The sequence below is a fragment of the Bufo gargarizans genome, chromosome 6 (assembly GCF_014858855.1).
Source record: "Bufo gargarizans isolate SCDJY-AF-19 chromosome 6, ASM1485885v1, whole genome shotgun sequence".
In the NCBI taxonomy this organism is placed as follows: domain Eukaryota; kingdom Metazoa; phylum Chordata; class Amphibia; order Anura; family Bufonidae; genus Bufo; species Bufo gargarizans.
The window spans coordinates 375646103-375709710 of NC_058085.1; the positions used below are offsets into that span (position 1 = coordinate 375646103).

At 45.2% G+C, this 63608-nt stretch overlaps 1 protein-coding gene across 1 annotated transcript; it reads right to left on the reverse strand.

The window, feature by feature from the left end:
- Positions 1–25955: 25955 nt before the first annotated feature.
- LOC122942248 (pancreatic lipase-related protein 2-like) lies at positions 25956–60573 on the reverse strand. The gene is made up of 10 exons (XM_044299751.1): positions 60388–60573; positions 58994–59134; positions 52861–52969; positions 52653–52763; positions 52468–52572; positions 36099–36217; positions 34675–34804; positions 31217–31328; positions 30811–30984; positions 25956–26393 (listed from the first exon to the last, which is right to left on the reverse strand). Exons 1-10 carry the CDS (start codon positions 60571–60573, stop codon positions 26273–26275), a joined length of 1308 nt encoding a protein of 435 aa, XP_044155686.1. The 3' UTR covers positions 25956–26272.
- Between the last annotated feature and the right edge of the window lie 3035 nt (positions 60574–63608).

Genomic DNA, 63608 nt, shown 5'->3' on the forward strand with positions numbered 1-63608 from the left:
CTACTCCCTTAAGGGGACCGCTGCTGAGGTCCATTATTTTCACACCAGATAACATTACATATTTCTTTCCCAGAAAGAGTTTTCCTGAAGAGCATCTTCCAGTTGTTGCAAGTTTCTGGAGATGAAGTCTTGTTTCTTCTTTCTCAGGATTTGTTTGTAGTTTTTCTGTAGGACCCCATAAGTGCTCCTCAGATCCATATTGTCGGGGTCTCTGAGTTTCTTATTTGAAGCTGTTCGCTGGGCGTTCCTTAGAGTTCAGCATTCTCTATCAAACCATTCATTGGGCAGTATATTGGCTGATTTTCGGTGGGTGACTTTTTTGAGGTTAGAGGTTTCTGCGATGATGTGTAATATTATTTGGAGGTCCTCTGCTGCTCGGTTCACCCCTTGGGGACTTAATGCATAGGTCGTGTTGTGGAAGTTTACAAAGCGTTCTTTGATGTCGGGTCTGTTGGCTACCTGTGGAGGTTGTGGCAGACTGTCTGGACCATGATGGTGGGAGGTTGTACAGGCCGGTCTGATGGGGTTTTGAGGATTTGATATAGAGCAGTAGTTGGCTGTGGAGTCCGTCTCTCTCTCAGTCTGGAAATCTGCAGTCCTTTCTTCTCTATGACTGTCTCAGTGACTTTACTCCTCACAGTCACAGCCGCGTCTTCACCCCGATCATCAGACTTAAAGGGACAACCGTCCTCAGCGTCATGACGTTGGCCCAGCTCCAGACCCGGGGCTCGTCTGGAGGCATCAGCTCCCCTCACCTCCTCCTGGGTCTGCAGCCATGACCCCTCCCTAGTGGGAGCTCCGCAGCACACAACTCACACCTGTCTGAGAGGTAGTCACAGACCCGCCCCCTGCTGATGACATCACTGATATAATACAAACCTTGCCTCTAGCGTCTGATATTAGCCAGTGCTAATTTCTTATAGTAGCAGAGCACAGGCTGCCATATTCCATTACCAGGCTGTTGTGTGCGGTCTGAATAATAATCACTTATGGAATTCCTAGTTGTGTGATTCCTCCAGTAATCCTATTATCAGTCGGTTGTGTGATTCCTCCAGTAATCCTATTATCAGTCGGTTGTGTGATTCCTCTAGTAATCCTATTATCAGTCGGTTGTGTGATTCCCCTAGTAATCCTATATCAGTCAGTTGTGTGATTCCTCCAGTGATCCTATTATCAGTCAGTTGTGTGATTCCTCCAGTAATCCTATTATCAGTCAGTTGTGTGATTCCTCCAGTAATCCTACTATCAGTCGGTTGTGTGATTCCTCCAGTAATCCTATATCAGTCAGTTGTGTGATTCCTCTAGTAATCCTATTATCAGTCAGTTGTGTGATTCCTCCAGTAATCCTATTATCAGTCAGTTGTGTGATTCCTCCAGTAATCCTACTATCAGTCGGTTGTGTGATTCCTCCAGTAATCCTATTATCAGTCGGTTGTGTGATTCCTCCAGTAATCCTATTATCAGTCAGTTGTGTGATTCCTCCAGTAATCCTATTATCAGTCGGTTGTGTGATTCCCCTAGTAATCCTATTATCAGTCAGTTGTGTGATTCCTCCAGTAATCCTATATCAGTCGGTTGTGTGATTCCTCCAGTAATCCTATATCAGTCGGTTGTGTGATTCCCCTAGTAATCCTATTATCAGTCAGTTGTGTGATTCCTCTAGTAATCCTATTATCAGTCGGTTGTGTGATTCCTCCAGTAATCCTATATCAGTCAGTTGTGTGATTCCTCCAGTGATCCTATTATCAGTCGGTTGTGTGATTCCTCCAGTAATCCTATTATCAGTCAGTTGTGTGATTCCTCCAGAAATCCTATTATCAGTCGGTTGTGTGATTCCTCCAGTAATCCTATATCAGTCGGTTGTGTGATTCCCCTAGTAATCCTATTATCAGTCAGTTGTGTGATTCCTCTAGTAATCCTATTATCAGTCAGTTGTGTGATTCCTCCAGTAATCCTATTATCAGTCAGTTGTGTGATTCCTCCAGTAATCCTATATCAGTCAGTTGTGTGATTCCTCCAGTGATCCTATTATCAGTCGGTTGTGTGATTCCTCCAGTAATCCTATATCAGTCGGTTGTGTGATTCCTCCAGTAATCCTATTATCAGTCAGTTGTGTGATTCCTCCAGAAATCCTATTATCAGTCAGTTGTGTGATTCCTCCAGAAATCCTATTATCAGTCAGTTGTGTGATTCCTCTAGTAATCCTATTATCAGTCAGTTGTGTGATTCCTCCAGTAATCCTATTATCAGTCGGTTGTGTGATTCCTCCAGTAATCCTATTATCAGTCGGTTGTGTGATTCCTCTAGTAATCCTATTATCAGTCGGTTGTGTGATTCCTCTAGTAATCCTATTATCAGTCGGTTGTGTGATTCCTCTAGTAATCCTATTATCAGTCGGTTGTGTGATTCCTCTAGTAATCCTATTATCAGTCGGTTGTGTGATTCCTCTAGTAATCCTATTATCAGTCGGTTGTGTGATTCCTCCAGAAATCCTATTATCAGTCAGTTGTGTGATTCCTCTAGTAATCCTATTATCAGTCGGTTGTGTGATTCCTCCAGAAATCCTATTATCAGTCAGTTGTGTGATTCCTCCAGTAATCCTATTATCAGTCGGTTGTGTGATTCCTCCAGTAATCCTATTATCAGTCGGTTGTGTGATTCCTCCAGTAATCCTATTATCAGTCGGTTGTGTGATTCCTCCAGTAATCCTATTATCAGTCAGTTGTGTGATTCCTCCAGTAATCCTATTATCAGTCAGTTGTGTGATTCCTCCAGTAATCCTATTATCAGTCAGTTGTGTGATTCCTCCAGTAATCCTATTATCAGTCAGTTGTGTGATTCCTCCAGTAATCCTATTATCAGTCAGTTGTGTGATTCCTCCAGTAATCCTATATCAGTCGGTTGTGTGATTCCTCCAGTAATCCTATTATCAGTCAGTTGTGTGATTCCTCCAGAAATCCTATTATCAGTCGGTTGTGTGATTCCTCCAGTAATCCTATATCAGTCGGTTGTGTGATTCCCCTAGTAATCCTATTATCAGTCAGTTGTGTGATTCCTCTAGTAATCCTATTATCAGTCAGTTGTGTGATTCCTCCAGTAATCCTATTATCAGTCAGTTGTGTGATTCCTCCAGTAATCCTATATCAGTCAGTTGTGTGATTCCTCCAGTGATCCTATTATCAGTCGGTTGTGTGATTCCTCCAGTAATCCTATATCAGTCGGTTGTGTGATTCCTCCAGTAATCCTATTATCAGTCAGTTGTGTGATTCCTCCAGTAATCCTATTATCAGTCGGTTGTGTGATTCCTCCAGTAATCCTATTATCAGTCGGTTGTGTGATTCCTCTAGTAATCCTATTATCAGTCGGTTGTGTGATTCCTCTAGTAATCCTATTATCAGTCGGTTGTGTGATTCCTCTAGTAATCCTATTATCAGTCGGTTGTGTGATTCCTCTAGTAATCCTATTATCAGTCGGTTGTGTGATTCCTCTAGTAATCCTATTATCAGTCGGTTGTGTGATTCCTCCAGAAATCCTATTATCAGTCAGTTGTGTGATTCCTCTAGTAATCCTATTATCAGTCGGTTGTGTGATTCCTCCAGAAATCCTATTATCAGTCAGTTGTGTGATTCCTCCAGTAATCCTATTATCAGTCGGTTGTGTGATTCCTCCAGTAATCCTATTATCAGTCGGTTGTGTGATTCCTCCAGTAATCCTATTATCAGTCGGTTGTGTGATTCCTCCAGTAATCCTATTATCAGTCAGTTGTGTGATTCCTCCAGTAATCCTATTATCAGTCAGTTGTGTGATTCCTCCAGTAATCCTATTATCAGTCAGTTGTGTGATTCCTCCAGTAATCCTATTATCAGTCAGTTGTGTGATTCCTCCAGTAATCCTATTATCAGTCAGTTGTGTGATTCCTCCAGTAATCCTATATCAGTCGGTTGTGTGATTCCTCCAGTAATCCTATTATCAGTCAGTTGTGTGATTCCTCCAGTAATCCTATTATCAGTCAGTTGTGTGATTCCTCCAGTAATCCTATTATCAGTCGGTTGTGTGATTCCTCCAGTAATCCTATTATCAGTCGGTTGTGTGATTCCTCCAGTAATCCTATTATCAGTCGGTTGTGTGATTCCTCTAGTAATCCTATTATCAGTCAGTTGTGTGATTCCTCCAGTAATCCTATTATCAGTCAGTTGTGTGATTCCTCCAGTAATCCTATTATCAGTCAGTTGTGTGATTCCTCCAGTAATCCTATTATCAGTCAGTTGTGTGATTCCTCCAGTAATCCTATTATCAGTCAGTTGTGTGATTCCTCCAGTAATCCTATTATCAGTCGGTTGTGTGATTCCTCTAGTAATCCTATTATCAGTCGGTTGTGTGATTCCTCTAGTAATCCTATTATCAGTCAGTTGTGTGATTCCTCCAGTAATCATATATCAGTCGGTTGTGTGATTCCTCCAGTAATCCTATTATCAGTCAGTTGTGTGATTCCTCCAGTAATCATATATCAGTCGGTTGTGTGATTCCTCCAGTAATCCTATTATCAGTCAGTTGTGTGATTCCTCTAGTAATCCTATTATCAGTCAGTTGTGTGATTCCTCCAGTAATCCTATTATCAGTCAGTTGTGTGATTCCTCTAGTAATCCTATTATCAGTCAGTTGTGTGATTCCTCTAGTAATCCTATTATCAGTCAGTTGTGTGATTCCTCCAGTAATCCTATTATCAGTCGGTTGTGTGATTCCTCTAGTAATCCTATTATCAGTCGGTTGTGTGATTCCTCTAGTAATCCTATTATCAGTCAGTTGTGTGATTCCTCTAGTAATCCTATATCAGTCGGTTGTGTGATTCCTCTAGTAATCCTATTATCAGTCGGTTGTGTGATTCCTCTAGTAATCCTATTATCAGTCGGTTGTGTGATTCCTCTAGTAATCCTATTATCAGTCGGTTGTGTGATTCCTCTAGTAATCCTATTATCAGTCGGTTGTGTGATTCCTCTAGTAATCCTATTATCAGTCGGTTGTGTGATTCCTTTAGTACCTTAACCTTTGGTTCAACGATAAGCAAGATACCCCAGCCCAAAAAGTCACCACACAGCTCGACTTAGCCCAACTCACCTTAAGGGTTGACAAACCCACACATAAAGCGGGTCACCTGCTCGATCCGATTTTTGAAAAAAATCTAAACTTAACGGTAGAAGATCCAGAAGAATTGCTCTGGACCGACCATAGACTCATAGCCTTCGAACTCCACATCCCAATTAACACGAAGCAGCTAACCACAGGAGAAAAAAAAAATTGGCGAAGAAATAACAACAACCTGACATATGACAAAATCCTACCTACCCTAGAAGAACACATCAGTAAAATCGACTTCAAACTGCCCTGCGAGAAACTCACATTACAATTTGACGACATCGTCAAAAAAACGGCGGACCAACTTTCCCCCTTGAGACTGGTAAAGAAATCAGGGAAAAAAGCACCGTGGTATACGAGAGAACTAAAAATAGTGAAAATAGAATGCAACAGACTAGAGAGGGCATGGAGGAAAAATCCGATAGAAGAATCACAGCTAAAATATAAGACCCAACTGACGATTTACCACAAAGCAATCTTTAAGGCCAAACAAGATCATTTTGCTAGCGAGATCGAAAACGCTGCTCAAAAGCCTAAAAAGATCTTTCAGATCATTTTCGATCTGGCTAACCCCGATGGCCTCAAAACCACCATCCCCGAATGCCAAGACCTCTGCAACGACATCTCGAAATTTTTTAAACAAAAAGTCGACGATATCCAAAACGACATCCTGCAAGCTCAACAGGCAACTGTCCCCCCCATAGAGAACAACGTGACAAACCCTACTCACACCTTCACCCTATGCCCATTAAAACTTGAAGACCTAACAAAAAGCATGAAAAACATGTCCAAAGCAACTTATCCCCTCTCCAATATCCAAACTAAATCTCTTATTGAATGCACGACCACCATTGCCCCGTTAATTCTAACAATTATAAATGACTCCTTTCTCAGTGGCAACGTCCCTGAGACTCTCAAGTTAGGAATCATAACTCCCCTCCTCAAGAAACCAGGAGCAGACATAAATATAATGGCCAACTTCAGACCGATTACCAACATCCACCTAATAGCTAAAATCATGGAGACAGCAGTGGCAAGCCAACTCCAGCTGCACGTAGAAAAGCATCGACTTCTAGATGAACACCAGTCGGGCTTTAGGCCAACACACAGCACGGAATCAGCCCTGGTCAGCCTATGGGATGAAGCCCTAGGGGTCGCAGACGAGGGAGGGGGGACCTGGTTGGTCCTCATAGACATGTCGGCAGCTTTTGACACTATCAGTCATCCCATCCTCCTAAATAGATTAAAAGCTGACATCGGAGTAGATAGCCACGGACTTACCTGGTTTGACTCCTTTCTGAAAAACAGAACTCAGAGAGTCAAACTGGGCTCATTCTTTTCCCCAGTCGAGAAGGTGGAGTGGGGAGTCCCTCAGGGATCTCCCCTCTCGCCATTACTCTTTAACATATATGTCCGACCTCTGCTCGCTATCCTGAAGGAGTATAACATCAGCTATGAGTCTTATGCGGACGATACACAGATCCTTTTGAGAGTATCGAAATCCGCTGATGACTACAAGCTCACGCAAGAAGGACTAAATAAGGCCAGGAACTGGCTAGCACATAACCACCTCAAACTCAACCCGACCAAGACTGAGCTTATTGCACTACATAAAACACCTGAGGCTGCCGCCCCGTCTATCTTTGGGGAAAACGTTGCCATCGACACACAAGGAAAGAGTCTGGGGATAATCTTGGATCAAAAAAAGAGCCTCCGTCCCCAGATTAAAGAAGTAATACGGAAAGCAAACTTCGCCCTATTCCTTCTAAAAAAAAGCCCTACCGTTTCTCCCCAACACATGCAGACGGGTCGTGGTGGGAGCTCTAGTCAACTCCCACCTGGACTATGGTAATGCAATGTATGCGGAGCTGCCAGAGAAAGATCTGGGAGCTCTGCAACACTGTCACCACAGAGCCACCCGGCTCATCAAGAAACTAGACTGGACAGACTCTGTCACAAAAGCTCCACGGGCTCCCAGTGGAAGAGAGGGGGCAGTTCAATCTGTGCTGCTTAACACACAAAGCTCTCTACAAAACAGGTCCCATCTACCTGCAAAAGAAGATAACACGACCCCATCCTCCTAGAGAACGGAGATCCACCTCAGCCTCCCTTCTGTCGGTGCCAAGAACCCGCCTCAAGACAAGGGGGGACAGACGCTTCTCAGTATTGGCCCCCAAGATCTGGAACTCCCTCCCAGAACACATTAGAACAACATCAGACTACCTGGAATTCAGGAGGTTGGTTAAGACCTGGCTTTTTGTGTAGGATGATGTAGGGGCCACGAATATAGCCGTCAGCAAGCGCTTCGATCGGATTGAGTAACTCTAGAGCGCTATACAAGGACTTAGTAACATAACATAACATAGTAATCCTATTATCAGTCGGTTGTGTGATTCCTCCAGTAATCCTATTATCAGTCGGTTGTGTGATTCCTCTAGTAATCCTATTATCAGTCAGTTGTGTGATTCCTCTAGTAATCCTATTATCAGTCGGTTGTGTGATTCCTCCAGTAATCCTATATCAGTCGGTTGTGTGATTCCTCCAGTAATCCTATTATCAGTCGGTTGTGTGATTCCTCTAGTAATCCTATTATCAGTCAGTTGTGTGATTCCTCTAGTAATCCTATTATCAGTCGGTTGTGTGATTCCTCTAGTAATCCTATTATCAGTCAGTTGTGTGATTCCTCCAGTAATCCTATTATCAGTCGGTTGTGTGATTCCTCCAGTAATCCTATTATCAGTCAGTTGTGTGATTCCTCTAGTAATCCTATTATCAGTCGGTTGTGTGATTCCTCTACTAATCCTATTATCAGTCAGTTGTGTGATTCCTCTAGTAATCCTATTATCAGTCGGTTGTGTGATTCCTCCAGTAATCCTACTATCAGTCAGTTGTGTGATTCCTCCAGTAATCCTACTATCAGTCAGTTGTGTGATTCCTCCAGTAATCCTATTATCAGTCGGTTGTGTGATTCCTCCAGTAATCCTATTATCAGTCGGTTGTGTGATTCCTCCAGTAATCCTACTATCAGTCGGTTGTGTGATTCCTCCAGTAATCCTACTATCAGTCAGTTGTGTGATTCCTCCAGTAATCCTACTATCAGTCAGTTGTGTGATTCCTCCAGTAATCCTATTATCAGTCGGTTGTGTGATTCCTCCAGTAATCCTATTATCAGTCGGTTGTGTGATTCCTCCAGTAATCCTACTATCAGTCGGTTGTGTGATTCCTCCAGTAATCCTATTATCAGTCGGTTGTGTGATTCCTCCAGTAATCCTATTATCAGTCGGTTGTGTGATTCCTCCAGTAATCCTACTATCAGTCGGTTGTGTGATTCCTCCAGTAATCCTACTATCAGTCAGTTGTGTGATTCCTCCAGTAATCCTATTATCAGTCAGTTGTGTGATTCCTCTAGTAATCCTATTATCAGTCAGTTGTGTGATTCCTCCAGTAATCCTATTATCAGTCGGTTGTGTGATTCCTCCAGTAATCCTATTATCAGTCAGTTGTGTGATTCCTCTAGTAATACTACTATCAGTCAGTTGTGTGATTCCTCCAGTAATCCTATATCAGTCGGTTGTGTGATTCCTCCAGTAATCCTATTATCAGTCAGTTGTATGATTCCTCCAGTAATCCTATTATCAGTCGGTTGTGTGATTCCTCCAGTAATCCTATTATAAGTCAGTTGTGTGATTCCTCCAGTAATCCTATTATCAGTCAGTTGTGTGATTCCTCTAGTAATCCTATTATCAGTCAGTTGTGTGATTCCTCCAGTAATCCTATTATCAGTCGGTTGTGTGATTCCTCCAGTAATCCTATATCAGTCGGTTGTGTGATTCCTCCAGTAATCCTATTATCAGTCAGTTGTATGATTCCTCCAGTAATCCTATTATCAGTCGGTTGTGTGATTCCTCCAGTAATCCTATTATAAGTCAGTTGTGTGATTCCTCCAGTAATCCTATTATCAGTCAGTTGTGTGATTCCTCTAGTAATCCTATTATCAGTCAGTTGTGTGATTCCTCCAGTAATCCTATATCAGTCGGTTGTGTGATTCCTCCAGTAATCCTATTATCAGTCAGTTGTATGATTCCTCCAGTAATCCTATTATCAGTCGGTTGTGTGATTCCTCCAGTAATCCTATTATAAGTCAGTTGTGTGATTCCTCCAGTAATCCTATTATCAGTCAGTTGTGTGATTCCTCTAGTAATCCTATTATCAGTCGGTTGTGTGATTCCTCCAGTAATCCTATATCAGTCGGTTGTGTGATTCCTCCAGTAATCCTATTATCAGTCAGTTGTGTGATTCCTCCAGTAATCCTATTATCAGTCAGTTGTATGATTCCTCCAGTAATCCTATTATCAGTCGGTTGTGTGATTCCTCCAGTAATCCTATTATAAGTCAGTTGTGTGATTCCTCCAGTAATCCTATTATCAGTCAGTTGTGTGATTCCTCTAGTAATCCTATTATCAGTCGGTTGTGTGATTCCTCCAGTAATCCTATATCAGTCGGTTGTGTGATTCCTCCAGTAATCCTATTATCAGTCAGTTGTGTGATTCCTCCAGTAATCCTATTATCAGTCGGTTGTGTGATTCCTCCAGTAATCCTATATCAGTCGGTTGTGTGATTCCTCCAGTAATCCTATTATCAGTCAGTTGTGTGATTCCTCCAGTAATCCTATTATCAGTCGGTTGTGTGATTCCTCCAGTAATCCTATATCAGTCAGTTGTGTGATTCCTCCAGTAATCCTATTATCAGTCAGTTGTGTGATTCCTCCAGTAATCCTACTATCAGTCAGTTTCTGGGCTTCCATTCTCCTCCGGTCTCTGATGGCCACCTGGGCCCTTCTGCCCCCTCTTTGCTGGTGACCTGGTGCCGCCACAGACGTCACGGCTGAGGGCTTCATATAATATCTATCGAGATGTCAACAGCTTAAAGAGAATGAGGCCGATCACAATCAGTGGAATTGCGGCTGCAGCGCTGATCGCCTCGTCCTTGCCACGTGGAGACAATACAGAAGAGGCTGTGACAATGGCGCTGCGGTTATTTGTGATGAAGCCGCTGTTAAATCGATTCCTCAGCGTGTTGCGGGAGTTCTGCTCCCGGCTCTGCTTTAATGGGGTCAGAGAGGTGCAAGGTAGGTACTCCAATCTAAATGCAGGGAGTTGGGGAAGTGGCCTTGGTGTGGCGGCTCCAGCATTGTGCGCATTATTTTCATTAGCTGCCGCTACCTGGGGAGGAGGTGGAGAGGGGTCACGGACGCTTCCGCTCTGCTCTGATAATAACTCGGCTGAGTCCATTATTGTCCCCACAATGGGAGTTCTCACCTGCTGGGAGCAGCACCATTAGTGGAGAGGGCCTCTCATTCTCCTGAGTGGGCTGTGTTCTTACTCCACATACTTTAATAAAAGCCCCCCCACCCGCCGAAAACGTCACCCAGAGTCTCCTGCTCCACACTTAACCCTCTCCAGCATCAAAGCTCTTGACTTTATGCCACAGTGAAGAGTCCTCGCCTCCTGCAAACCTCATTACCTGTATTATTTCTGTGGCCTCCAGGTCTCACGTGAGTCTAGAGATGCTCTTCTCGGCTTATTCTTCACTATTCATGGTGGACATAAGAGCAGCGAGAAGTAAATGCACAACTCAGGCAGGGTTACCTCTCATCATCTGCACCACACTACAGCATGCATGTGAATGGAAACATGGCGACACTAGTATACTACAAGAGTATAACTACTATAATACTGCCCCTATGTACAGGGATATCACTACTATAATGCTGCCTCCTATGTACAAGAATGTAACTACTATAATACTGCCCCTATGTACAGGGATATAACTACTATAATGCTGCCTCCTATGTACAAGAATATAACTACTATAATACTGCTCCTATGTACAAGAATATAACTACTATAATACTGCTCCTATGTACAAGAATATAACTACTATAATACTGCTCCTATGTACAAGAATATAACTACTATAATACTGCTCCTATGTACAAGAATATAACTACTATAATACTGCTCCTATGTACAAGAATATAACTACTATAATACTGCTCCTATGTACAAGGAATATAACTACTATAATACTGCTCCTATGTACAGGAATATAACTACTATAATACTACTCCTATGCACAAGAATATAACTACTATAATACTGCTCCTATGTACAATAATATAACTACTATAATACTGCTCCTATGTACAAGGAATATAACTGCTATAATACTGCTCCTATGTACAAGAATATAACTACTATAATACTGCTCCTATGTACAATAATATAACTACTATAATACTGCTCCTATGTACAATAATATAACTACTATAATACTGCTCCTATGTACAAGGAATATAACTGCTATAATACTGCTCCTATGTACAAGGAATATAACTGCTATAATACTGCTCCTATGTACAATAATATAACTACTATAATACTGCTCCTATGTACAAGGAATATAACTACTATAATACTGCTCCTATGTACAAGAATATAACTACTATAATACTGCTCCTATGTACAAGAATATAACTACTATAATACTGCTCCTATGTACAAGGAATATAACTACTATAATACTGCTCCTATGTACAGGAATATAACTACTATAATACTACTCCTATGCACAAGAATATAACTACTATAATACTGCTCCTATGTACAATAATATAACTACTATAATACTGCCTCCTATGTACAAGAATATAACTACTATAATACTGCCTCCTATGTACAAGAATATAACTACTATAATACTGCTCCTATGTACAAGAATATAACTACTATAATACTGCTCCTATGTACAAGAATATAACTACTATAATACTGCTCCTATGTACAAGAATATAACTACTATAATACTGCTCCTATGTACAAGAATATAACTACTATAATACTGCCTCCTATGTACAAGAATATAACTACTATAATACTGCCTCCTATGTACAGAATATAACTACTATAATACTGCCTCCTATGTACAAGGAATATAACTACTATAATACTGCCTCCTATGTACAAGAATATAACTACTATAATACTGCCTCCTATGTACAAGAATATAACTACTATAATACTGCCTCCTATGTACAGGAATATAACTACTATAATACTGCCTCCTATGTACAAGGAATATAACTACTTATAATACTGCTCCTATGTACAGGAATATAACTACTATAATACTGCTCCTATGTACAAGAATATAACTACTATAATACTGCCCTCTATGTACAAGAATATAACTACATATGCTCCTATACAAGAATATAACTATAGATATGCTCCTATGTACAAGTAATATAACTACTATAATACTGCTCCTATGTACAAGTAATATAACTACTATAATACTGCTCCTATGTACAGGAATATAACTACTATAATACTGCTCCTATGTACAGAAATATAACTATATAATACTGCTCCTATGTACAAGAATATAACTACTATAATACTGCTCCTATGTACAAGAATATAACTACTATAATACTGCTCCTATGTACAAGAATATAACTACTATAATACTGCCTCCTATGTACAAGAATATAACTACTATAATACTGCTCCTATGTACAAGAATATAACTACTATAATACTGCTCCTATGTACAAGAATATAACTACTATAATACTGCCTCCTATGTACAAGAATATAACTACTATAATACTGCCTCCTATGTACAGGAATATAACTACTATAATACTGCTCCTATGTACAAGAATATAACTACTATAATACTGCCTCCTATGTACAAGAATATAACTACTATAATACTGCTCCTATGTATAGGAATATAACTACTATAATACTGCCTCCTACTGTATGTACAAGAATATAACTACTATAATACTGCCTCCTATGTACAGGAATATAACTGCTATAATACTGCCTCCTATGTACAAGAATATAACTGCTATAATACTGCCTCCTATGTACAGGAATATAACTACTATAATACTGTCTCCTATATACAAGAATATAACTACTATAATACTGCCTCCTATGTACAAGAATATAACTACTATAATACTGCCTCCTATGTACAGGAATATAACTGCTATAATACTGCCCCTATGTACAAGAATATAACTACTATAATACTGCCTCCTATGTACAGGAATATAACTGCTATAATACTGCCTCCTATGTACAAGAATATAACTACTATAATACTGCCTCCTATGTACAAGAATGTAACTGCTATAATACTGCTCCTATGTACAGGAATATAACTACTATTAATACTGCTCCTATGTACAGGAATATAACTACTATAATACTTCCTCCTATGTACAAGAATATAACTACTATAATACTGCTCCTATGTACAAGAATATAACTACTATAATACTGCTCCTATGTACAAGAATATAACTACTATAATACTGCCTCCTATGTACAAGAATATAACTACTATAATACTGCCTCCTATGTACAAGAATATAACTACTATAATACTGCTCCTATGTACAAGAATATAACTACTATAATACTGCTCCTATGTACAAGAATATAACTACTATAATACTGCCTCCTATGTACAAGAATATAACTACTATAATACTGCCTCCTATGTACAAGGAATATAACTACTATAATACTGCCTCCTATGTACAAGAATATACTACTATAATACTGCCTCCTATGTACAAGAATATAACTACTATAATACTGCCTCCTATGTACAGGAATATAACTACTATAATACTGCTCTACAATACTAACTGCCCTATGTACAAGAATATAACTACTATAATACTGCCTCCTATGTACAAGGAATATAACTACTATAATACTGCCTCCTATGTACAAGAATATTAACTACTATAATACTGCTCCTATGTACAGGGATATAACTACTATAATACTGCTCTCCTATTACAAGAATATAACTACTATAATACTGCTCCTATGTACAAGAATATAACTACTATAATACTGCCTCCTATGTACAAGAATATAACTACTATAATACTGCTCCTATGTACAAGAATATAACTACGATAATACTGCTCCTATGTACAAGATATAACTACTATAATACTGCTCCTATGTACAAGATATAACTACTATAATACTGCTCCTATGTACAAGAATTAAACTAGCTAGAATACTGCCTCCTATGTACAAGATATAACTACTATAATACTGCTCCTATGTACAAGAATATAACTACTATAATACTGCTCCTATGTACAAGAATATAACTACTATAATACTGCTCCTATGTACAAGAATATAACTACATATAATACTGCCTCCTATGTACAAGGAATATAACTACTATAATACTGCTCCTATGTACAAGAATATAACTACTATAATACTGCTCCTATGTACAAGAATATAACTACTATAATACTGCTCCTATGTACAGGAATATAACTACTATATACTGGCCTCCTATGTACAGGAATATAACTACTATATACTGCCTCCTATGTACAAGAATATAACTACTATAATACTGCCTCCTATGTACAAGAATATAACTACTATAATACTGCTCCTATTAGATACAAAGAATATAACTACTATAATACTGCCTCCTATGTACAAGAATATAACTACTATAATACTGCTCCTATGTACAAGAATATAACTACTATAATACTGCTCCTATGTACAAGAATATACTACTATAATACTGCCTCCTATGTACAAGAATATAACTACTATAATACTGCTCCTATGTACAAGAATATAACTACTATAATACTGCTCCTATGTACAGAATATAAACTACTATATACTGCTCCTATGTACAAGACTATAACTACTATAATAGACTGCTCCTATGTACAAGGAATATAACTACTTATAATACTGCCTCCTATGTACAAGGATATAATACTATAATACAGCCATCCTATGTACAAGAATAACTACTATAATACTGCTCCTATGTACAATAATATAACTACTATAAATACTGCTTCCTATGTACAGAATATAACTAAAAACTATATCTGCTCCTATGTACAATGAATATAAACTACTATAAATACTGCCTCCTATGTACAAGAATATAACTACTATAATACTGCTCCTATGTACAAGAATATAACTACTATAATACTGCTCCTATGTACAAGAATATAACTACTATAATACTGCCTCCTATGTACAAGAATATAACTACTATAATACTGCTCCTATGTACAAGAATATAACTACTATAATACTGCTCCTATGTACAAGAATATAACTACTATAATACTGCCTCCTATGTACAAGAATATAACTACTATAATACTGCTCCTATGTACAAGAATAAACTACTATAATACTGCCTCCTATGTACAAGAATATAACTACTATAATACTGCTCCTATGTACAGAATATAACTACTATATATACTGCCTCTATGTACAAGAATATAACTACTATAATACTGCCTCCTATGTACAGGAATATAACTACTATAATACTGCCTCCTATGTACAAGAACTAACTACTATAATACTGCTCCTATGTACAAGAATATAACTACTATAATACTGCCTCCTATGTACAAGAATATAACTACTATAATACTGCCTCCTATGTACAAGAATATAACTACTATAATACTGCCTCCTATGTACAAGAATATAACTACTATAATACTGCCTCCTATGTACAGAATATAATTACTATAATACTGCTCCTATGTACAAGAATATAACTACTATAATACTGCTCCTATGTACAAGAATATAACTACTATAATACTGCTCCTATGTACAGAATATAATTACTATAATACTGCTCCTATGTACAAGAATATAACTACTATAATACTGCTCCTATGTACAAGAATATAACTACTATAATACTGCTCCTATGTACAAGAATATAACTACTATAATACTGCTCCTATGTACAAGAATATAACTACTATAATACTGCTCCTATGTACAAGAATATAACTACTAATACTGCTCCTATGTACAAGAATATAACTACTATAATACTGCTCCTATGTACAAGAATATATACTATAATACTGCTCCTATGTACAAGAATATAACTACTATAATACTGCTCCTATGTACAAGAATAAACTATAATACTGCTCCTATGTACAAGAATAAACTACTATAATACTGCTCCTATGTACAGGAATATAACTACTATAATACTGCCTCCTAGCTGTGAGGACGTGTGTGAGTAGCTCTCCTGAGCCTGTGGATGTCTGTCCAGAGCCCAGGGTGTGGCCAGCCCGGGCGGGGAACTTCCCTCAGCGAGGCCCAGGCTTCCAGGCCTACACAGGGAGAAAACTCCCAAACCATTCCTAAAGTGGATACTAATCCTAAAGTTTCCAGTCAGCAGCAGAATGAAGGGAATATTGTTGTTCTGAAGGAAGAAGAAGAGAGGAAAGTGAGTGCAGTGAAGATGCAAGCGGATCCCAAGTCCGGCCAGCAAGGTGCAGGGGTGATGAGCACAGGCCGTGCAGCAGGTGAGCAGCTCCCCTCTCCTGCACACAGACAGAGACGGACATCACTGGAGAAACAAACATTGCAAGAAAACCTGAAACAGCAGTTTGTGGCTTCCAGCATGGCCTGTCAGGGCCGCACCAGATCTGCAGCAATGCCTCTGCAGGTAACCAGGAATGCCATGTCTGCAAACACTGCAAAGTGTGAACAGGCCTCAGCAGATGCAACCGCAAGTACTAGCAGTAAAGCTGGGAAGGCAAAGCTGCAGGAGACCGGTGAATCCGAACAGCCTGGACCCCTGCCCCGACCAGGACAGCAGGTGAAGGAGACCACGCGAGCACCTGAGCTGCAGATGGTGGAGGAGATCCCGGCACTGGTAAGGAGAATGGGGGAGTTAAGGCATCACAAACAACTGCTACAGATGCAGATAGACTGTGTATATAACCTGAAAACTGCACACCCCGATAGTAAGACATTGTACGATACCAAGCTGCACTCACTGGGCATAGAGCTGGCACAGGTGGTGAAGGAGATGGACTGTGTCCTGGAGAGGATGGGGCCCCTGGCCGAGTCCTACGGGAACCAGGAACGCTTCTCACAGCAGAGACAGAACAGTGACTCTGGAGCACAATCAGGGTCCGTGTCCCCAGATGAGGCCCGGCGAGTGACACAACCAATACTGAAGCCTGCAAGTTTCTCTTTCCAGAAGGGAGGTGGGCAAGTGCAGCAGCAAGAACCTTCAGCTGTCCCTGAGCAACATCCTGGATATGTGGCACCACAAGTCCCAGCAGAGCCAGCCCAACAGCAGGACAGTGGACATGTATCCATGGGTCAGGGTGATGCGGAGACGCAGGAGAGCTCTGTTACTGGGGCACAGACCGGGGACATTGATATTGTACCTGAGGGGTTGGGGGCTGGGGACACTATACAGTCTGTGTGGGATATAGAGGTGGATGGTGGTCAGGAGGGTGTACGGAATGATGTCTGTAATTTCCCCCCCTTAACACAACCCACGTCGGATGAGACTGTCCTCTCTAGTGCAGACGCGCGGCCCAATACTCAAGGTAGTGAGCCCCGTCAGGATCCTCCCAGAAATGCCTGGAGCCGCGGCGCTCCATCCTTCACCTCCAGTGCAGGCTATACAGGCCAGGCGTTTAAGAGGAGGAACGTGGTAAGGTTTAAGCACCGAGGCACCAAAGAAGACCTCCCCGATAGGAGGTTTGTGGTGAGGGAACTCCTGTGCCACCAGATGGGGTTTGCTCCAGAGGACATCCTGGCGGTGATAAATCTACCAGACAGGCAGGGCTATGATGTCAGCTTTAAGCTTATGTCTAGTCTGGATAGGTTCTGGGCAAACTTTGCCAGGGTTAGAGACACCGAGGGCTGGAATAAGTTCATTTTCATTCCCATTTCCAAGCCAGACACTGTTATTGTGAATGTTATTTTCTGGAATGAATCTGTTCCTCCCCAGGACATTGTGGTGTGGCTCCGGAGGCACTGCGACCTCGTGTCTGATCTCACTAAGAACAGGGACGATGATGGTGTCTGGACTGGAGGGTGGAAGGTGCTGGTGAAGCTGCGCAGCACAATAACATCACCTTACATCTCCCTAACTCCTTCTTTATCGGTAGAGAGAAGGGCGTCTGTTTTTATCCTGGGCAACCTAGAAAGTGCTTCAAGTGTGGCAAAGTCGGTCATGTGGCAAATGTGTGCACAGTGGTCAAGTGCAACCTGTGCGGTGAGCTCGGCCATCTGAGTGCCACATGTAAGAACGTTAGGTGCAATCTCTGCGGGCAGATTGGCCACTCACATAAGGATTGCCCAGATGCCTGGCATAACGTATGCAGGGAGCTTCCAGATGAGGAGTTAGCGGAGGCCGCAGACGCTGTAGAGGAGGAGGCTTTGATGTCAGGGACCATACTGACGAGGCACGAGGTACAACAGGGGTCAGGTGAGACAACACCCGAACCTCAGCCTTCAGAGAACACACAGGGCACCATGGAGGTGGTCCCTCAGGACCAGTCTTAGGCAGCCGCCTCTGTATCACCGTCTGTATATGAAGAGGCCAAGAGGAACAAAAGGAGGAAAAAAGATAAGTCTTCCCGTAAGTCTGAGGAGGAACATAACCTGGGCCAAAACACCAGGAAAAAAGTCAGTACCGGTGCAGGCGTCATGGTCCTATCAAACAGATATGAGGCGTTATCAGAGTCTGATGGGGACTATGAGGAAGAGCAACAGAGAATAGATAATGAGTGTGAGGCAGACACAGGGGACCCCCCAACAAAAAGAAGGCCCCTCCTGTAGAAGCCCTTGTAGAGTCAGATATGGAGACCGGTGGTAGGCAGGAAGCCTCTGATCCTGACCTATGATGATGGGAGTCACTTATCTGCTCTTTCTATGTTGTCTTGTGATGGCTGGGTTTTTTCTAAAAGTTGCTTCGAGCAATGTGAACAGCATCAAAGTAAGAAGGACCAGACACGCGGTATACGATCACCTCAGATACCTGGATGCAGATGTCATCTTTCTGCAGGAGACACGTTTGAACACCTTGGGGCATCTACGTGAGGCTGAGAGTGAATGGCGGTCTGGTCCTTCTTGCTGGTCGCTGGCTGTGGAGCCTTATGCCGGGGTGGCCATATTGTTTAACACAAATGACGTGACTGTGCACAGGTTAACGGAGGTAGCTATGGGAAGGTGCCTGGTGCTGGAAGTGACCATCCATGGTAGACGGCTCCGCTTTATTAACATCTACGGCCCACAGACAGTGGCTGAGAGAATCCAGCTGTGTAATGATGTGAAGCAGTATCCTTTTACCTATATACCTGTAGTAATGGCGGGGGACTTTAATGTCACTTTGTCATCGGGTGACCGGTCCTCGGGCAGGGCAGTGGTCAGAGACTCCAGAGTCTTAAGTAACATAATATCGCAGGCTGGCCTAAGTGATGTCTTCACATGGGGTGGCAGAAAGCCAAACTTCACATATTCTTGTGCTGACAGAAGCAGTAGAATTGACATGGCGTTTGTGAACCCCACAGAGACTGTTAGCGGGATAAGTGAGAAGGTCGTCCCCTACTCTGACCACCTGGCTTTGTTTTTTTGCTTGGGAGCCACTAGACGCTCTGATATTGGTAGAGGGCTATGGATGCTTAATTCTAGCCTCCTGGATGATGTCTATGTCCAGGATTGTGTCCACTCTCTTTTCCAGGTTCAGCTTCAGAGAGTGGACTTTTATAACAACGTGGCCGACTGGTGGGAGGATGTCAAGGTGGAGATCAGATCCCTCTTACAGGGACTGTCAATTAAAAGAGGGAAGAGTAAGTATAGCCAGTATCTCAGGCTGCGGAAAGAATTGGAGTCACTGTATTCGGCGGGTGGGGATGAAAAACAAAAGATCGACCAACTGAAATCTGAGATAAGTCAGTATCAGTACAGCAGGTACACCTCCCTGGTTCTGTAACGGCATTATGGGACCTTAGGGGCTCCTGATCCCTTTGAGAATTGCAGGGAACGTGTGGCTAATAGATCGGTGGCAGGTCTCACTGACTCCCAGGGTGTTTTGCAGGAATCTCGGGAGGGTATCCTGGGGGTGGTGAGATCTTACTATGCTGGCTTATTTCAGAAGAAGGTTTTGGATAAAGAGAAGATGACTCAATTCTTGGAGGCAACTCCAGGTCCTGATACTAATGATGTGGACTTTTCTCCTTTGACAGCAGAATTAATGGTGGAGGAAGTTAAAGTGGCCATTGATCAGTTACATCTGAAGAAGGCACCAGGTCCAGATGGTATAACAGCAGAATTCTATAAGAAGTTCGTAGACCACTTGGCCCCAATCCTCGTGGACGTGTACAAAAATTGTCTAGAAAATCACCTGATGCCTCCGTCCATGAGGGTGTCCTCGCTAATTCTGCTGTCTAAAGGTAAGGAGCCTAGTGACATCAAGAACTGGAGGCCGATTGCCCTCTTGAATGTTGACAGGAAGATTCTGGCAAAAATCATGTTCTCTAGGTTAGTCTGTTTGTCCCGGGCACTGTTGGCAGGCTGTCAGTTTGGCACAGTAAAAGGGCGGAACATCTCTGGAGCAGTCATCTCGATAAGGGAGATGTTTGAGAGATGTAAAGCTCTGAGGTGTGGGAGATATGTTGTAGGTCTGGACCAGGCTAAAGCTTTTGACAGAGTGGATCACGAGTATCTATGGGCCACTTTGTCAAAGTACGGTATTCCAGGACAATTTGTAGATTGGCTGAAAACTTTATATTGTGAGGCGAAGAGCTTTCCTCTAATCAATGGTTGGCAAGGGGACACTTTTGAAGTAGAGGCAGGGGTGAGACAGGGTTGCCCTTTGAGTCCACTGCTGTATGTGTTTGCCTTGGACCCGTTCCTGAGGTCACTGCAGGAGTGCGATTTTCAGGGGGTGCCGGTCCCCCACTGCTTGCCTTTGAAAGTAGTTGCCTATGCGGATGATGTGACTGTGGTGATATCTGAGCCTCGTGAGGTGCAGATGTTGTCTGCAGCCATCAGAAGCTACTCGGAGGCCTCGGGGTCTCTAGTCAACCTTGAGAAGAGTCAAGCTCTCTGGACTTTAAGTACTGATCCAGACTTTGATCTGCCACAATTTGCAAAGGCCTCCACCTATATTAAAATCCTTGGGGTCAAATTTGGGAGGGAAGATAATGCCAAACTAAATTGGGAAGAAAAGTTGGATTCCGGAAATGCAAAGGTTCAGCGATGGAAGAACTGGAGGCTGACCTATAGAGAAAGGGTTACTATGTTGAAGACTTACCTGGTCCCCGTCTTCTTGTACGTCTCTGTTGTCTTTCCTTTGCCAGAACCTTTCTCGGCTAGGCTCTTTAGCCTGTTCTTCCAACTTTTGTGGGGGAACAAGGTTGAACCCAATAAAAAGAGGGATCACCTACCTACAGAGGAGAGAGGGTGGGCTGGATATGTTAAATCCAAGGGTGTTCTTTGACTCCATGTTTCTGAAAGTTAATTTTGGTTGCCTGGACTCAAACAGCAGCTCCCTGTGGGCGAACAGTGTCAGGGACTGGATATTGCCTTTTGCAGAGTCTTGGGTGCGAGGCGGCAGTCTCAAGAGGGGTCGGTTTACTCGTGGCTTCCTCCCCCAGTACCTGGAATATGGTCTAAAGTGTGTGAAGAAATGGGGAATAGACAAGGTGTATCTGGAGACTAAGACCAGGAAGGATCTCTATATAAAGATCTGTAGGGCCTTCTATAACTTGCAGCCAGCACTGAGAGACTGTACAACGGCCACCTTGCAGGAAAGTCTTAGGTTCCTCAACGGACCAAGGCTTCCTGCAAAGTTGTTTGACATTGCCTGGCTGTCATTCCATGGGAAGCTTTTTGTCAGAGGCAATTTAAAGTTCCTGAGTGTTCTAGATCGCATGTGTCCCTTGGGCTGTCAGCAGGAGGAGACTATGGAACATTTTATAACCGAGTGCTGGGGAGGGCGACAGATATGGGAGGAGATAGCCAGCAAGCTAAAAATCCCAAGGCTGCAGTCTCTGACCTACCCAGACATTGTATATGGTGTGACATCACAGGTAGCTGACATTGACCGGGGGACCCTGCATTTGATTATAACCATCGTTAAATACTATCACTGGCAGACAAGAACAAGAGTGTCCATCCACAGTGAGCCCTTCAATCATGAGAAAGCCGTAAACCTCATCCTGTCGGAGCTAAGGTGGGTCAGATCTATAGAAGTTAGGAGAAAGGGCGGAGAATGAAAAATTATGGAAGAATGTATATTTGGAGTAATTTCTGGTTCATGTATCCTGGAATTATGTTTATTTATTCATCTTTTCTCCCATTTATTTGCAATGGACTCTTAAGTTAAAGTTATTATAAACTTATTATTTTGATGATATGTATGATTTCAGTTTAATAATTGTTTGTTCATTCTCATTTCGGAATGTACTATTGTATTTTTGCTTGTTTTATACTAATAAAAATTGCCTCCTATGTACAAGAATATAACTACTATAATACTACTCCTATGTACAAGAATATAACTACTATATTACTGCCTCCTATGTACAAGAATATAACTACTATAATACTGCTCCTATGTACAAGAATATAACTACTATAATACTGCCTCCTATGTACAACAATATGACTACTATAATACTGCTCCTATGTACAAGAATATAACTACTATAATACTGCTCCTATGTACAAGAATATAAGTACTATAATACTGCTCCTATGTACAAGAATATAACTACTATAATACTGTCTCCTATGTACAAGAATATAACTACTATAATACTGCCTCTTATGTACAAGAATATAACTGCTATAATACTGCTTCCTATATACAAGAATATAACTACTATAATACTGCTCCTATGTACAAGAATATAACTACTATAATACTGCTCCTATGTACAAGAATATAACTACTATATTACTGCCTCCTATGTACAAGAATATAACTACTATAATACTGCTCCTATGTACAAGAATATAACTACTATAATACTGCTCCTATGTACAAGAATATAACTACTATAATACTGCCTCCTATGTACAGGAATATAACTACTATAATACTGCTCCTATGTACAGGAATATAGCTACTATAATACTGCTCCTATGTACAAGAATATAACTACTATAATACTGCTCCTATGTACAAGAATATAACTACTATAATACTGCTCCTATGTACAAGAATATAACTACTATAATACTGCTCCTATGTACAAGAATATAACTACTATAATACTGCTCCTATGTACAGGAATATAACCACTATAATACTGCTCCTATGTACAGGAATATAACTACTATAATAACATTGTGTGTGGACCAACCTCATGTCCAACACACATACCTACAGCCACCAAGTTCTAAAAAGGGACACGTATGCGCCACCAAAGTAGTGCATAATTCATGAATAAGGCATCAAAAGGTGCAAAATACTTATCAAACGGAAAGGCAAGCAGTCATGGTGTGCAGGTAGAATACGCCCCATGCATTTAGCCAGATAAAACTGGCTTCCTCAGGGGTCCTATGTCTTGAGTAAAGGGGCCGAAGACTTGTGTCCGGAGGAAAGGGGCCGAAGACTTGTGTCCGGAGGAATGGGCCGAAGACTTGCAGTTTTGTAATCTTTCCTTATCAGTAAAGATTTCTCCCCGTCTGTTCTCACTTTCTCATTATGAGGACTGACTGATGAGGGAACAGTGCAGCGAAGCCGAGCGCCAAGTGCCAAGGAGCAGACAACAGGCTTGGGTCTCTTTAAGAAATGTTAGTGACGCCGGTTGCAATGAAGCAACAACGGGACAGAGTCCCTTTAACAAATGGTGTGTGTGGCAGGTGCAGCACTATGAAGTGCCTTTTGCGCTGTGACATTAGAAGTATTCTGATATCTCTGACTCTTTAGTCTAACCAGACCGTCTGTTACTCTGTAATTCCTCTAGCGCCGTTCTATGGAAACAGTAGGTGTAAAGAGCACAACAAATGCTTGAAATAACTTCTTTATTAACTTCAACTTTTCTTCATATATAACACTGTCGCCTCCGCAGCAGATAGTCCACGTACACAACAAGTGTTGGAAAGATATCACAAAATGGCGGTATTTTGCAGAACGGAATTGCGGACCCATTCATTTCTATGCAGCAGCACGATGTACTGCCCGGATACGGAATTGCGGACCCGCACTTCCGGGTCCACAATTCCATTCCTGCCCAAAAATAGAACATGTCCTATTCTTGTCCGCAATTGCGGACAAGAATAGGCATATTCTATTAGTGCCGGAAATGTGCAGTCAGCAAAATACGGAACGCACATTGCCGCTGTCCGTGCTTTGCGGATCCGTAGAGCCGCAAAACACTTTACGGACGTCTGAATGGAGCCTAAGATGGTGGTTCAACTGTTCAATCTGGTCATTCAACATAAAATGGTGGATATATTTCTCTCTTCAGTAGCTGTACTCTCACTGTAAGTTATTTAAGCACTTTATGATCTCTCTTAGATGTATATCTGAGGTCTCACTAATAGGTCACTTGCAGTATGCAGTTAGCAGTGACTATTTGCAGATTGGTTGAGTATGATCTGCTATGGTTGTATGCAATTTTGGATTGCAATATGGAATCTGAATGCTTACAATTGAATTTGCAATTGTATGGTTGCAATTGGTGGAACTGTAAGTAAACACATATATATATATATAGTTCAGTATACAGTTCTAAACACTAACAATATGAACATTATGTAACTGTTCTAAATACCTATATTGGCCTCTTGTTCCCATAAAAACACAAGTGGAGTGACTGTCTCTTCAGCTCCTGTCTCTGGTGAATAATGATTCTAGCAGCAGGAGCTGGGGGAATTCCCAGACAGGCTGTGTGTGAGGCTGGCTGTGATTGGTGAAAACTCTTGCTGTGTGAGAAGCTGGCTGTGATTGGTCTAGACTTCTACCCAGCAACAACAGATTAACACTATGCTTTCTGTTGTTTCTGCTGTGTCAGCTGAGCTTACCTTACATTACAAAATGAATCTTAAAGGCATATTATCTTTTGCATCCAAAACATGATGTCACAGTAAATAACTCTGCTTTTGTCTTTAACACACATAAGCTATACTAGCAACCTAGGACAAGTTCTAGCTGGCCAGCTACAGTGTTGGTGGTGGTACCAAGGTGTAGGAATGGCAAAGTGGTATAGGGTGGCCTACAATGTCCATGTATGATGAATGTGTCACGGTGCTCCTACCTGGATACGCTGGACCCCAGGCGTTGGCTCCAAAGCAGAAAAAGGGGAAACATTAACTTGGGGATGAAGAATAAATTGAGTTCAGACCTTTTGATGAAGTTAAATAACAGTTTTTCTTTGCATAAACGTTTCTCCAAATGGTTTACAGACTTTGTCTTGGTCCCAGCAGGCTTTAGCATTAAAACTGTGGCAGGCAAATTCCTCTCTGCTACATCTGTTGCTCTCTGGCTCTGCTGTACTGACAGGCTGGCTATAGAACTCAGCTTCTTCTTTATGCTGTACTTCACTTTGTAGTCTGGCCTGTCTCTAGATTTGTCCATGGAAAACTCCTCCTGGCTTCTGAGGTTTTAAGCTGTGGCCTCCATGTCCAGCAGAGCTAAAGGTGCTCTAGCTGGCTTACTTTGCTTAGCTGGGGCATGTCCAAGGGCGACATGCCCAGCCTTTGCTTCTTTTCCCTAGCAGGGGGTAAGCTAGACTGCTCACTAAACTTGGACCCCTCCCTTCCTGCAGGAAGTGGGACTCGCCCTCCACTCCGCAGAGGGAGGTTAGAATGGAATGGAAAGCTCCATTCTCTCTAACTGCAGCTCTGCCGTGTTTGCTGCCACCTGCTGGTGAACCAGGCACATTACATATAACATAAACAGTTACATAACAAAATAAGAAATGCACAGTGTTTGGACCTGAAATAAATACACATGATGACATGTGTTTAACCAATAAAGACAGTAGTGGGGTGCAAAGGTGGTAATGCCACTCTGGGGCGTTACAATAGCACAAAATGTGAGGACGGTGAGGGGTGTGAGGACTTTCCCAATGCATAGTAATTACAAGGCTTGTTGTGAGAGGACGGTATGAGAGCTGCAGGCTCCTCGGGATGACTCTGGGTTCCGCTTTCCGTATATTGTTGTGCAGCAGGGTCTGGTGAGTGCAGATCATCCTCCTCCTCATCCTCCGGGTTGGGTGATGGATTGCGGTTTCTCACAGGATGATGTCGTGGTGTTTAGGCCGGTGGCCCTCTGGGTGGTAAGGGAAGTCTCTGCAGGGACCCAGGGTTTGGGTTACTTTATCTTTTACCGTTCCGGTCGCGCAGAAGGAAAGTCTGGGGGAAGAGGAAACAGGCGATCATGGCGGCCTCCGCGGGGTCACTCCCGCTCGGTCATAAAAATGTCCGTACTGTGCAACAGTTCATCATTACCCCCCGCAGATGAAGGTGCCCTGAATACAGCTGGGGTTGGGGGTATGCCCGGTATATGGTCAGTAGTGTTGGGCGCGAATATTCGAATGGCAAATATTAATTGCAAAAATCGGCACTTCGAGAATTCGTGAATATTTAAAATATAGCGCTATATATTCGTAATTTCGAATATTCTAGATTTTCTTTCATCAGTAACCTCCCTTCCTGCTTGTGGGCCAATGAGAAGGCTGCAATGTCTCTGTCGGAGCTTAGCAACATCCCTAGCAACCAATAGGAAAGCTGCCCCTCCCCCTGACTATATAAGACCCTCCCCAGCAGCCCTGGTATGCAGAATCCTGCAGATCTGAGAGAGCGGTGACATTGCTGGGCTCCGTGCTTCCCTGTGTCATTACATTACATAGTTACGCTACTTTCACACCAGCGGTTTTCTTTTCCGGCATAGAGTTCCGTCACAGGGGCTGTGAACGGATCGGGCATATCCCCATGCATTCAGAATGGAGAGCGATCCGTTCAGGAGGCATCAGGACGTCTTCAGTTCAGTCGTTTTGACTGATCAGGCAAAAGAGAAAACCGCAGCGTGCTACGGTTTTATCTCTGGCGAAAAATACTGAAGACTTGCCTGAATGGCGGATCCGCCATTTTTCCCCATAGGAATGTATTAGTGCCGGATCCATCCTTCTGATCTGCGCATGCACAGACCGAAAAAAAGGTGAAAAAAGTAAATGCCGGATCCGTTTTGCCGGATAACACCGGAAAGATGGATCCGGCATTTCAATGTATTTTTTTTTTACTGATCAGGCATTTTTAAGACTGATCATGATCCTGATCCTAATGCCATCAGTTGACATAACTTTTGCCGGATCCAGCAGGCAGTTCTGGCGACCGACCTGCTTGCCGGATCTCTCTGCCACAAGTGTGAAAGTAGCTTTAGTTAGTTAGCTCATATATTATACAGATAGTCAGCGTAGGTTATATCCTGATATAGTGGAGCTGAGAGGGCCCAGTGCAGGGTGTTAGGTAGTGTGATAGGGATTACTGTTTCTCTGCTGTACATACATACAGTCGTGGCCAAAAGTTTTGAGAATGACACAAATATTAGTTTTCACACAGTTTGCTGCTGAACTGCTTTTAGATCTTTGTTTCAGTTGTTTCTGTGATGCAGTGAGATATAATTACTCGCACTTCATACGTTTCAGAGGCTTTTATCGACAATTACATGACATTTATGCAGAGTCAGTATTTGCAGTGTTGGCCCTTCTTTTTCAGGACCTCTGCAATCCGACTGGGCATGCTCTCAGCCAACTTCTGGGCCAATCCCTGACTGATAGCAACCCATTCTTTCATCATCACTTCTTGGAGTTTGTCAGAATTAGTGGGTTTTTGTTTGTCCACCCGCCTCTTGAGGATTGACCACAAGTTCTCAATGGGATTAAGATCTGGGGAGTTTCCAGGCCATGGACCCAAAATGTCAATGTTTTGGTCCCCGAGCCACTTAGTTATCACTTTTGCCTTATGGCACGGTGCTCCATTGTGCTGGAAAATGCATTGTTCTTCACCAAACTGTTGTTGGATTGTTGGAAGAAGTTGCTGTTGGAGGGTGTTTTGGTGCCATTCTTTATTCATGGCTGTGTTTTTGGGCAGAATTGTGAGTGAGCCCACTCCCTTGGATGAGAAGCAACCCCACACATGAATGGTCTCAGGATGTTTTACTGTTGGCATGACACAGGACTGATGGTAGCGCTCACCTTTTCTCCTCCGGACAAGCCTTTTTCCTGATACCCCAAACAATCGGAAAGAGGCTTCATCGGAGAATATGACTTTGCCCCAGTCCTCAGCAGTCCATTCACCATATTTTCTGCAGAAGATCAATCTGTCCCTGATGTTTTTTGGAGAGAAGTGGCTTCTTTGCTGCCCTTCTTGACACCAGGCCATCTTCCAGAAGTCTTGGCCTCACTGTGCGTGCAGATGCGCTCACACCTGCCTGCTGCCCTTCCTGAGCAAGCGCTGCACTGGTGGCACTCCGATCCTGCAGCTGAATCCTCTTTAGGAGACGATCCTGGCGCTTGCTGGACTTTCTTGGACGCCCTGAAGCCTTCTTAACAAGAATTGAACCTCGTTCCTTCAAGTTCTTGATGATCCTATAAATTGTTGATTGAGGTGCAATCTTAGTAGCCACAATATCCTTGCCTGTGAAGCCATTTTTATTCAACGCAATGATGGCTGCACGCGTTTCTTTGCAGGTCACCATGGTTAACAATGGAAGAACAATGATTTCAAGCATCACCCTCCTTTTAACAGGTCAAGTCTGCCATGTTAACCCAATCAGCCTGACATAATGATCTCCAGCCTTGTGCTCGTCAACATTCTCACCGGAGTAACAAGACGATTACTGAAATGATCTCAGCAGGTCCTTTAATGACAGCAATGAAATGCAGTGGAAAGGTTTTTTGGGGATTAAGTTAATTTTCATGGCAAAGAAGGACTAACGTTCTGGAGTAGACGCAAATTGCTATTATAAAAACTTAAGCAGCAACTTTTCCAATATTTATGTAATTCTCAAAACTTTTGGCCACGACTGTACATGCAGACCTGCTAAAATATGAAGTTTCAGGTATTGTGCCAAAATATTCGCATCGTTAGTGCCGATTTGTGCAATCGCGATTATAGTGGAGCGCTCTATCTGCATATGAAGCCATATTTAATGTTCTGCCGACCACTTTCTCCAGTCTCAGGAAACTTCTAGCAGCTTGGAAAATGTAGCTATAGTGACCCACGCCGATATTTCGCACGCATTACGCAAATATTACATTGCCAATTTTTTGCGATCAAGAAAATAATCTCAAATTCGCGCATATGACGAATATTCTACCAAATATTTGTGAAATATCGCAAATTCGAATATTGCCCCTGCAACTCATCACTAAGGGTCAGATGCTGAGTAATGGAGTGATGTCACTGCACTGAATACATACCGGTGTCACTGCACTGAATACATACTGATGTCACTGCACTGAATACATACCGGTGTCACTGCACTGAATACATACCGGTGTCACTGCGCTGAATACATACCGGTGTCACTGCGCTGAATACATACCGATGTCACTGCGCTGAATACATACCGATGTCACTGCGCTGAATACATACCGATGTCACTGCGCTGAATACATACCGGTGTCACTGCGCTGAATACATACCGGTGTCACTGCGCTGAATACATACCGGTGTCACTGCGCTGAATACATACCGATGTCACTGCGCTGAATACATACCGATGTCACTGCGCTGAATACATACCGATGTCACTGCGCTGAATACATACCGATGTCACTGCGCTGAATACATACCGATGTCACTGCACTGAATACATACCGGTGTCACTGCGCTGAATACATACCGGTGTCACTGCGCTGAATACATACCGATGTCACTGCGCTGAATACATACCGATGTCACTGCGCTGAATACATACCGATGTCACTGCGCTGAATACATACCGATGTCACTGCGCTGAATACATACCGATGTCACTGTGCTGAATACATACCGATGTCACTGCGCTGAATACATACCGATGTCACTGCGCTGAATACATACTGATGTCACTGCGCTGAATATATACCGGTGTCACCGCACTGAATACATACCGATGTCACCGCACTGAATACATACCGATGTCACCGCACTGAATACATACCGGTGTCACTGCACTGAATACATACCGGTGTCACTGCACTGAATATATACCGGTGTCACCGCACTGAATACATACCGATGTCACTGCACTGAATACATACCGGTGTCACTGCACTGAATATATACCGGTGTCACCGCACTGAATACATACCGATGTCACCGCACTGAATACATACCGATGTCACCGCACTGAATACATACCGGTGTCACTGCACTGAATATATACCGGTGTCACCGCACTGAATACATACCGATGTCACCGCACTGAATACATACCGGTGTCACTGCACTGAATACATACCGATGTCACTGCACTGAATACATACCGATGTCACTGCACTGAATATACCATTGTCACCGCGCCGACTATACAGATGCCAGTGCACCAAATATACACCCTTCTCACCGCACGGAATATACCGGTGTCACTGCGCTGAACATACCGATGTCACGTAGGGATTTTACCGTCTGTACTGCGGCCTCTGAGCCGAGCTGGGGTCGCCACGCTCTGTAGACACCTCATCCCTGCACGGTCGACTCTATTGGGGGTCCTGGCCCCCACAATATATGTGGCCCCAGAGGGCTGTGTAGCTGGACAGGGGCCCCAGTATAATGAGACACTCACATGCTGCCGTCCTCTCCTGCCTGGATGTCGATCCTCCCTGCCCCCAGCTCGGAGCGCAGGATGTTTGATTGCAGAGGGAGCGGAGTCCAGCGGAAATCCACGCAACTTATGTCATCCAACTGTATCTCAGAATCAATGAAGGCAGAGTACGAGTTACCGGGTGCGAACGTTCCCCTAAAACAGGTACAAATGTAATGAAAATATCCAGCTATGAGCCCCCATTAGCCTCTGCCTGGGTGTCAGTCTACACTTAGTTCTGGCATTCTGTTCATGAACAAGGAAGCCCAGAATGAACAGGATGTGACTATTCGCCCCCCCCCCCCCATAGAGCAGGACGCTTCTTCCATGCAGAGAATGCTTTAGTATCCCCCCCCCCCCCCCCCCCCCACGAGGTGGGATCACTCACGTCAGCACCTGGTGCTCATCTGAGGAGATCTCGTCTCCAAACCAAGATATGAAGATCTGCGCCGAAACCTTCCTGCGCCCACGGACCACCGCAGTGATCTTATACCTGTAGCCTGAAATAGAGAAGGTGCGGAGACCGCGTTAGACTGGACTGTAATGTGGACAGCTGGACTGTAATGAGAACAGAGCGGACAGCTGGACTGTAATAAGCCGCAGCGTGGAGAGCTAACCTGTAATAAGCCGCAGTGCGGACAGCTGTCCTGTAATAAGCCGCAGAGCTGACAGCTGGCCTGTGATAAGCCGCAGTGCGGAGAGCTGGCCTGTAATAAGCCGCAGTGCTGACAGCTGGCCTGTAATAAGCCGCAGTGTGGAGAGCTGGCCTGTAATAAGCTGCAGAGCGGAGAGCTGGCCTGTAATAAGCTGCAGAGCGGACAACCGGCCTGTAATAAGCCGCAGAGCAGAGAGCCGGCCTGTAATAAGCTGCAGAGCAGAGAGCTGGCCTGTAATAAGCCGCAGCGTGGAGAGCTAACCTGTAATAAGCCTCAGAGCGGACAGCTGTCCTGTAATAAGCCGCAGAGCTGACAGCTGGCCTGTGATAAGCCGCAGTGCAGAGAGCTGGCCTGTAATAAGCCGCAGTGCTGACAGCTGGCCTGTAATAAGCCGCAGTGTGGAGAGCTGGCCTGTAATAAGCTGCAGAGCGGAGAGCTGGCCTGTAATAAGCTGCAGAGCGGACAACCGGCCTGTAATAAGCTGCAGAGCGGACAGCTGGACTGTAATAAGCCGCAGAGCAGAGAGCTGGCCTGTAATAAGCCGCAGTGCGGAGAGCTGACCTGTAATAAGCCGCAGAGCTGACAGCTGGCCTGTAATAAGCCGCAGTGCGGAGAGCTGACCTGTAATAAGCCACAGAGCTGACAGCTGGCCTGTAATAAGCCGCAGTGCGGACAGCTGGACTGTAATAAGCCGCAGAGCTGACAGCTGGCCTGTAATAAGCCGCAGTGCGGACAGCTGGCCTGTAATAAGCCGCAGAGCTGACAGCTGGCCTGTAATAAGCCGCAGTGCGGAGAGCTGACCTGTAATAAGCCACAGAGCTGACAGCTGGCCTGTAATAAGCCGCAGTGCGGACAGCTGGACTGTAATAAGCCGCAGAGCTGACAGCTGGCCTGTAATAAGCCGCAGTGCGGACAGCTGGCCTGTAATAAGCCACAGAGCAGAGAGCTGGCCTGTAATAAGCTGCAGAGCGGAGAGCTGGACTGTAATAAGCACAGAGCGGACAGCTGGACGGTAATAATCCGAAGCGCGGACAGCTGGACTGTAATAAGCACAGAGCGGACAGCTGGACGGTAATAATCCGAAGCGCGGACAGCTGGACTGTAATAAGCACAGAGCGGACAGCTGGACGGTAATAAGCCGCAGCACGGACAGCTGGACTGTAATGAGAACAGAGAGGACAGCTGGCCTGTAATAAGCCGCAGCGTGGAGAGCTAACCTGTAATAAGCCGAAGCACGGACAGCTGGACTGTAATAAGCACAGAGCGGACAGCTGGACGGTAATAAGCCGCAGCGCGGACAGCTGGACTGTAATAAGCACAGAGCGGACAGCTGGACGGTAATAAGCCGAAGCGCGGACAGCTGGACTGTAATAAGCCGCAGTGCAGAGAGCTGGACTGTAATAAGAACAGAGTGGACAGCTGGACTGTAATAAGAACAGAGTGGACAGCTGGACTGTAATAAGAACAGAGCGGACAGCTGGACTGTAATAAGCACAGAGTGGACAGCTGGACTGTAATAAGAACAGAGCGGACAGCTGGACTGTAATAAGCCGCAGCACGGACAGCTGGACTGTAATAAGCCGCAGCACGGACAGCTGGCCTGTAATAAGCCGCAGTGCGGACAGCTAACCTGTAATAAGCCGCAGAGCTGACAGCTGGCCTGTAATAAGCCGCAGTGCGGAGAGCTGGACTGTAATAAGCCGCAGAGCTGACAGCTGGCCTGTAATAAGCCGCAGTGCGGAGAGCTGGCCTGTAATAAGCCGCAGTGCGGAGAGCTGGACTGTAATAAGCCGCAGTGCAGAGAGCTGGCCTGTAATAAGCCGCAGTTCGGAGAGCTGACCTGTAATAAGCCGCAGTGCTGACAGCTGGCCTGTAATAAGCCACAGAGCGGACAGCTGGCCTGTAATAAGCCGCAGAGCTGACAGCTGGCCTGTAATAAGCTGCAGAGCAGAGAGCTGGGCTGTAATAAGCTGCAGAGCGGACAACCGGCCTGTAATAAGCCGCAGTGCGGAGAGCTGGCCTGTAACAAGCTGCAGAGCAGAGAGCTGGCCTGTAATAAGCTGTAGAGCGGACAGCTGGACTGTAATAAGCCGCAGTGCGGAGAGCTGGCCTGTAATAAGCTGCAGAGCGGACAGCCGGCCTGTAATAAGCTGCAGAGCAGAGAGCTGGCCTGTAATAAGCCGCAGTGCGGAGAGCTGACCTGTAATAAGCCGCAGAGCAGAGAGATAGCTTGTAATAAGCCGCAGTGCGGAGAGCTGACCTGTAATAAGCCGCAGTGCGGAGAGCTGGCCTGTAATAAGCTGCAGAGCGGAGAGCTGGCCTGTAATAAGCTGCAGAGCGGACAGCCGGCTTGTAATAGGCCGCAGTGCGGAGAGCTGGCCTGTAATAAGCCGCAGTGCGGAGAGCTGGCCTGTAACAAGCTGCAGAGTGGAGAGCTGGCCTGTAATAAGCTGCAGAGCGGACAGCCGGCTTGTAATAAGCCGCAGTGCGGAGAGCTGGCCTGTAATAAGCCGCAGTGTGGAGAGCTGATCTGTAATAAGCCGCAGTGTGGAGAGCTGGCCTGTAATAAGCCGCAGTGTGGAGAGCTGATCTGTAATAAGCCGCAGTGTGGAGAGCTGGCCTGTAATAAGCCGCAGTGTGGAGAGCTGGCCTGTAATAAGCCGCAGTGTGGAGAGCTGGCCTGTAATAAGCCGCAGTGTGGAGAGCTGGCCTGTAATAAGCCGCAGTGTGGAGAGCTGGCCTGTAATAAGCCGCAGTGCGGAGAGCTGGCCTGTAATAAGCCGCAGTGTGGAGAGCTGATCTGTAATAAGCCGCAGTGTGGAGAGCTGGCCTGTAATAAGCCGCAGTGCGGAGAGCTGGCCTGTAATAAGCCGCAGTGTGGAGAGCTGATCTGTAATAAGCCGCAGTGTGGAGAGCTGGGCTGTAATAAGCCACAGTGCGGAGAGCTGATCTGTAATAAGCTGCAGAGCAGAGAGCTGGCCTGTAATAAGCTGCAGAGCGGACAGCCGGCCTGTAATAAGCTGCAGAGCAGAGAGCTGGCCTGTAATAAGCCGCAGTGCGGAGAGCTGATCTGTAATAAGCCGCAGTGTGGAGAGCTGATCTGTAATAAGCCGCAGTGTGGAGAGCTGATCTGTAATAAGCCGCAGTGTGGAGAGCTGGCCTGTAATAAGCCGCAGCGGTATGCACTCACTGGAGAGATGGCCCGGGTCAACACCCGTGTGCAGATACAAGGTCTGTGCCCGTGTCGACATTCTGCTCATCTCCTCTGAAAAGTGTCCCATGGGTGGGCACCCATCAGCGGGGCAGGGGAAGCAGGAGCCCTGGAGGGACAAAGCATTGGGGTCACAGAAGTTCTCCTCCCAAATGTATTATATATCCGATTATATGGTGGTAAGAGGGCTAGCTAAGATGTCATCCGTGTATGCATTTCCAGATCCTCTGATTCTGTGCTTCAATAATACTGCTACGTAAAGATTATTATTATTATGTATTGTGTTTGATGGAACTTACCATTCCATTATCCCCCCTTTTGGGCAGAAGTGGGCTAGTCCTGCTTCCTACCAAGGGAGGGGTTGCAGGAAGCTATGGTTGCATTGTGAGTTGGAAGGAGACGAGACGAGACATGGCGCAGTGATCAACAGTCAAAGACACCAGAACTGCTAGAAAGTCCGGTAACCAGACTGAAGCCAAAGATTAGCACAGCAGAGAGAAAGCAAAGGATTCAAGTTCCCCTGCCAGTTTACCCTTAGCCTGCTGGAGCCAAGAGAAAGATCAAGTTTATTCAAGAAAAACCATTTAACTTTACCAAGTCTGGACTCTACTTATTCTAACAAGGTTCCATTCACATGTCCGTAGTGTATTGTGGATCCGCAAATTGCAGATCCGCAATACACCCGGCCGGCACCCTCATAGAACTGCTTATTCTTGTCCGCAATTGCGGACAAAAATAGGACAGTTTCTATTTTTTGCTGGAGCCACGGACCAGAAGATCGGGGGCACGCTCCGGAACTGCGGATGCGGACAGCACACTGTGTGCCGTCCGCATCCATTTCTGTCCCATAGAGAAATTTGCAGAACGGATGCGGTCCCATTCTACGGACGTGTGACTGGACACTAAAACTCATTGGATGCTACAGAGTCTTCCCCCGGGGAGCAACAGTACCAGGTAGGAGCACCGTGACACAAACTATTAGGGCCACACCACCACTCGGTATCTTAACCCTAAGCCTAACACTGGGACCCGATCGGCCCTGGGGGGGGGCACGCTGCATATACAGGATGTCTCATCTACACTGGATGTCTCGTATACACAGGAGGTCTCGTATACACATGAGGTCTTATATACATAGGGTGTCTCATCTACACGAGAGGTCTCATATACACAGGATGTCTCGTACTGATAGGGTGTCTCATCTATACTAGATGTCTCGTATACACAGTAGGTCTCATACACACAGGAGGTCTTATAGACACATGAGGTCTCATCTACACAGGATGTCTCATATACACAGGATGTCTCATATACACAGAAATCCTCGAATATACAGGAGATCTCAGATATACAGGAGGCCTTGTATACACAGGAGGTCTCATCCTGGCTGAGGTGTCACTTACGGCTTCAAACATATGATAGTCCGGACATGGGTAGCTGAGGAAGCCCCCCGGATTGCGGACACTCTCCGTGTAGTAGCGGAACGCCTGGAGGTGATTGCAGGCGATAAATTCCACGATATCTGAAGGAGAGAAGAACCAAGATACTGCTATGTGTTATCAGGCGCGGGGACACGGTGCGATCACATAGGCAGCCAATCACATGTGTGCCCCCCTAACATAGCCAGCCAATCACACATGTCCCCCCCAACATAGCCAGCCAATCACACATGTCATCCCCTAACATAGCTAGCCAATCACATGTGTGCCCCCCTAACATAGGAAGCCAATCACACGTGTGCCCCACTAACATAGGCAGCCAATCACACATGTCCCCCCCTAACATAGCCAGCGAATCACACACGTCACCCCCTAACATAGCCAGCCAATCACACATGTCACCCCCTAACATAGCCAGCCAATCACACATGTCACCCTCTAACATAGCCAGCCAATCACACATGTCACCCCCTAACATAGCCAGCCAATCACACATGTCCCCCCCAACATAGCCAGCCAATCACACATGTCCCCCCCTAACATAGCCAGCCAATCACACATGTCACCCCCTAACATAGCCATCCAATCACAAACGTCACCCCCTAACATAGCCAGCCAATCACACATGTCCCCCCCAACATAGCCAGCCAATCACACATGTCCCCCCTAACATAGCCAGCCAATCACACATGTCACCCCCTAACATAGCCATCCAATCACAAACGTCACCCCCTAACATAGCCAGCCAATCACACATGTCCCCCCCAAACATAGCCAGCCAATCACACGTCACCCCCTAACATAGCCAGCCAATCACACATGTCACCCTCTAACATAGACAGCCAATCACACATGTCACCCCCTAACATAGCCAGCCAATCACACATGTCCCCCCCAACATAGCCAGCCAATCACACATGTCCCCCCTAACATAGCTTGCCAATCACACATGTCACCCCCTAACATAGCCATCCAATCACAAACGTCACCCCCTAACATAGCCAGCCAATCACACATGTCACCCCCTAACATAGCCAGCCAATCACACATGTCACCCCCTAACATAGCCAGCCAATCACACATGTCCCCCCTAACATAGCCAGCCAATCACACATGCCCCCCTAACATAGCCAGCCAATCACACATGTCCCCCCCTAACATAGCCAGCCAATCACACATGCCCCCCCCTAACATAGCCAGCCAATCACACATGTCCCCCCTTAACATAGCCAGCCAATCACACATGTCCCCCCTAACATAGCCAGCCAATCACACATGTCCCCCCCTAACATAGCCAGCCAATCACACATTCACCCCCTAACATAGCCAGCCAATCACACATGTCCCCCCTAACATAGCCAGCCAATCACACATGTCCCCCCTAACATAGGCAGCCAATCACACATGTCACCCCCTAACATAGCCAGCCAATCACACATGTCCCCCCCTAACATAGCCAGCCAATCACACATGTCCGCCCTAACATAGGCAGCCAATCACACATGTCACCCCCTAACATAGCCAGCCAATCACACATGTCACCCCCTAACATAGCCAGCCAATCACACATGTCCCCCCTAACATAGCCAGCCAATCACACATGTCCCCCCTAACATAGCCAGCCAATCACACATGTCCCCCCCCCTAAAATAGCCAGCCAATTACATGTGGGCCTCCCTAACATTGGCAGCCAATCACTAGTGGTGAGCAGCATGGGCAGTATTCATTTTTGCAATATTTGGCACATTTTTGGCCTAATATTTCCCATAAATTTGCAAATTCTAGAATTCGGGATCTCCAGTTTTCATTTTCATGATCACGAAAAATCGGCAATTTAATATTCGCGTAATGCGCGCACAATACAGGCGTGGCTCACTTTTGCTAAACTTTTCACACTGCTAGAAGATTCCTGAGACTGGAGGAATCTAATCCCTATCACAGTAATTCCTATCACACTACCTAACACCCTGCACTGGACCCTATCAGCTCCACTATATCAGGATATAACCTACACTGACTATCTATATCAGGATATAACCTGCACTGACTATCTATATCAGGATATAACCTGCACTGACTATCTATATCAGGATGTAACCTACACTGACTATCTATAACAGGATAGAACCTACACTGACTATCTATATCTGGATATAACCTACACTGACTATCTATATCAGGATGTAACCTACACTGACTATCTATAACAGGATAGAACCTACACTGACTATCTATATCAGGATATAACCTACACTGACTATCTATATCAGGATGTAACCTACACTGACTATCTATATCAGGATATAACCTGCACTGACTATCTATATCAGGATATAACCTGCACTGACTATCTATACCAGGATATAACCTACACTGACTATCTATATCAGGATAGAACCTACACTGACTATCTATATCAGGATGTAACCTACACTGACTATCTATATCAGGATATAACCTACACTGACTATCTATATCAGGATATAACCTGCACTGACTATCTATATCAGGATATAACCTACACTGACTATCTATATCAGGATATAACCTACACTGACTATCTATATCAGGATATAACCTACACTGACTATCTATATCAGGATATAACCTACACTGACTATCTATACCAGGATGTAACCTACACTGACTATCTATATCAGGATATAACCTACACTGACTATCTATACCAGGATGTAACCTACACTGACTATCTATATCAGGATATAACCTACACTGACTATCTATATCAGGATAGAACCTGCACTGACTATCTGTATCAGGATAGAACCTGCACTGACTATCTATATCAGGATATAACCTACACTGACTATCTGTATCAGGATAGAACCTACACTGACTATCTATATCAGGATAGAACCTACACTGACTATCTATATCAGGATAGAACCTGCACTGACTATCTATATCAGGATGTAACCTACACTGACTATCTATAACAGGATAGAACCTACACTGACTATCTATATCAGGATATAACCTACACTGACTATCTATATCAGGATGTAACCTACACTGACTATCTATATCAGGATATAACCTGCACTGACTATCTATATCAGGATATAACCTGCACTGACTATCTATACCAGGATATAACCTACACTGACTATCTATATCAGGATAGAACCTACACTGACTATCTATATCAGGATGTAACCTACACTGACTATCTATATCAGGATAGAACCTACACTGACTATCTATACCAGGATGTAACCTACACTGACTATCTACAGACGTGGACAAAATTGTTGGTACCCTTTGGTCAATGAAAGAAAAAGTCACAATGGTCACAGAAATAACTTTAATCTGACAAAAGTAATAATAAATTAAAATTCTATAAATGTTAACCAATGAAAGTCAGACATTGATTTTCAACCATGCTTCAACAGAATTATGTAAAAAAATAAACTCATGAAACAGGCATGGACAAAAATGATGGTACCCCTAGAAAACACAGAACATAATGTGACCAAAGGGACATGTTAATTCAAGGTGTGTCCACTAATTAGCATCACAGGTGTCTACAACCTTGTAATCAGCCATTGGGCCTATATATATGGCTCCAGGTAATCACTGTGTTGTTTGGTGATATGGTGTGTACCACACTCGACATGGACCAGAGGAAGCAAAGGAAAGAGCTGTCTCAAGAGATCAGAAAGAAAATTATAGACAAGCATGTTAAAGGTAAAGGCTATAAGACCATCTCCAAGCAACTAGATGTTCCTGTGAGTACAGTTGCACATATTATTCATAAGTTTAAGATCCATGGGACTGTAGCCAACCTCCCTGGACGTGGCCGCAGGAGGAAAATTGATGACAAATCTAAGAGACGGATAATCCGAATGGTAACAAAAGAGCCTAGAAAGACTTCTAAAGAGATTCAAGGTGAACTTCATGCTCAAGGAACATCAGTGTCAGATCGCACCATCCGTCGTTGTTTGAGCCAAAGTGGACTACATGGGAGACGACCAAGGAGGACACCATTGTTGAAAACGAATCATAAAAAAGCAAGACTGGAATATGCCAAACTACATGTTGACAAGCCACAAAGCTTCTGGGAGAATGTCCTGTGGACAGATGAGACAAAAATCGAAGTTTTTGCCAAGGCACATCAGCTGTATGTTCACAGACGAAAAAATGAAGCATATCAAGAAAAGAACACTGTCCCTACTGTGAAACATGGAGGAGGCTCTGTTATGTTCTGGGGCTGCTTTGCTGCGTCTGGCACAGGGTGTCTTGAATCTGTGCAGGGTACAATGAAATCTCAAGACTATCAAGGAATTCTAGAGAGAAATGTACTAGCCAGTGTCAGAAAGCTTGGTCTCAGTCGCAGGTCATGGGTCTTGCAACAGGACAATGACCCAAAACACACCGCTAAAAACACCCAAGAATGGCTAAGAGGAAAAAATTGGACTATTCTAAAGTGGCCTTCTATGAGCCCTGACCTCAATCCTATTGAGCATCTTTGGAAGGAGCTGAAACATGCAGTCTGGAAAAGGCACCCTTCAAACCGGACACAACTGGAGCAGTTTGCTCATGAGGAGTGGGCCAAAATACCTGCTGAGAGGTGCAGATGTCTCATTGACAGTTACAGGAAGCGTTTGATTGCAGTGATTGCCTCAAAAGGTTGCGCAACAAAATATTAAGTTAGGGGTACCATCATTTTTGTCCATGCCTGTTTCATGAGTTTATTTTTTTACATAATTCTGTTGAAGCATGGTTGAAAAACAATGTCTGACTTTCATTGGTTAACATTTATAGAATTTTAATTTATTATTACTTTTGTCAGATTAAAGTTATTTCTGTGACCATTGTGACTTTTTCTTTCATTGACCAAAGGGTACCAACAATTTTGTCCACGTCTGTATATCAGGATATAACCTACACTGACTATCTATATCAGGATAGAACCTGCACTGACTATCTGTATCAGGATAGAACCTGCACTGACTATCTATATCAGGATATAACCTACACTGACTATCTATATCAGGATAGAACCTACACTGACTATCTATATCAGGATAGAACCTACACTGACTATCTATATCAGGATAGAACCTGCACTGACTATCTATACCAGGATAGAACCTACACTGACTATCTATATCAGGATATAACCTACACTGACTATCTATATCAGGATATAACCTACACTGACTATCTATATCAGGATATAACCTACACTGACTATCTATATCAGGATATAACCTACACTGACTATCTATACCAGGATAGAACCTACACTGACTATCTATACCAGGATATAACCTACACTGACTATCTATATCAGGATAGAACCTACACTGACTATCTATATCAGGATATGACCTACACTGACTATCTATATCAGGATATAACCTACACTGACTATCTATACCAGGATATAACCTACACTGACTATCTATACCAGGATATAACCTACACTGACTATCTATATCAGGATATAACCTACACTGACTATCTGTATCAGGATATAACCTGCACTGACTATCTGTATCAGGATAGAACCTACACTGACTATCTGTATCAGGATATAACCTACACTGACTATCTATATCAGGATAACCTACACTGACTATCTATATCAGGATAGAACCTGCACTGACTATCTATATCAGGATATAACCTACACTGACTATCTATATCAGGTATAACCTACACTGACTATCTATACAGGATAACCTGCACTGACTATCTATATCAGGATATAACCTGCACTGACTATCTATATCAGGATAGAACCTGCACTGACTATCCTATCACAGTATTCCTATCACACTACCTAACACCCTGCACTGGACCCTATCAGCTCCACTATATCAGGATATAACCTACACTGACTATCTATATCAGGATATAACCTGCACTGACTATCTATATCAGGATATAACCTACACTGACTATCTATACCAGGATATAACCTACACTGACTATCTATATCAGGATAGAACCTACACTGACTATCTATATCAGGATATAACCTACACTGACTATCTATATCAGGATAGAACCTACACTGACTATCTATATCAGGATGTAACCTACACTGACTATCTATATCAGGATATAACCTGCACTGACTATCTATATCAGGATATAACCTGCACTGACTATCTATACCAGGATATAACCTACACTGACTATCTATATCAGGATAGAACCTACACTGACTATCTATATCAGGATATAACCTACACTGACTATCTATATCAGGATATAACCTACACTGACTATCTATATCAGGATATAACCTGCACTGACTATCTATATCAGGATATAACCTGCACTGACTATCTATACCAGGATATAACCTACACTGACTATCTATATCAGGATATAACCTACACTGACTATCTATATCAGGATATAACCTACACTGACTATCTATAACAGGATAGAACCTACACTGACTATCTATATCAGGATATAACCTACACTGACTATCTATATCAGGATATAACCTACACTGACTATCTATATCAGGATAGAACCTACACTGACTATCTATATCAGGATATAACCTACACTGACTATCTATATCAGGATATAACCTACACTGACTATCTATATCAGGATATAACCTACACTGACTATCTATATCAGGATATAACCTACACTGACTATCTATATCAGGATATAACCTACACTGACTATCTATATCAGGATATAACCTGCACTGACTATCTATATCAGGATATAACCTACACTGACTATCTATATCAGGATATAACCTACACTGACTATCTATATCAGGATATAACCTACACTGACTATCTATATCAGGATATAACCTACACTGACTATCTATATCAGGATAGAACCTACACTGACTATCTATATCAGGATATAACCTACACTGACTATCTATATCAGGATAGAACCTGCACTGACTATCTATATCAGGATGTAACCTACACTGACTATCTATATCAGGATGTAACCTACACTGACTATCTATATCAGGATATAACCTACACTGACTATCTATATCAGGATGTAACCTACACTGACTATCTATATCAGGATGTAACCTACACTGACTATCTATATCAGGATATAACCTACACTGACTATCTATATCAGGATATAACCTACCCTGACTATCTATATCAGGATAGAACCTGCACTGACTATCTATATCAGGATATAACCTACCCTGACTATCTATATCAGGATATAACCTACCCTGACTATCTATATCAGGATAGAACCTACCCTGACTATCTATATCAGGATAGAACCTACACTGACTATCTATATCAGGATAGAACCTACACTGACTATCTATATCAGGATATAACCTACACTGACTATCTATATCAGGATAGAACCTACACTGACTATCTCCCACTAACTGTCTGTATTATATATATCAGCTAACTAACTAACGATCTAATGTAGTGTGGGAAGCACGGAGCCCAGCAATGTCACTGCTCTCTCTCTCAGATCTGCAGCATACTGCGTACAAGGGCTGCTGGGGAGGTTCTTATATAGTAAGGGGGAGGCAGCTTTCCTATTGGTTGCTAGGGATGATAAAGAAATTGCAGCCTTCTCATTGGCCCACAAACAAGGGAGGTTATGATGAAAATAAAATCTAGAATATTTGCGATTCCGAATATATAGCGCTATATTGTACATCTTTGCGAATTCTCGAAGTGCCGATATTTGCACTAAAAATTTGCAATTAGAATATTCGCGATCAACACTACCAATCACACATGTGCCCCCCTAACAGGCAATAAAATACACATAAACCCCCCTAACATAGCTAGCCAATCACACGTGTGCCCCCTTTACCTCAAATTTCTCATTAAACAAATGCAATACAGGATGGTAAAGGGCTGCAATGCCCATCACAACCACTGGGGGCCGCACCTTCTCAGATAAAGCATAGACCACTCTTGTGTACCATAAAGGGGCGTCGGCTGTACAAGGTCTCAAATACCATATTAAAGGGTTACCATTAGTGTTGATCGAGCACCATAGTGCTCGGGGGCTCGGGCCGAACACATTGGAATAATAATTGAAGTCAATGGAAGAACCCGAGCATTAAACCAGGCAGACCCTGCTTTGAAGAGGGGGGGGCCTGGTTCATAGGAAAAGGTCAGAAATTGATGGAACACCACTGAGATGGTTCGGGAACAGCATGGGGAGGATGTCTGGATGCATCTTGGACTCCCAGGTCACTGCTTGGAACGATGTTGTCCGAGTAGTACGCGTAGTAAGCCACTGTTGTCCACTAGTACTGCCAGCTGAGGCTTTGGTGACTCTAGATAACCGTGCCCAATTGCACGTCCCCGTGATGGCGATGATCTATTCGGATGTATGCCCTATCAATTTTCAATGTTATTTTCAGCACCAACCATGGTGACCACAGGTAATGGGGAATCAGGGCTTGATTTCAGAGAGGGAGCCTGAGAAACAGCTATGGCTACCACATCCAAGCAAGGCAGCATGCACGCAAATTACCTATTAGGTATTATTAGGTGAGGGCCCACAGGTGAGCTGACCCTCTAAAAGATTGTAGTTGAGGACCTGCAGGTAAGCTGACCCTCTAAAACATTATATACGAGGGCCTGCTGGTTAGCTGACTCTGTAAAAGATTGTAGGTGAGGGCCTGCAGGTGAGCTGACCCTGTAAAAGATTGTAGGTGAGGGCCTGCTGGTGAGCTGACCCTGTAAAAGATTGTAGGTGAGGGCCTGATGGTGAGCTGACCCTGTAAAAGATTGTAGGTGAGGGCCTGCTGGTGAGCTGACCCTGTAAAAGATTGTAGGTGAGGGCCTGATGGTGAGCTGACCCTGTAAAAGATTGTAGGTGAGGGCCTGCTGGTGAGCTGACCCTGTAAAAGATTGTAGGTAAGGGCCTGCAGGTGAGCTGACTGCTGTAAAAGATTGTAGGTGAGGGCCTGCAGGTGAGCTGACTCTGTAAAAGATTGTAGGTGAGGGCCTGCTGGTGAGCTGACCCTGTAAAAGATTGTAGGTGAGGGCCTGCAGGTGAGCTGACGCTGTAAAAGATTGTAGGTGAGGGCCTGCAGGTGAGCTGACTCTGTAAAAGATTGTAGGTGAGGGCCTGCAGGTGAGCTGACTCTGTAAAAGATTGTAGGTGAGGGCCTGCAGGTGAGCTGACGCTGTAAAAGATTGTAGGTGAGGGCCTGCAGGTGAGCTGACTCTGTAAAAGATTGTAGGTGAGGGCCTACAGGTGAGCTGACTCTGTAAAAGATTGTAGGTGAGGGCCTGCTGGTGAGCAGACCCTGTAAAAGATTGTAGGTGAGGGCCTGCTGGTGAGCTGACCCTGTAAAAGATTGTAGGTGAGGGCCTGTTGGTGAGCTGACCCTGTAAAAGATTGTAGGTGAGGGCCTGCTGGTGAGCTGACCCTGTAAAAAATTATATGCGAGGGCCGGCAGCTGAGCTGACCGTGTAAAACATTTTATTCGAAGGGCATTATATGCGACAAATAAGCATTTTGATATGATGGAAGAGAAGGAGGAGAAAAGGAAGATGGAACCATATACCCCTGTTTGTGGTGGAAGGGGTGCAGGGAATACAGTGCATTCAGTACATTATAAACAACACATGTAAAGGGCCTTTATGTTCATCTGCTTTCCTCTGGTGGAGAAGTCAGGGGTAATCCAGGCCTTGTTCATTCTGATAAGAGTCAACCTGTCAGCATTTTCAGTGGACAGGTGGATACACTTATCTGTTATGATGCCCCCAGCAGCACTAAATACCCGCTCAGACAAAACGCTGGCGGCAGGGCAGGGCAGCACCTCCAAGGCATAGAGCGCCAGTTTGTGCCACGTGTCCAGCTTGGACACCCAGTAGTTGTAAGGCACTCACTAAGGACGCTGACACCGTCTGCTACGTACTCCTTCACCATCTTCCAAATTTTTCCCCCCTTGTGACACTAGGCCGTGCATCAGGGTGAGGGTGCTGGCGGGGTGTCATGAAACTGTCCCAGGCTTTGGAGTGTGTTGCCCTGCCTCTGTAGGAACTGCTGTGTGTTCCCCTTGTCTCCCCTCCTCGGTTGGCCAAGGAACTACGGACCCTGCTGCGAGGGTTGACAGATGGAAATTTTTGGAGCACTTTTTCCACAAGGATCTTCTGCTATTGCACCATTTTGCTCGTCCTCTCCAATAGAGGTATGGGGGATGAGAAGTTCTCTTTGCAGCGGGGGCCAAGAAGGGTGAACAACCAGTATTCCGTGTTGTCTAAAATGCATAGAATGCGCGGGTCGCTGGAAAGGCAGCCTAACATGAAGTCAGCCATGTGTGCTAGAGTACCAATGTATGGTATGTAAAAAATAGGCACCCCATAAATACTAAACTAATATAGATTACATTTCCAGTTTTAACAATACAGAATGATAACTGTGGTAATAGGAAAGTTAAACTCATGGCAATTCTACTAAATCGCCAATAGATGGCAGCAGAGTGTTTAAAGCCTGAATTACATAGTATTGAAAATTAGCAGAAGAGGAATTTAAAGGGGTATTCCCATCCCAATGATCACTGTTAAATCTGTTAATGATTTGACAATGATCATTTTTGTAAATACATTTAATTACCCAATTCCCACCCTTTTTGAGAAAAAAAGTACCTTCTTACCTGATCGTTGTCTTTTGTCTCCCCTTGTTACGTCCACCTCTCCTGTCGAATCCCGCCGGGCCGCGTTTGCGCTGAAGACTGAAGATTTTCTCCCGGCCGGGCCGCGCAATGTCCTGAACGCGCACGCCGCTGCGCATGTGTCATGGTTACTTCTTTCTGGACAGTATAGTACAGAGCCGCGAACGTGCATGCCGGCTCTGTACTATACAGACCAGGAATAAGTCACCATGACGCATGCGCGGCGGTGTGCACGTTCACGACATTGTGCTGCCCGGCCTGGAGAAAATCTTCAGTCTTCTGCGCAAGCGCGGCCCGGCCGGGAGAAGAATCCAGTAAGTGAACGTCGCTCTCAAGGAAGGTAAGTATGAAAAGGGAAGATGGGAATACCCCTTTAAAACACAGATCTTTGGTTCCTGGAGGACAGAATATGTTGTAACTATTTTGCCTCTCAGACTGAAGGTCATGTACTTGTCATTGCAGGTAAGAGAACACACATTAGGGGCAATAAACAGGGTAAAATGATTTGCTGCCCATCCCTGTAATCAGCTAAGGCTGCTGGTGATGCAGTGTGAGTAGATAACCCTGCACAAATGTTAGTGAAGTAAACTGATGTGTCACCTGGCGCTAGTGTATAGTGAATACGGCTGTTATAGGAGTTGATGTTACTATATATGAGTATACTGCACTGTTTGCTTACTGTGACGCAGGTTCAGTAATAACAGAGCTGCACATGATAATGGATTATCTCTTAGAAGAATGTTATAGCTGAATATGTGACTGTCAGGATTGAATAGATAGATGTGTATTAACCTATAGGGACAGAATAGGTTGTAACTATCCTGTCTCTCAGACTGAAGGTCATGTACAGTTGCAAGAAAAAGTATGTGAACCCCTTGGAATGATCTGGATTTCTGCACAAATTGGTCATAAAATGTGATCTGATCTTCATCTAAGTCACAACAATAGACAATCACAGTCGGCTTAACCTAATAACACACAAAGAATTAACTGTCACCATGTTTTTATTGAACACACCATGTAAACACTTCACAGTGCAGGTGGAAAAAGTATGTGAACCCTTGGATTTAATAACTGGTTGAGCCTCCTTTGGCAGCAATAACTTCCACCAAACGTTCCCTGTAGTTGCAGATCAGACGGGCACAACGGTCAGGAGTAATTCTTGACCATTCCTCTTTACAGAACTGTTTCAGTTCAGCAATATTCTCGGGATGTCTGGTGTGAATCGCTTTCTTGAGGTCCTGCTACAGCATCTCCATCGGGTTGAGGTTAGGACTCTGACTGGGCCACTCCAGAAGGCGGATTTTCTTCTGTTTAAGCCATTCTGTTGTTGATTTACTTCTATGCTTTGGGTCGTTGTCCTGTTGCAACTCCCATCTCCTGTTGAGCTTCAGCTGGTGGACAGATGGCCTTAAGTTCTCCTGCAAAATGTCTTGATAAACTTAGGAATTCATTTTTTCTTCGATGATAGCAATCCGTCCAGGCCCTGACGCAGCAAAGCAGCCCCAAACCATGATGCCCCCCCCCCACCATACCTCACAGTTGGGATGAGGCTTTGAGGTTGGTGTGCTGTGCCTCTTTTTCTCCACACATAGTGTTGTGTGTTTCTTCCAAACAACTCAACTTTGGTTTCATCTGTCCACAGAATATTTTACCAGTACTGCTGTAGAACATCCAGGTGCTCTTGTGCAAACTGTAAACGTGCAGCAATGTGTTTATTTGGACAGCAGTGGCTTCCTCTGTGGTATCCTCCCATGAAATCCATTCTTGTTTAGTGTTTTACGTATCGTAGATTCTCTAACAGGGATGTTAGCATATGCCAGAGACTTTTGTAAGTCTTTAGCTGACACTCTAGGATTCTTCTTCACCTCATTGAGCAGTCTGCGCTGTGCTCTTGCAGTCATCTTTACAGGACGGCCGCTCCTAGGGAGAGTAGCAGCAGTGCTGAACTGTCTCCATTTATAGACAATGTGTCTTACCGTGGACTGATGAACAGCAAGGCTTTTGGAGATACTTTTATAACCCTTTCCAGCTTTATGCAAGTCAACAATTCTTAATCGTAGGTCTTCTGAGAGCTCTTTTGTGCGAGGCATCATTCACATCAGGCAATGCTTCTTGTGAAAAGCAAACCCAGAACTGGTGTGTGTTTTTATAGGGCAGGGCAGCTGCAACCAACACCTCCAATCTCATCTCATTGATTGGACTCCAGTTGGCTGACACCTCACTCCAATTAGCTCTTGGAGATGTCATTAGTCTAGGGGTTCACATACTTTTTCCACCTGCACTGTGAATGGTTACATGGTGTGTTCAATAAAAACATGGTAACATTTAACTCTTTGTGTGTTATTAGTTTAAGCAGACTGTGATTGTCTATTGTTGTGACAGATAAAGATCAGATCACATTTTATGACCAATTTGTGCAGAAATCCATATCATTCCAAAGGGTTCACATACTTTTTCTTGCAACTGTATTTGTCATTGCAGAAAAATGTTCAATAAAAAACACTCCCGGTTTCACCGAGCCCGCTCCCTTCGCACATTGGAATTATTGACTATACTTTCAGCATATGTGCAACACCAACAGGCAAGACTTCGCTATTGTCATCAGGAGGATCACTCTCAATCTCCTCATCCTCTTCTGCCCACCCACGCTGAACAGATGGATACTATCACCCTGTGTAATGTCTTCTTCCCCCATTTCCACCTCTTCCACATGCAAAGTGTCGGCCTTCATTGTGAGCAGCGAGCATCTGAGTAGACACAGAAGTGGGATGTTATGCTGATAATAACGTTATCGCCGCTCACCTTCTGTGTTGATTCCTCAAGTAAGTTGCGTAAAACCTCACAAAGGTCAGACATCCATGACCACTCCTCGCTTGTGAAGAGCGGAAGCTGACTGGAAAGGTGATAACCATGTTGCAGCTGGTATTCCACTACTGCCCTCTGCTGCTCACAAAGCCTGGCCAACATGTGGAACGTGGAGCTCCAGCGCGTGCTCGCGTCGCACAACATCCGGTGAGCTGGCAATTGTAAGCGCGGCGGGAAGTTGTCGATGACTTGCGGAAATGTGCACACATGCGGCGCACCTTCACCAGTAGCTCAGGCAAATTGAGGTTTTGAGAAACCGCTGAACCACTGTTTAAGACATGGGCTAGGCATGGGATGTGTGTGAGCTTAACGACCTTGAAAGCCACCACCAAATAACGGCGATTATCAAACACAACCATGCCTGGTTCTAGGTTGAGTGGCGAGAGCCACAGCTCAGTCGGTCTCTTATCCCCTGCAACAGCCCTGCGGCGGTGTGCTGTTTGTCACCTAAGCAGATCAGCTTAAGGACAGCCTGTTGCCGCTTCCCTACTGCAGTGCTACACTACTTCCAGCTACCGACTGATGGCTGACTGGTGCTGCAAGAGGATAATTCTGAGGTGGAAGTGGAGGAGGAGGCGGAGGGGGAGAAGTGGGGGTTAGAGCCACTAACGTAAGTGCTGGTGGAAACCCCGATCAACGTAGGGCCCGCAATCCTTGACGTCAGTAGCACCTGTACCATCCCAGGGTACGGCTCGCTCCCGGCCTCCAAAGCATTCACCCAGTGTGCCGTCAGGGAAATGTAGCATCCCTGGCAGAAAGCTCTTGTCCATGTGTCAGTGGTTAAGCGGACCTTCCCAGTAACTGCGTTGGTCAGGGCACGTGTGATGTTACAGGACACATGCTGGTGTAAGGCAGGCATGGCACACCTTGAAAAATAATGGCGGCTGGGGATTGCGTAATGCGGGAAGGCCGCCAACATGAAGCTGCGGAAAGCCTCAGTGTCCACAAGCCTAAATGGCAACATTTACAGGGCCAGTAATTTGTAAAGCAGCGCATTTAGCGCTATGGCCTGTGGGTGGGTGGCTGGGTATTTGCACTTGCGGTCAAATGCCTAGGGTAAGTACATTTGTACGCTGCGCTGGGACACGGAAGTGGATGTGGTTGCTGATGGTGCTTGCGGAGGTCCAGGTGCAGGGCGGGAGGCATCCGGACCTGCGCCTTCGACTGGGGATTGGCCAGCACGTAACACAGGGGAAGAGGAGGCAGTGGTGTGACCTGCAGACACAGATTGTGCACCCAGGTGTTCGGCCCACCTATTACGGTGCTTTGATGCCATGTGGCTGATCATGCTGATGGCGGTGAGGTTGCTAGTGTTGATACCCCTGCTCATTTTTGTATGGCAAAGGTTGCAAATTACAATTCTTTTGTCATCCGCACTTTCCTCAAAAATGCGCCATACTGCGGAACACCTACTCCTTGGCAAGGGAGATCTCTGCAAGGGTGTGCCTCCCCCTTTTTCCACCACACTGTCTCTTCCAGCCTGTTGCTGTGCTGCGGATCCCTCCCCCTCTGTACTGCTGACCTCGCTCGGCTTGCCACCTCCCCAGGTTGGGTCAGTGACATCTTCGTCCACCACATCCTCTTCCACTTCCTCACTCTGTTCATTCTCCTGACTTGTTGACCTACCCACTACCTCAGTGATTGACAACTGTGTCTCATCCTCATCATCAACCTCTTGAGACACTAATTGCCGTTGAGTTATTAGCAACTGTGTCTCATCATCATCCACCTCATTAAACAGTAATTGCCGTTCTCCACCGTCATCTTCTTGTGATTGTGGATGCTCAAGAGTTTAGGAATCAGGGCACAAGATCTGTCCCTCTTCAAGCGTGCTTGGCAAGAGGGGCAAATCGAGGAATGGCGCTGAAAAGAGCTCCTCGGAATATCCGACTAGTGTAGGATCACTTGTTTGCCCAGACTCTCCATCGTAGGAGGAAGGAGGATCAGGGTGAGGATTGGGTTGAGCAGACTCTTGGCTACTGAGACTAGACTTGGTGGAAGACAGTGTGGTGCTTACTGACTGGAAGCATTATCTGCTGCAATCTAACCAACCACCTGGTCGCACTGGTCTTACTTCAAGAGTGGTGTCCTACACCGCCCTGCAAACTGGGACATGAAGCTAGGTATGGTGGATGCATAGTTTCCCCGCACCCAGGGCCACGGCCTCTGCATTCACCATCAGCATCACGGCCACTGCCCGTCCCTTACTGCTCGCCTTCTTCATATTAAATGTTATATATGATTAAAAGTATGTCACACGTACAGTAGCGTAGGATTTGGAAGTGTATGCTAATTTTTTTTTAAAAAGCTATTTGGGATGTGGAAGCATCACACAGGAGATATCCCGCAGATAATGTCGCTGATGTCACCAGCGGCTAATAAAAAATTACAGGGAATGTCACAGGTGTTTGGGATGAGGAAACGTTATACAGGAGAGGTATCACCGGTAACGTCACTGTCAGAAGCGGACACCGTCTACGCAAAACAGTACACTGTACTGTATGTCACAGATACATTTTTGAAGCGCACACGTTACACTGCAGATGTGGCCCTGGTAATGTCACTGTCAGAAGGGGACACCGTCTATTGAAAAAGTACACTGCATGTCACTAATATTTTAGGGATGACCTCTACACCTCAGACATTTACAAAAAAAATTATGGAGATCCATGTGAACCTGGGAAGAACATATCATCCACCGCTGATAGGCAAAAATAAAAAATACATGGCCACCATTACCGATATATAGAAGAAAGGAACCGATGAGACTTCTAGAAGAACACACTATAAATGGCACCACACATGCACAGAACTTACCATTCATGTTATTAAGGAAGCTAAGACGGTTAGGGCAGCCTGGCATGTGTCGTCCACCATTGGGATAGAAGTCAAAGTGACCAACTGGTTTTCTTATGCCAAGACCTACCATAATGACAATGAGAGGGTGTCAATGCCGGCTCATACGTTGAGACACAAAGATCTTACATGAGATGAATGTCTACCAAGAAACATGTCAGTGTCTGTGTGAATCACATCAACAAAGTCAGCATCCGAGGCATCCAACGAGACCTCACTGGGTGTGTCCTCAAAATGGAGCCGAGCTGGGTCAAGACCTATGAGGGAAATGTCACAGAGCAATTGTGGTAGGATGACTTGTTATAGATCCATACATAGATAAAGTTTTAAAAAAGAAGTATGATTACAACATACCAGTGATTCTCCTAATTCCAGGATGTCTCTTTCCAGCTTCTCCAGCCACGTGAGCTCCCAGACTATGGCCGATAATGTGAACTTTTGTAGGAGAATATTTCAACTCTTTCTAGAGAGGAAAAGAGATTCAGGAAATACAGTAGGTGCACCATGAGAGGGATTCTGGAGATGTGACTGAGAGGAGGTAATAGAGGAGGAGATATCTAGAGAATAGGTGCAGCATTAGAGGAATCCTGGAGATGTGACTGAGAGGAGGTCATAAAGCAGGGGAAATCGTGAGAATAAATGCAGCATGAGAAGAATCCTGTAGATGTGACTCAGAGCAGGTCATAGAGGAGGAGAGATCTAGAGAATAGGTGCAGCATTAGAGGAATCCTGGAGATGTGACTCAGAGCAGGTCATAGAGGAGGAGAGATCCAGAGAATAGGTGCAGCAAGAGTGTGTAGCGGTCAGAGGAGGAAGAGACCGCAAGGCAGGATTCAAATACAGTACAGCAGACAAGGAGGCTGAAGGATACATCGGCTTTATTAAAGAGCAAAATGTAACTGCCGGAAAATCGTATTAACAGTATAGTACCACCACCGCACCAGAGGCGCAATGGGTCAATGACAGAAATGGTATAAACAGGTGTTCAGAAATCAGGTGTAATGGAAATTTACATAGAAAATGGAATGAGCTAAACAGCAAACAGACAGCTTACAGGCTCCTCTCACTAATAATTTCCTATCTAGCCCTGCTTCTCAGGGGATGCTTCTACTGCGCGCTGACTACAGTCCCTTACTCTATAACCTATCGCAGATTAGCACCGGCTCCAGGTCCGGTCGCTTGCTTGTCCCAGCGTGGTCTCTCTTTCTTTCTGGTTGGATTACAGCAGATGCAGGTCTTTACCTAGTTTCAGCTCTGACAGGAAGAATCCGGCTTGTCACTGGTCTCTGAATGACACAATCTCACTCCTCTGAAACACAATTTGCAGTCTCTGTATTCTGCTCCACAGCTGTCAGGAAGAAATCTCCTCTTATAGTCTCTTGCTGTTATCTCTCCCAACAGCCAGTCTCCTTCTCTTATATCTCCCAGCAGCCAGTCTCTCTCCCTCTCCATAAAGATCCGGCAACTTCTAGCACAGCCCGATTTTTATTTTTTTATCTTCTTTCAGCTTGTCCTTTACCTTATTCCAAGCCACAGCAGCCTCTTGTGGATGGAGGAGGATATCACAGCCTGTGTGCAGCAATGCCAGTGCAATGTAATTTGGTGAATATAAGACTGACTCTTACAAGAGGAATCTTGGAGCTGTGACTGAGAGGAGGAGAGATCCAGAGAATAGGTGCAGCATGAGAGGAGTCCTGGAGATGTGACTGAGAGGAGGAGGTCAAAGAGGAGGAGAGATCCAGGGAATAGGTGCAGCATGAGAGCAATCCTGGAGCTGTGACTGAGAGGAAGTCATAGAGGAGGAGAGATCTACAGAAAAGGGGTAGCATGAAAGGAGTTCTTGTGCGGTGACTAAGAGAAGTTCATACATACAAAACTCCAAAGAATAGGTTCAGCATGAGAAAAATCCTGGAGATGTGACTGGAGGTCATAGAGAAGGAGAGATCCAGAGAATAGGTGCAGCATGGGAGGAGTCCTGGAGATGTGACTGAGAGGAGGAGGTCATAGAGGAGGAGAGATCCAGAGAATAAGTGCAGCATGGGAGGAGTCCTGGAGATGTGACTGAGAGGAGGAGGTCATAGAGGGGGAGAGATCCAGAGAATAGGTGCAGCATGGGAGGAGTCCTGGAGATGTGACTGAGAGGAGTTCATAGAGGAGGAGAGATCCAGAGAATAGGTGCAGCATGGGAGGAGTCCTGGAGATGTGACTGAGAGGAGTTCATAGAGGAGAAGAGGTCCAAAGAATAAGTGCAGCATGGGAGGAGTCCTGGAGATGTGACTGAGAGGAGTTCATAGAGGAGGAGAGATCCAGAGAATAAGTGCAGCATGGGAGGAGTCCTGGAGATGTGACTGAGAGGAGGAGGTCATGGAGGAGACGAGGTCCAGAGAATAGGTGCAGCATGGGAGGAGTCCTGGAGATGTGACTGAGAGGAGTTCATTGAGGAGGAGAGATCCAGAGAATAGGTGCAGCATGGGAGGAGTCCTGGAGATGTGACTGAGAGGAGTTCATAGAGGAGACGAGGTCCAGAGGCTAAGTGCAGCATGGGAGGAGTCCTGGAGATGTGACGGAGAGGAGGAGGTCATAGAGGAGAAGAGGTCCAGAGACTAAGTGCAGCATGGGAGGAGTCATGGAGATGTGACTGAGAGGAGGAGGTCATAGAGGAGGAGAGATCCAGAGAATAAGTGCAGCATGGGAGGAGTCCTAGAGATGTGACTGATAGGAGGTCATAGAGGAGGAGAGATCCAGAGAATAAGTGCAGCATGGGAGGAGTCCTGGAGATGTGACTGAGAGGAGTTCATAGAGGAGGAGAGATCCAGAGAATAGGTGCAGCATGGGAGGAGTCCTGGAGATGTGACTGAGAGGAGTTCATAGAGGAGACGAGGTCCAGAGACTAAGTGCAGCATGGGAGGAGTCCTGGAGATGTGACTGAGAGGAGGAGGTCATAGAGAAGAAGAGGTCCAGAGACTAAGTGCAGCATGGGAGGAGTCCTGGAGATGTGACTGAGAGGAGGAGGTCATAGAGAAGGAGAGATCCAGAGAATAGGTGCAGCATGGGAGGAGTCCTGGAGATGTGACTGAGAGGAGGAGGTCATAGAGGAGGAGAGATCCAGAGAATAAGTGCAGCATGGGAGGAGTCCTGGAGATGTGACTGAGAGGAGGAGGTCATAGAGGAGGAGAGATCCAGAGAATAGGTGCAGCATAGGAGGAGTCCTGGAGATGTGACTGAGAGGAGTTCATAGAGGAGGAGAGATCCAGAGAATAGGTGCAGCATGGGAGGAGTCCTGGAGATGTGACTGAGAGGAGTTCATAGAGGAGAAGAGGTCCAAAGAATAAGTGCAGCATGGGAGGAGTCCTGGAGATGTGACTGAGAGGAGTTCATAGAGGAGGAGAGATCCAGAGAATAAGTGCAGCATGGGAGGAGTCCAGGAGATGTGACTGAGAGGAGGAGGTCATAGAGGAGACGAGGTCCAGAGAATAGGTGCAGCATGGGAGGAGTCCTGGAGATGTGACTGAGAGGAGTTCATTGAGGAGGAGAGATCCAGAGAATAGGTGCAGCATGGGAGGAGTCCTGGAGATGTGACTGAGAGGAGTTCATAGAGGAGACGAGGTCCAGAGGCTAAGTGCAGCATGGGAGGAGTCCTGGAGATGTGACGGAGAGGAGGAGGTCATAGAGGAGAAGAGGTCCAGAGACTAAGTGCAGCATGGGAGGAGTCCTGGAGATGTGACTGAGAGGAGGAGGTCATAGAGGAGGAGAGATCCAGAGAATAAGTGCAGCATGGGAGGAGTCCTAGAGATGTGACTGATAGGAGGTCATAGAGGAGGAGAGATCCAGAGAATAAGTGCAGCATGGGAGGAGTCCTGGAGATGTGACTGAGAGGAGTTCATAGAGGAGGAGAGATCCAGAGAATAGGTGCAGCATGGGAGGAGTCCTGGAGATGTGACTGAGAGGAGTTCATAGAGGAGACGAGGTCCAGAGACTAAGTGCAGCATGAGAGGAGTCCTGGAGATGTGACTGAGAGGAGGAGGTCATAGAGGAGAAGAGGTCCAGAGACTAAGTGCAGCATGGGAGGAGTCCTGGAGATGTAACTGAGAGGAGGAGGTCATAGAGGAGGAGAGATCCAGAGAATAGGTGCAGCATGAGAGGAGTCCTGGAGATGTGACTGAGAGGAGGAGGTCATAGAGGAGACGAGGTCCAGAGACTAAGTGCAGCATGGGAGGAGTCCTGGAGATGTGACTGAGAGGAGTTCATAGAGGAGAGGAGATCCAGAGAATAGGTGCAGCATGAGAGGAGTCCTGGAGATGTGACTGAGAGAAGGAGGTCATAGAGGAGGAGAGATCCAGAGAATAGGTGCAGCAAGGGAGGAGTCCTGGAGATGTGACTGAGAGGAGTTCATAGAGGAGAGGAGATCCAGAGAATAGGTGCAGCATGGGAGGAGTCTTGGAGATGTGACTGAGAGGAGGAAGTCATAGAGGAGGAGCGATCCAGAGAATAGGTGCAGCATGGGAGGAGTCCTGGAGATGTAAATGAGAGCAGTTCATAGAGGAGAAGAGGTCCAGAGACTAAGTGCAGCATGGGAGGAGTCCTGGAGATGTGACTGAGAGGAGTTCATAGAGGAGAGGAGATCCAGAGAATAGGTGCAGCATGAGAGGAGTCCTGGAGATGTGACTGAGAGAAGGAGGTCATAGAGGAGGAGAGATCCAGAGAATATGTGCAGCATGAGAGGAGTCCTGGAGATGTAAATGAGAGGAGGAGGTCATAGAGGAGAAGAGATCCAGAGAATAGGTGCAGCATGGGAGGAGTCCTGGAGATGTGACTGAGAGAAGGAGGTCATAGAGGAGGAGAGATCCAGAGAGTAGGTGCAGCATGGGAGGAGTCCTGGAGATGTGACTGAGAGGAGTTCATAGAGGAGGAGAGATCCAGAGAATAGGTGCAGCATGAGAGGAGTCCTGGAGATGTGACTGAGAGGAGTTCATAGAGGAGGAGAGATCCAGAGAATAGGTGCAGCATGGGAGGAGTCCTGGAGATGTGACTGAGAGAAGTTCATAGAGGAGAGGAGATCCAGAGAATAGGTGCAGCATGGGAGGAGTCCTGGAGATGTGACTGAGAGAAGGAGGTCATAGAGGAGGAGAGATCCAGAGAGTAGGTGCAGCATGGGAGGAGTCCTGGAGATGTGACTGAGAGGAGTTCATAGAGGAGGAGAGATCCAGAGAATAGGTGCAGCATGAGAGGAGTCCTGGAGATGTGACTGAGAGGAGTTCATAGAGGAGGAGAGATCCAGAGAATAGGTGCAGCATGGGAGGAGTCTTGGAGATGTGACTGAGAGGAGTTCATAGAGGAGAGGAGATCCAGAGAATAGGTGCAGCATGAGAGGAGTCCTGGAGATGTGACTGAGAGAAGGAGGTCATAGAGGAGGAGAGATCCAGAGAATATGTGCAGCATGAGAGGAGTCCTGGAGATGTAAATGAGAGGAGGAGGTCATAGAGGAGAAGAGATCCAGAGAATAGGTGCAGCATGGGAGGAGTCCTGGAGATGTGACTGAGAGAAGGAGGTCATAGAGGAGGAGAGATCCAGAGAGTAGGTGCAGCATGGGAGGAGTCCTGGAGATGTGACTGAGAGGAGGAGGTCATAGAGGAGGAGAGATCCAGAGAATAGGTGCAGCATGGGAGGAGTCCTGGAGATGTGACTGAGAGGAGTTCATAGAGGAGGAGAGATCCAGAAAATAGGTGCAGCATGAGAGGAGTCCTGGAGATGTGACTGAGAGGAGTTCATAGAGGAGAGGAGATCCAGAGAATAGGTGCAGCATGAGAGGAATCCTGGAGATGTAAATGAGAGCAGTTCATAGAGGAGAAGAGATCCAGAGACTAAGTGCAGCATGGGAGGAGTCCTGGAGATGTGACTGAGAGGAGTTCATAGAGGAGAAGAGATCCAGAGAATAAGTGCAGCATGGGAGGAGTCCTGGAGATGTGACTGAGAGGAGGAGGTCATAGAGGAGGAGCGATCCAGAGAATAGGTGCAGCATGAGAGGAGTCCTGGAGATGTGACTGAGAGGAGGAGGTCATAGAGGAGGAGAGATCCAGAGAATAGGTGCAGCATGGGAGGAGTCCTGGAGATGTGACTGAGAGGAGGAGGTCATAGAGGAGGAGCGATCCAGAGAATAGGTGCAGCATGAGAGGAGTCCTGGAGATGTGACTGATGGGAGGAGGTCATAGAGGAGGAGCGATCCAGAGAATAGGTGCAGCATGGGAGGAGTCCTGGAGATGTGACTGAGAGGAGGAGGTCATAGAGGAGGAGCGATCCAGAGAATAGGTGCAGCATGGGAGGAGTCCTGGAGATGTGACTGAGAGGAGTTCATAGAGGAGGAGAGATCCAGAGAATAGGGGCAGCATGGGAGGAGTCCTGTGATGTTGACCATTTATGGGTCAAGTATCGGGAGATGTTGGGCAGATATTGCCTGTTGTGTCCACAGGTTTCTATCCTTTTCACTCACCTGCCAGATCCTCAGGACATAGGCGAGTTCAGCTCCTACAACCTGGACATTGCTTGTCGCCTGGCTGTAGATGAGAAGATTCCCTGAGCCATGATGCCAGTCCACCCCGATGCAGTTCACATCTTCTACCTGAAGAATCTCCTGTAGAACAATTTACGTCCTTATATTATGTTCTTGTTCTGCGCGTCTCATTTATTGATGTAAAGGGGGCAGATTGTTGGCTCCATCACCAACCTCAGCAGGGCTGGTAGTAAGAGGTGGCAAACGGAACGCAGTGTTATGACGGCTGTATATGGCAGTATTATGTGGGCTGTATATGGCAGTATTATGTGGGCTGTATATGGCAGTATTATGTGGGCTGTATATGGCAGTATTATGTGGGCTGTATATGGCAGTATTATGTGGGCTGTATATGGCAGGATTATGTGGGCTGTATATGGCAGTATTAAATGGGCTGTATATGACAGGATTATCTTGGTGTTATTCAGCAGTATTATGTGGGCTGTATATGGCAGTATTATGTGGGCTGTATATGGCAGGATTATGTGGGCTGTATATGGCAGGATTATGTGGGCTGTATATGGCAGGATTATGTGGGCTGTATATGACAGGATTATCTTGGTGTTATTCAGCAGTATTATGTGGGCTGTATATGGCAGTATTATGTGGGCTGTATATAACAGGATTATGTGGGCTGTATATGGCAGGATTATGTGGGCTGTATATGACAGGATTATCTTGGTGTTATTCAGCAGTATTATGTGGGCTGTATATGGCAGGATTATGTGGGCTGTATATGGCAGGATTATGTGGGCTGTATATGACAGGATTATCTTGGTGTTATTCAGCAGTATTATGTGGGCTGTATATGGCAGTATTATGTGGGCTGTATATAACAGGATTATGTGGGCTGTATATGGCAGGATTATGTGGGCTGTATATGACAGGATTATCTTGGTGTTATTCAGCAGTATTATGTGGGCTGTATATGGCAGGATTATGTGGGCTGTATATGGCAGGATTATGTGGGCTGTATATGGCAGTATTATATGGGCTGTATATGACAGGATTATCTTGGTGTTATTCAGCAGTATTATGTGGGCTGTATATAACAGGATTATGTGGGCTGTATATGGCAGGATTATGTGGGCTGTATATGGCAGGATTATGTGGGCTGTATATGACAGGATTATCTTGGTGTTATTCAGCAGTATTATGTGGGCTGTATATGGCAGGATTATCTTGACATCATTTGGCAGTATTTTGGGGTTGAATATGAAAGTATTATATGGATTGTATATTGCAGGATTAAAGGTTAAAATGCTGCATCTAGGGGGGATTATAAAGCTAAAACCTACATGATCTAAATCCAACATGATGGGACATGAACTTACACGACATAATTTCGGCACCCAATTATTCTCTGCCCTGTCCCCCATTCCATGGATGATGAAACAGGTCCTTCTCGAGGGGTGGAATGACGACGCCTGCACGCTCTTCACGTCTCTTGCATCAATCTCCTGCAGAAGGAGACCACATGTCAGGTTTATCTTCATCTCCACCCTGGAATCTTTTTGCATTGTTTTTTCATTTATTTATTTTTTACTTTTTTTGCTGCAGATATTTTACACATAAGCAGCAGGTGTTTCTCTGCGCAGCTGGTGACATCTAGTGGCGGAACAGGCTACTGCAGCTGACCATCCAGCTCTACCGCCTGTATGCAAGGCAGGATCTTCAGAGCCGCCGCACAGAACCCCCCGACTGAGGAGACCCCAAGTGATGGCGCTATGCAACTCCGACCAAACCAGAGGCTCCACAATCAAATGCCCAGTGTCAAGATGCAGCCGCCATGGAAACAGCCAGCAAGCAGGCTAACTGATGAAGCGTGATCTGTGGCCTTTCATGTGCTCTATCTACATGCAGTGTGCGGACCAGGCACGAAGGGGTTAACGGGTCACTCAAACCCTCAGCCCAGGGGCGGACAGGGAACTTAAAGTGGCCCCAGAAAAAGACTGAGTGGCCCCATATGGTATGTAACAGAAGGCGGAGCAACATAAGTAGGCGTGGCAAGAAATCCTGAAGTGCAAAAAAAAAATATACCGCCCCAGCAGAACCACAGTGCAGCACAATATACCGCCCCAGCAGAACCAGATACCACAGTGCAGCACAATATACCGCCCCAGCAGAACCACAGTGCAGCACAATATACCGCCCCAGCAGAACCAGATACTACAGTGCAGCACAATATACCGCCCCAGCAGAACCAGATACTACAGTGCAGCACAATATACCGCCCCAGCAGAACCAGATACCACAGTGCAGCACAATATACCGCCCCAGCAGAACCAGATACCACAGTGCAGCACAATATACTGCCCCAGCAGAGCCAGATACCACAGTGCAGCACAATATACCGCCCCAGCAGAACCAGATACCACAGTGCAGCACAATATACCGCCCCAGCAGAACCACAGTGCAGCACAATATACTGCCCCAGCAGAACCAGATACCACAGTGCAGCACAATATACCGCCCCAGCAGAACCAGATACCACAGTGCAGCACAATATACCGCCCCAGCAGAACCAGATACCACAGTGCAGCACAATATACCGCCCCAGCAGAACCAGATACCACAGTGCAGCACAATATACTGCCCCAGCAGAGCCAGATACCACAGTGCAGCACAATATACCGCCCCAGCAGAACCAGATACCACAGTGCAGCACAATATACCGCAGTGCAGCACAATATACTGCCCCAGCAGAACCAGATACCACAGTGCAGCACAATATACCGCCCCAGCAGAACCAGATACCACAGTGCAGCACAATATACTGCCCCAGCAGAACCAGATACCACAGTGCAGCACAATATACTGCCCCAGCAGAACCAGATACCACAGTGCAGCACAATATACCGCCCCAGCAGAACCACAGTGCAGCACAATATACTGCCCCAGCAGAACCAGATACCACAGTGCAGCACAATATACCGCCCCAGCAGAACCAGATACCACAGTGCAGCACAATATACTGCCCCAGCAGAACCAGATACCACAGTGCAGCACAATATACCGCCCCAGCAGTACCAGATACCACAGTGCAGCACAATATACTGCCCCAGCAGAACCAGATACCACAGTGCAGCACAATATACCGCCCCAGCAGAACCAGATACCACAGTGCAGCACAATATACCGCCCCAGCAGAACCAGATACCACAGTGCAGCACAATATACCGCCCCAGCAGAACCAGATACCCAGGGCCGGTTCTAGGCGAAATGGGGCCCTGGGGCGGAAAACAATAAGGGGCCCCCCCCATGACACTTGCTGACTTTAACGTCCCCCCAAATGTACATTTCTCCAGTCCAACTGACTCCAAACAGAACCAGGGCGGGCTAGTACACTGGCACTGGTGAGATGGTGCCTGGGATGGATCCGATCCAGTTTAATCAACCAACCTACCAGACTTGGATGGATCACAATCCAGTTTAATCAACCAGTTACTGGTAGGTTGGTTGATTAAACTGGATCGGATCCATCCATCCCAGGCACCATCTCACCCGTCCCAGTATACTAGCCCGCCCTGGTTCTGTTTGGACAGTTGGACTGGAGAAATGTGCATTTGGGGGAGGGATGGGGCAGTTACGGGTAGTACCAGTAACTGCCCCCCCCAAATGCACATTTCTCCAGTCCAACTGACTCCAAACACAAACAGAACCAGGGCCGCAGGCCGGGCTAGTAGTACACTGGGACAGCCCGGACGGGTGAGATGATGCCGGACAAAGTAAGTCAGTGAGTGGGAAACACTGGGAATGGATGGATCATGGATTCATTAACAACAACAAAACAAGGCTACTTTCACACTTGCGGCAGGACGGATCCGGCAGGCTGGTCTCCCTGTCGGATCCGTCCTTCCGCTGCTCCGTCCCTATTGACTATAGTCGGACATGCAGGACTTTTTAGTCCGGCGGCTTTTGTGCACCACCGTGCTGCGCCAGAGCTCAGCCCCCGTCCCATTATAGTCAATGGGGACGGAGCAGCGATACGGCGAAACAGCAGAAGGCCGGATCCGACAGGGAGACCAGCCTGCCGCAAGTGTTAAAGTACCCTAACCAATGAATTATGAATCTACCAGACTGGAACTTGGCTGGGGGCGGCGGGCCTTCCCTGGCGCTGCTGTCACACTGGGCTTGCTGGGCTGTGGCTGGCAAATGCCAGTGGTATCCAACAATCTGTATCCGCTTGACTTTCTTTCTTTTCTTTTCTTCTTCTCTTTCTTTCTTCTCTTTCTTTCTTCTCTTTCTTTCTTCTCTTTCTTTCTTCTCTTTCTTTCCTTTCTTTTCTTTCTTTCTTTTCTTTTCTTTCTTCTCTTTCTTTCTTTCTTTCTTCTCCTTCTTTCTTTCTTCTCCTTCTCATTGCCAGTGCCTGCCTCCTGCTCTGTGCGAGGGGGCGGAGCCTGTGGCAGACGTGCCTGCCTGTGCCGTGCATGCCGCTGCTGCTCCAGCCTCCAGACAGTCCTGAATCTCTTAAAGAGACAGAAGCAGCGGCGCAGGCACAGTCAGCAGCCACCTGCGCGCCCGGCGGGGGGCCCCTTCAGACCACACTGCAGTC

Bases quoted from the DNA above. Each gene is read 5' to 3' on its own strand.
- LOC122942248 (XM_044299751.1), bottom strand. From the start codon at position 60,573: ATGCAAAAAGATTCCAGGGTGGAGATGAAGATAAACCTGACATGTGGT. The intron at 52,970-58,993 runs GTGAGTGAAAAG...TTTCCTCTCTAG, and splicing joins ATGTCCTGAGGATCTGGCAG to AAAGAGTTGAAATATTCTCC. The intron at 31,329-34,674 runs GTGAGTGCATAC...TCTCTATTTCAG, and splicing joins TGACCCGGGCCATCTCTCCA to GCTACAGGTATAAGATCACT.